Consider the following 72089-nt stretch of genomic DNA (forward strand, 5'->3'; position numbering starts at 1 on the left):
CTGCCATGCAAGGTATACTTTAACCACAGTGACACCTGAACATTTTACAAGCTTAGCCATTTCGGAAATGCTTCCACCATTGGACCGAAAGCCAATGATATTATCCTTTTGATCATCAGATAAATCGCTCCGTTTTTGCATTACGACAACGACTCCAATGTTTTTCGCAATCCTTAACACACTATATATACCCTCCACTGCTAGTGCTGCCACCTTTCGTCTGTGATTGGTTGCTGCTCGTTGATGGCGGACATAGGCGGTGGTCACATTGATGTGACATTAATGTGAATAGACCACATAGTTCACATGATCGATTACGAAGTCGTAGAATTCATCTTCAGATGTGCTTGTGGCAGTGCATTTCAACCAAAGTATAGAAAATGATCCAAACCGTAACCACATCGAAAGCCACTTGTGTTACTGTAAGCATAAAACATGCCTGTACTTGTGTGTATGCAATTTGAAAGCAAAATGTACAGTAACCTCAGTTTCATGCCTGTCCAATGTAAACTAAGTAAGTTTTAGTTGGCCTGGCATAAAACTTCGATTACTGTGTGTTGGGCTTTCATATTGGGTGAACACAAAAACTGATATATTTTGTGTTAATAGCACTAGTGATTTCCGATGTGTGTCCAGTTGGTCACTTTCTGTACTATAATTTTTCGTATGGGTTGGACTGCTACAATCGCATCTGCGGAAGATTTCTAAATCTATTGATGAAATAAATTCCATCAATAAAACAGTTGAGTGTATTATCCAACAGAAGTACATTAGAGATATACAACTTACCATGCATTAGCCTCCATGGTGACGAATCACTTACAGTGCCAGTGGTTTCGCCCTTAAACCACCAATTTACTAATTTGTTCAAGTACCAGTGCCTTTCGCGTGAAACCACCAATGCTGTTGCAAGACAAAGAGTCGAAGCGGTCAACTAAGGTACTTCTGAGAATGCAGTGAAATGCAGCGGTCGCTTACATCGTTCAAACAAACAGTCGATGCACAGTGTTAGCAACGTGATTATAGGAGATTCGTGTCTGCGAGTTTTTGTTACATCGCTTACTTGATGTGTGGTTTTTGCACAGTGATCATATTTATCTTAAGTTACTGTAACATAAGTTTGAGTTTGTACTACAGCTTGTATGGGTGGTTTCGACAGGAAACCACTGCGGACTTACTTTTGTAATTAATTTGCTAATTGGGAGTGTATCTACTAAATTTTAGGTCCGGTTTTGCTTGCTATTTAGGACTGTAATGTGTTTTAGACATTATTTGTTATGGAAGTTCCAAGACATCACCCATTTTCTAAACGACCGTCTTTTTAATGAAGAATTTTCAAGTGATTTGTATTCAGAGGTACCTGTGGAAGAAAGTGAGCCAGAGTATGCTTCTTTGAATGTTGATGACAACGGTGAACTTAAGCCTGCCATGATAAATACACAAATAGGATGGTTTACATCGTAAAAATTAGCAGCTGAGCATGACTTCTCTGGAGAGGTTGGAGTAAATGTTGATGTAAGCTGTGGATCTCCCAAGGAAGTGTTTCTGAGTTTTTTTCCTACGGGAAATGATAGGAGGTTGATAACTGTGTTTAAAAGTGAACGACCTCCATAAAACGATAGCTTGTTTACTTTTTGACAGTTTCTTACTGTTTTTGTTGCATATGATAACAATAAATGTTAATTTTGTGAAAAGTTTAAAATTATTTTTTTCTGATTGTTGTGAGGACTTAGAGTGTGAAAGGGAGAGTACACCCAACGGGTCACCGATTCTGCTCATTTTTCACACGATTGTAACTTATCTTACCAGACTGTTACGTTGTAACAGTGCACGCTGCCTGTCTCATCAGATAGGGTTGCAGAGGCAACAAGAAAATTTATGTTCAGTATTTCGCATAATTATTCACCAAATTTAAAAATTTAAAATCCTGTAAGAATCTACTCATTCAGAAGCATAATCTCATGTTAACTGTTTAACACAGTAAAACAAGTATTACACTTAGAAACTGTGTATAGATCCTGAGGCAGTGTAATTCATGGCGTGAAACTTACCGAGACTATATTCATCCAGCATTTCAAAATGAGTGAAATTCATGACTTCCAACAATTTTACAAATAATTTCAAATCTTTATGAAACACCCCGCCCTCTCGCCACATGATGAAAGGAAGAAAGTTCATCTCTTGCAACATTTTCACTGTTTATCCATTAAAAGTTCACCATCAAGCATGACGCTTTAATTTATTACCTCTTTACTACTAATTCCATTCGCAATACAGGATGGAGAAAAACTGTGTCACGAAATTTTAACTCTGGATATCTGATGCCAGTAGGAACCAAAATTACTGATGTTGTGTAGGTCGACAAAGTTCAATTTTTAAATGGAGTTCGAAAGGAAAAATTTATTTTCACATTTTCGGGTTTTATCTCATTATAAAATTTGCAATTTTCTGAATAAAACCATATTCATGCCACTCATAAACTCACATGGGAAGAATTTTATTTAATTTTCTTAAATATAATCTACACTGGTTGAAAATGTTAAAATTTTTACGTAGAGTACTTCAAGATCTAATAAAATCTGTAATTTTTTATATAGAAAGCTGTGGATTGCTGTGTTATAAAGGTAATGTCCAGAAGAGGATGGGCACCAGCTTGAAGAAGCTGAAACAAAGTTTGAGAGACAAGAAAGATTTTGATGGTAAAACCATAAGAGGAAGGCTGACAGACAAAATGATTGATGAACTACAGCAGTAATATTTGATGCCCATTAGAAATAATAGTGAGGGCTTGTTGAAAATGAAGCAGGCAATATTGGCTACCCTCTTCCACAGACTGTCAACTGACGTAAAACCAGTACACCACCTTTGCCCTCCTGGGCCTGATTCGAGATACAATTACCGCAATGTCCAGTACTCAAACAGTTCATGCAGCCATAAACATTTAATCAAAGCAGCAGTCATGGATATCATGAAACCTATTTACAGAGACCTGGCAAATCCTGAATTACTGAAGAAGTGTCTGCATGGTCAGACTCAAAATAACAACGAGTCGTTCAACAATCTTATATGGACTCGCTTACCAAAAAAATGTTTTTGTTGGAATGAAGACACTAAAGTGGGGGATCAGTGATCCTGTTGTTGCTTTTAATGAGGGCAACATTGGTAAGGTGAAAGTACTACAGCATATGGGAATTAATCCTGGAGCAAACTGCATCAGAGAACTTGAATGGAGGCCACTAAGGAGTCCAGAAAGGAGAAAAAACTTGAAAAAAGATGAAGACGATGATATACAGTGTGGTGCAGGGTGCTTCTGAGTGAGTAAAAATAAACAATTAAGCATATATTAAGTGACTTAGAGTCTTTTGAAACTTTAGAAGCCATTCCGTAAAATTTACATTTCCTGTTGCATTTTTCCCTAAATCTCAGTAACCACTTTGAGTAGAGTATTAAAATTTTTAGTGGGGTAATAACATACATATCCTGAGTCTACTGAAATCACAAAAGAACATAATGTTATGTATAATTAAAATTATTTAGGATAACGTACAAAAAAATACGCAAAATTTTAACAGTGTAATTAATAAATTGTATTTCCGAAAGCAGTGGCTGAAATGCAATCATTATAGTTCAGTAGACTCAGAACATACAGATTAATGTCCTGAAAAAGTTTTATGTCAATGGCTACAGTGGTTCCTAAAATACAGGGAAGTCAAGTCACTAAATTTAACATTGTTGGGATAGGGCGTTCCAACTCCCCTTAAACTACTAAAACTTGGCACCACGCTCTCCGATTGGCCACAGGATTACCCTGGTGCCGGATTCTCTGGACAACACACGACCGTGAATACTTTTGCTGCCGGAGATCGCGATGAATCCATGTATGTGTGAACCGAAAACTATAGCGCTGCCCATCAACCAATGAACGGCAACAGGGCAGTCCCACGGCCAATCGGACCGCGTAATTTTGGTTCCTACTGGCATCAGCTATCCAGGATTGAAATTTCGTGATACGATTTCTCTCCACCCTGTATATACCACTGAATGTACCTGCAAATTATGTAATTGAACAATGTATTGCCCAGGATATATAACTTCATGAACACTGAGATGCTTGAAAAACTAGCTTTTGTTTAAAACGGTGCCCAAATTACCCACACTATATTCATCCAGTGTTTAGTAATGAGAACACGCTGTGATATCTAACAAACTTGAAACATAATTTTAAACCTTTTAGAAACTGTTTCTCACTCATACGCATAACGTAAAATACTTGACAAATTAACTCAGTTGTAAAGTACTCAAACATATGAAGCTGTTTTATACATGGGAGTAATATGAATGTGTGGTATCTGTTGTTTTGGACATGTCCAGAAGAACAGACCCCATGCACCAATAAAAATGATTCACCTAGCATGGCAATGGATCCGCCTTCTTCGGTGCGGATGTGCAACTACGTCCGACCTCTTGCAGGAATCTCTGAGTAGCGGCCATGGAGGAAATGAACTGGGACTACGGATAGGTGGCGCTCGGTGGGAATGTGGGTCGTCCGTGAGGCATGCTATAGTCCGCACAGTTGCCATGTGTCCCAGATGGTGCAGTGGTTAACACACCGGCCTAGTGAGCAGGCGATTCCGGGTTAGAATCCTGGTCCAGTACACATTTTAGCTTGACGCCGCAAATTCCGCGTAATATCCCGGTGCAGGTGACATCAGTAGTACCTTCCCTTTTCTTTTTCCTGCCCCCACCCCCATCTCCCCACTCCCACTCCAACTTCAATAACCATATGATCCTCACTTCTCGTAAGAGGAAGTGGCCGTAAGTCAGTTTTCTCACGTTGTAATACTAGCAAAGTTTTCCAGAATGCTTCCACTAACTATTTACAGTGTTGTGGAGTAGCACCCATGATATACAGATATTCTCTTTCATTAGCAATCAAAATGTCATGGGTCCCCTGTTCGAAACCCGACACCGCTTAAATTTCGATTAACAATTCGCATTGGCAGCCCAAGACTTCCGTCGTAAGAAGTTCCCCTCATTCTGCCAAAGACCTTGTCGAAGAGAGCGGAGGAGCAGACAGAGATTCGGAGCACTATCTTGTCCTTGCGTGGGTAATTTCAACAGCAGCAGAACATGGTATAATGGGAGTAGGATTCGCTATGAATAGGTAGATCGGACAGAGAGAGTGTTACTGTGAACAGTTTTAGTGATAGTGTTGTTCTTAACAGAATCGACAGCAAACCAACATGGGCAACGACAGTTCACATGTACATGCCGGCGTCGCAAGCTGAAGATGAAGAGCTAGAGAAAGTGTATGAAGACATTGAAAGGGTAATACAATATGTAAAGGGAGATGAAAATCTAATAGCCATGGGGGACTATATTGCAGTTGTAGCGTAAGGAATAGAAGTAAAGACTATGTAAGACGTAGTGGTCTCCTGACCTTCATTGCTTACATATTCCGCCCTCACAATCATATTCCGCACATCAAGACTCTTCATTCGAACCCAAACTCGATAAGATAAAGTCAATGTTGTATGAATTCATGTAAACGGTTTGCAAATAACAAGTGCACACTGAGGTTGAAATGCTCAAGGCTGGCATACACACATACATTCCAGACACGACGGTCGCAGTAGCTTTTAGTTCGAGAGAGGCAGACTGCACACTGGGAGGCCGGTCCCTTCAGAGGACGAGTCAACCTCGATCACCCGTGGAGCAGACAGCGTTTGCCCGAATGAAAGGAAGAACGACCCCGTGTTCGGCTTAAAAGCAAATTCCACTACATTGTGTGGGAGCGCCCAGCCTACGCATTCTTTACAAAAATATCACGCAGTTTCAGAGATTTCCACAGGGAGATAGCAAACGCCAAACGCTGATGCTACAGATTTCCGGATTGGTCGCCTTAAACGAAACGTCATTCTCCCACTTTAGAAGAGCAATGCTGATTGGCAGACGATATTTCTGACGCCTTGAGCTGAAGAAGTAATGGAAGAGACTGAAAGATATACCCCTTCACGTCTGGTGTGGAGAGGGGCCATTCGGTAGTTGCTCTTGGAGTGAGAACATGTAACAAGAGCATACATGTACTCAAAGAGTGAGGAACAAATCTCTCCTCAGTACTTCACTGGGAGAGCACCTCTGTCGAGACTGAATCAGAGTGCGACTCTACATTGAGTCCTTGCGATTAAGCGTTGTTCACTGTGTTGGCCGCCACACTTAGTGTGCGGTGTGAACGGACATAGTTATAGTTAAACGCCTGCAAGCGAATTTTTGAGTGGCATCTGGTTATCTGACTGGTGTACCACGCCAATAGTTACACTAGGTGCGAATATGAGTCCTTGACTTCATCAAGGCGTAGGGAGAGTCTGATTGGCGAAGGTCAATCCAGATAGAACGAGAGTTATCTTATTTGTCAGCAGCGAGCGGTGCAGACAGCAGTCATCGTAGCTTACGGTACTGTGCGCTACAGCTCTTGTGAGCCCCACATTTCCTCCACAACAGTACACTTCACTGCATTTCACATGCGACAGCCTTGACCGTACCTAGCAACATTCTAACGGATAATTATTCAAGTTGAGTAGCCATTCTGCCAAGTCAATAACAATCTTAAACTTTGTATAGAAATTTCATTAGCGAATCCTATCCTTAAGAGGTAACTTCACATCCCGAAAAGAGCCTGGAAATAGCTTGTTCTGTTCATAACTAAAAGTGCCATTGTGATTTCTTAGAATTTTTCCAAAATAAATAATTATTTTTGTTAGTTTCATGTTTTTTTACACTAGCACTACTCCAGTACCCAAGTATCCCACTAGTTACGTAAAAAAAAATGTTGTGAATTTTTGTGTCATTTCCTTACAGCAGACGACTCCAGAAGATATTTATTGCTGAAGGTTTTTCAGGCATTTCTCTTTAGAACGTTAGGAGCGTCTGTCTGACTTCTGTAGTAATGTGGGGGTGGAAATTGCACCTTGCAGAAGCCACAGGGTAAAGGGTACATCTCAGATTAATCTGTTGTGCAGAATGACAGAATGATGCTCACAACTAAATACTCTGGTCAAGAATCACAAGAGGTGGAGGTGTACTTGGAAAAGGCCAGGTGATAGAGGAAGATTTCTGCAGGATTAAATCATGGTCAGACAGAGATTCCGAAATCAGGTACTGGATTATAAGGCACCCAAGAGCAGATATAGACTCAGATAACAATGCAGTAGTGATGAAGAGTAGGCTGAAGTTTAAGAGATTAGTCAGAAAGAATCAATACACAAAGTATTGGGATACGGAAGTACTAAGGAATGACGAGATACACTTGAAGTACCCTAAGACTACAGGTACAGCAATAAGTAATAGCTCAGTAGTCAGTATAGTTGAAGAGGAATGGACATCTCTAAAAAGTCCAATCACAGAAGTTAGAAAGAAAATCATGGGTACAAAGGTGATAACTGGGAAGAAACCATGGGTAACAGAAGATATACTTCAGTTAATCGATGAAAGCAGGAAATAAAAAAACGATCAGGGAAATTCAGGAATACAGAAATACACGTCACTCAGAAAGGAGATAAATAGGAAGTGCAGAGAAGCAAAGACGAAGTGGTTGCATGAAAAATGTGAAGAAATCGAAAAAGAAATGATTGTCGGAAGGACTGACTCAGCATATAGGAAAGAAAAAAATAACCTTCGCTGAAATCAATGAAAGGCTAGTAACATTAAGAGTGTAACGGGTATTCCGCTGTTAAATGCTGAGGAGAGAATGGATAGGTGGAAAGAGCACACTGTAGGCCTCTATGAGTGGGGAAGATTTGTCTGATGCAAGAAGAAACAGGAGTCGATTTAGAACAAATGGGGGTCCAGTATTAGAATCGGAATTTAAGAGAGCTTTGGAGTACTTGAGATCAAATAAGTCAGAACGGATAGATAACATACCGTCAGAAGTCCTAAAATCATTGGGGGAAGTGGCAATAAAACGACTGTTCACGTTGGTGTGTAGAATGTTTGACTCTGGAGACATACCACCTGACTTTCAGGAAAATATCATCCACACAATTCCGAAGACTGCAAGAGCTAACAAGCACGAGAATTATCGCACAGTCTGCTTAAGAGCCCATGTATCCAAGTTGCTAACACGAATAATACACAGAAGAAAGGAAAAGAAAATTGAGGATGTGTTAGTGATGATCAGTTTGGCTTTAGGAAAAGTAAAGACACCAGAGTGGCAATTCTGACGTTGCAGTTGATAATGGAAGCAAGAGTATAGAACAATCAAGACACATTCATTGGAAAAAAGCGTTCGAAAATATCAAATGGTGCAAGATATTTGGCATTCTGAAAAAAATAGGGGTAAGCTATTGGGAGAGACGGGTAACATACCGTATGTACAGGAACCAAAAGGGAATAATAAGAGTGGAGGACCAAGAACGCAGTGCTCGAATTAAAAAGCGTGTAAGACGGGGATGTAATCTTTCGCTTCTACTGTTTAATCTGTACATCGAAGAAGCAGTGATGGAAATCAAAGAAAGTTTCAGGAGTGGAATTAAAATTCAAGGTATCAATGATACGATTCGCTGATGACATTGCTTTCCTTAGTGAAAGTGAAGAAGAATTACATGGTGTGCTGATTGGAATGACAGTCCAATGAGCGTAGAATACGAATTGAGAGTAAATCGAAGAAAGATGGAAGTAAAGAGAAGTAGCAGAAACGAGAACAGCAAGAAAATTAACATTAGGATCGATGGTCAAGAAGTAGACGAAGAAAAGGAATTCAGCTACCTAGGCAGCAAAATAACCAATGACAGACAGAGCAAGGAGCACATCAAAAGTGGACTCTCACTGGTAAAAATGGCACCCCTGACCAAGAGAAGCCTACTAGTATCAAACATTGCTTTTAAATTAAGGAAAAAAATCTGAGAATGTACGTTTGGAGCACAGCATTGTATGGTAATGAAACATGGATTGTGGGACAACCAGAACAGAAGAGAATCGAAGCATTTGAGATTTGGTGCTACAGACGAATGTTGAAAATTAGATGGACTGATAAGGTGAGGAATAAGGAGGTTCTGTGCATAATCGGAGAGAAAAGAATATGTGGAAAACTCTGACAGGGAGAAGGGACAGGATGATAGGACATCTGTTAAGACATTAGGGAATGACTACCATGGCGCCAGACGGTGTGGCCGTGCGGTTCTAGGCGCGTCAGTCCGGAACCGCGTGACCGCTACGGTCGCAGGTTTGAATCCTGCCTCGGGCATGGATGTGCGTGATGTGCTTAGGTTAGTTAGGTTTAAGTAGTTCTAAGTTCTAGGGGACTGATGACCACAGATGTTAAGTCCCATAGTGCTCAGAGCCACTTGAACCATTTGAACTACCATGGCACTAGAGGAAACTGTAGAGGGCAAAAGCTGTAGAGGAAGACAGAGACTGGAATATATACAGCAAATAATTGAGAATGTAGGTTGGAAGTGCTACTCTGAGGTGAAGACGTTGGCACGGGAGAGGAATTTGTTGCAGGTTCCATCAAAGCATTCAGAGAACCGATGACTCAAAAGAAAATGTTGTGGAAGTGTTTTCCTTGTTGATTTCACATAAATTAGGATTTAATTTTGTAGATCTATGCCATCTTCTTTGTACACTGAACTGTGAGGCCATTGTTCAGTTTGCGCTGTGTTAGGATAGGAGTATAGGTTTGTTACTCTTTTGGGTGCAATACATTCAGTTTCACATGTTTTCTTGTTATTTAGCAGCAAGCTAATTGTTGTTTCTCTAAACGTAAAAAGGCGTAAATAATTATCGCAACCATCTTTTCCTCCCCACATCTGAAATGAGTGTCGTGTTTTTGTGCGCAGTATGATGTGCTCACGACTACCAAGTTATTGCTAACAGTATGTGTTCTTTTTATTGATGAATATTAAGTCACTGAATTTATGTTTCAGGTTTACAGCACCACAAATTCAAAGTATAGCACATTAGTTATCTATAGAATCAGTGTCAATAAAACTGTATCCTCCTGATAATGATTAATTATTGAATTGCTAATTGGCTCACTTCTCATTCCTTTTCTCTGGATAACACTCACAAATTTTTAAAGTGGGCCTCTCGCAGTTGTAGTAGCAGGAATATGAATAATGGTAACATTACTAATAATGAACTACCTTCTGTAAGCGATGTTCATTCTTACAAATTAGAAATTTTACACGGTTTGCAAATTTTCTTTCATTAATGTCGTATGGTATAATGTTCTGAGACACTCCTATTTAAGAAAGAGATTTTTCGTAGTTCGAAAGGGTGTTGTAAAAACTATATGCGATATTAACCCATGATCAGGATATAGGCATTCTGACTACTGTTTCACAGCATACTTATCCCTTGTGAAGTTTGTCTATATTATCTCCTGCAATTCAAAAGGAACAATCATGTACATAACTACAGTACCAGAAGAACAAATTGTATTCCTTAGTACACATTGAGCTTCTCTTTAGCACAAAAATGGATAGACAATGCTGTTACAAAAATTTGTAATCACTTGCACAATGATATAAATTGTCTCACGGACAGAAAAGTTAAATTTGAAAACAAAGTTTCTCCTTTTCTTCTTATTTATGAAGTATGTAAAATGTGGTCGGTAGGAATCACTAGTTTACATATTTATTCAAAAAAATTGTAAATGATCAGCATGTAACAATTTTTATATATAACCCGAAAATAACTTTCCACACCATTAAGAATAATATTACAACAATCCACGAAAGAAAAAACTAGCCAACTAACTTAGCTCTTTATTTCCTCTGTTTAAAAGATACTACTTTTTCTCACTGGATTAGAATGCAAATTTTGTCACCTCTTACGAAAGATGAGGGCAATGGCCTTGCCGCAGTTGATACACCGGTTCCCGTGAGATCACCGAAGTTGGGCGCTGTCGGGCGTGGTCGACACTTGGATGGGTGACCATTCAGGCCGGCCGGCCGCGGTGGCCGTGCGGTTCTGGCGCTGCAGTCCGGAACCGCGGGGCTGCTACGGTCGCAGGTTCGAATCCTGCCTCGGGCATGGGTGTGTGTGATGTCCTTAGGTTAGTTAGGTTTAAGTAGTTCTAAGTTCTAGGGAACTTATGACCTAAGATGTTGAGTCCCATAGTGCTCAGAGCCATTTGAACCATTTTTGAACCATTCAGGGCGCCATGCGCTGTTGCCATTTTGCGAGGTGCACTCAGCCTCGTGATGCCAATTGAGGAACTACTCGAACAAATAGTAGCGGCTTCGGTCAAGAATACCATCATAACGACCAGGAGAGCGGTGTGCTGCCCCCACGCCCCTCCTATCCGCATCCTCCTCTGAGGGTGACACCACGGTCGGTTGGTCCCGGTAGGCGACACGTCGCCTGAAGACGGAGTGCTTACGAAAGATGATCTCCAGTAGGCAAATGTGCTGTAACACTTTCCACGCAATTCTAGTAAATATTTAAATACGGTACTGTACGTTAATTTGCATAAAAAGTTGTTTCCGCTTACTTTGACGACCAAACAGCGGACTAAACTCTGTGGTTTCAATAACTAAACATAAGTAAATCCTCTGGGACAAAATCTATTTTCAAACTCAAGATAGGGAAATAATTACATTATACGTTTTTCAGTCTGTGGTATTCGTCTAATAATTAAAACACGCGATACATTCTTTATTAATATGAAAGACGCGCATTGTTTATCATATAAAATTTGCCCATAAGGAATTCTTCTGCTTTTTATAACTCTGACAGCTCTTCGACTGCAAGACATCACGCCAAACACACTTATCGTTATAGAAGATAGCAGCTGTGCGCCTTCGATCAAGAACTCCACGTCATAAAAGCTGATCAACGAAAAACTCCAGTAAGTCTAAGCGTACCTAGTATTGCTGTTATTTATTACTAATACTTCTACAAAGTTATTGCAGAAGTTTTAAGCATTCCATCACATCACTTCGTAAAACGAGAAATTTCATTAATTTTTTTAAATGATTGTCGAGCATTCTGTATTAGTCATTGGTATTTCACTGGAACTGAGAAATATTTCAACAAATTCCTCTATTATATTTTAAATTATGCGTCGTAAGAAGGATTCTCTCTCAAGACTTACTAATGTGATCATTGTTGCTGGTCAATAGCAACTAACCTGTTTATCTTTTAACAGTCATTATAAGCTACCACGAGTCTGCTAGTGTAAACCTGCTCAACTCGGTTACGAGAAGCACCAAGCAAATGATAAACTGGGAGTTGAACATGTCAACTACTTTCTACGGTGAAATCCTGGCTAAAATTTCTCTCGTTCTACGAAAATTACTCCGGAATGTATGAAAACTGATGGCAGTAAAACACCAAAACTAGTCTATTCGCATATTGAAAATCACAATTTTAAATGAGTTGTGGCTCAAATAAATGGACGTGGTGTGTACATTACGAGTAAACGAAACGTCACTGCTATCATCTCTAAGCTAAAGGAATGGGGCGTTGCATTATTTTACAAGATATGGGAAATATTAATGTGTTGCTAACTTGCTCCTCCAGCTTAACGCGCAGTTGGCTGGTTTGCGAGCCAGTGATATGAAATAGACCCAGATTGAATCGGTGCTGATGCGGTACAACAGCCAGCTTGTATGTAGTTTTCCACGTTCTGTTACGGAAATGGGAGGGGGGGGGGGGCGGGGCTTCAAACACCAACGCATAAGAAACAACACACAAACAGTTAAAATACGATTACACACCGATCAAAAGTTTGCATGATTCACAGACAGACGGTATCCATGACTTGCATCCCTTATATTAAATGACGACTGAGACCATAGGACGGGTATCGGGCCGCAAAGTTCAAACAAAAAATAAAATTTATCAATTCATGAAAAACAGCTGGCCCAGTAGGAAGAGATAAAGGCTAGGAACAACGATTGAAAAAATTTGTTGAGTATAAAGTGTCCGAAATAGAACTGAATAAATATTCTATGATGTGATCTGGAAGTGCTCAGGTGTATTTAATCGGAAGTTTAGTACAACTTTAAGTGAAATGGAACACAGCAGTCTCAAGCTTGAAGGTATAACATGTGTGACAATTCCTGGGAGACAGTTTATAGAATCAGTTGCAATGCTAGTTAGAATCCAGGCCCAGCTGCCATATCATACCCATTGAACAGAAGATGTTCACTTTCTACGTTCGATCGAGTCACTGGAGAGTGCTGCCGTCTCTGGAGTTATTTTTACCTTAGGGAGAGTGGTCAGCAGCCCATCTGTCCAAGGGCGTATAAAGGGACACCCACCCCTGCAGATCAGTTGTGAATCGAGACTTAGTCGGTCGGCTGTCGTAGCTCGTGGCTCGCACGCCTCGTACGCTAAATGATTATTTTGTATTGTTTAATTTATCCATGTTAATATTTTAATTTATGCATATTATCTTAACTGTGAATAATAAGTGAATCAATAATATATCTCGTCATTCATTAGAATGTAAATGGATTTTACCGTCCTTCTCAATTCCAGATCCGGAAACATAGTTTACATTTTCGTCTGTGGGTGCAAACACAAGAGATAATGAAATATCTTCCTAAACTTAATGGAGCGTTTTCCTAACAAGGAAAAAGCTGTGATGAGGACGTAGAGGAAGCAAGCGGTATATTGGCAACAAACCTCCAGGTAAGTAATTTCTTTACATCACAGGTACATATAGACAATGCAGGCCCCGATCTCTGCAGTGTTACGTTCGAAACGAACATCTAAGTCAGACGGCAGAAGTTAAGCCGAGTCTGTCAATACGCATACTGACATGGAGCCGAAAGTTACAGTTCTCCTCATTTAGACACTACTGTTTGTAAAAAGTGAAACACTCAGAAGCACTGACCTGCAACATACCACGATAAGACGAGTTAGAATAGCGGAATCATAATAAGTGATTCAAGTGGCAGAGAGGTGGCCTGCACGTAGGCTCAAAAGTGCCCTCTTGTGAGCGACCAGACAGGTCAGTGTCACGCAGTGTCCAATCTGTGTAGAGCCGTCCATTATACCTCGACGGAGTCAAAAGGTGGAATACTGTATGTGAGAGCAATCGAACGGGGAAGAATGACTGGTCTCCGGGAGGCGGGTCTATTGTTACATGACATTTCGGCTCGCACACTGTGCCGCCAACGGCGACGATAGTAACGTCGGCGAGGCATTGCTGAAGTACGTTAACACACAGTGGACCTTGCAAGCCAATGCCCAGAGAGCCCCAAGAACAAAACATAAGCCTCGTCGATGTTATTATCGTCGCCGTAGGCTGCACAGTGTGCCTGTGTATAAGTCTTTGAAAGCAATAAACATTGATCTTACTGGGCAATTCAATAAGCAGCAGCTTATTGGTGGTCCAAATGTGTTTCGTGAACTTCGAATGCAGTTTACCTGCGATGTATCAGCTGTCTTTGGAGGCAGCACATGGTTGACCTTAGCCGTAGTATGGGGGAATCATGTAGATTATGGCGGCCGTGAAGCATTCCCCAATGCAAATATTCTTGCCTGGAAGACCTGGAATATAAACGGAGACTACAGGACTGCTAGCTAAAATACCTTACGGTACTTTGGTTCCAGATAAGCCGCTTGTTTTGTATACCATAAAAAAGAAGAAGCTCAACTCTGACGAGTACCTGTTTATTTGGGCCAAGGTAGGCAATACCAATTGTAAAATAAAGACTGTAGGTGATTTATGTTGTACTATGGACAATAAACTTCACCTTGAACTCAAAAAGTGTTTTCTTTGCAATAAAGTTTACCTTGAACCCAAAAAAACTACGCACTCAATTTGCCAAAAGCCGAGAAGCGATTCTTCTTGGTGTTATAGCTTCCAGGGGCACTCTGGGATGCACTCTGTGTCTCAGGGCCATTCTGGGATGCTCACAGTGTCTCAGGGGCACTCTGTGAGTGTTGGAAACGTGCTTTCGTATGTCTTCCTTAGCGTAGGCGTTCTGGGACATTTGCCCTGCCCACTGGGCGTTCCAGCAAGCGGCGCTCTAGTTTTACATCCTACTTCAACAGAGAGGTGCGTGTGTTAGCAGTGGAGTGAAGAGGGCTGTACCCAGTGCCGAGAGGGTACTGGACGACACAATGTGAGCACAGCGCGAGATGACCACCGTCTTGTCCAATTGGCCGTAACGGAGAGAACAGCTTCGTCCACGGTGTGGACGCGATGTCGGAGCACTACAATGGGTGAGAACATTATGCGTCGACGTTCTGACAGCGTTTTATGGAGCCTGGACTTGTGGTATGCACGCCATTGCTTCGGCTTCCATTGACCGAACCCCACAACATCGCAGACTGCAATGGGCACTTGAACGCCGACACTAGAGCTCTGAGAGGCAAAACGTCGCGTTTTCGGACGAGTCCCACTTCACATTGGCCTACAGTGATGGGCACGTGAGTCTTCAACACCGCCGTGGTGAATGCAATCCGGCAGACTATATTGTTGAACGACATAGTGGACGAACGCCAAGTGTGAAAGTTTGGACCACCTGTAACATTTGATGTCGCCTACTACGTCTTGTAGGCAATTTGAACAGCTACTGTTGCATGAGTGAATGGTTCGTTCACGTCCTCCGGCAGCTCACAGTTGACGCTTTGTGGACGCGGCAACAAACTGGGTGCCAGAATATTCCCCAATAGCACATTCAGTCACTCTTTGATGCCGTGCTATGACGTCTAGCGGCTCTGATTGCAGCACATTGTGGCACTACTCCCTACTGAACTACCACAGTCACAGAGCACGTAGAGTCTGTAAATCTAATCATTTCTACATTTACATCTACATTTATACTCCGCAAGCCACGGTGTGTGGCGGAGGGCACTTTACGTGCCACTGTCATTACCTACCTTTTCTGTTCCAGTCGCGTATGGTTCACGGGAAGAACGACTGTCTGAAAGCCTCCGTGCGCGCTCGAATGTCTCTAATTTTACATTCGTGATCTCCTCGGGAGGTATAAGTAGGGGGAAGCAATATATTCGATACCTCATCCAGAAACGCACCCTCTCGAAACCTGGACAGCAAGCTACACCGCGATGCAGAGCGCCTCTCTTGCAGAGTCTGCCACCTGAGTTTGCTAAATATGTCCGTAACGCTATCACGGCTACCAAATAACCCTGTGACGAAACGCGACGCTCTTCCTCCGTCAACCCGACTGGTACGGATCCCACACTGATGAGCAATACTCAAGTATAGGTCGAACGAGTGTTTTGTAAGCCACCTCCTTTGTTGATGGACTACATTTTCTAAGGACTCTCCCAGTGAATCTCAACCTGGCACCCATCTTACCAACAATTAATTTTATATGATCATTCCACTTCAAATCGTTCCGTACGCATACTCCCAGATATTATACAGAAGTAACTGCTACCAGTGTTTGTTCCGCTATCATATAATCATACAATAAATGATCCTTCTTTCTATGTATTCGCAATAAATTACATTTGTCTATGTTAAGGGTCAGTTGCCACTCCCTGCACCAAGTGCCTATCCGCTACAGATCTTCCTGCATTTCGCTACAATTTTCTAATGCTGCAACTTCTCTGTATACTACAGAATCATCCGCGAAAAGCCGCATGGAACTTCCGACACTATCTACTAGGTTATTTATATATATTGTGAAAAGCAATGGTCCCATAACACTCCCCTGTGGCACGCCTGAGGTTACTTTAACGTCTGTAAACGTCTCTCCATTGATAACAACATGCTGTGTTCTGTTTGCTAAAAACTCTTCAATCCAGCCATGTGTAATGTCATGTCCATAATCGGTGAAGTAAGTGTTACTGTGATTACATCTCTCTGTCTTGGTGTTTCACTTTTCCCGGACAGTACGTCCATATTGATTTCATGTCTGGTGCTCCATATTGTGCTGCTTTGTACGACTCTGCGTATCGACTAGGGTTTTGCTATCGATCAGTGTCTATCGCCTTTTTTCCTTAGGGATGGAGCCGCAAGGCGACGTGGCAAATGGGAAAGGAGCCACCGAGTGATGACAGCAGAAAGCGCGTTCGGCACGTTGTGGCGAGTACCGGTGAACCGGGGCACGGTGTTGAGTTCTCTGAGTGAAACTGTGATGTTGTGCTCCCATAAGCTGTCGAGCATCACCGCATGGTCTGATGTTACAGAGCCGAAATTGTATGAAATCATACGCTACGTGGATTTTAGAACAGTAATACGAAGATGAATTGCCACTAGCATGGATACTTTTGGTTGTGGCCGGCGGTTGATACGAGCTGCATTGTTGGGCATCGTGTTGTCACTTAATTTTTAGAACACTGTCCGATGTGGTTGTGCAATGCAGTTTCACGGCTTCTGAAGGTCTGGTAACGGCACTGCAAGTGCGTTGCTGTAGTTGGGCGCTATACTGAGTTCTTGTGTGTAAATCTTCGATCGTCCTGTTGGAACTGGGAGCTGGGAGGACGAACATCTCCGTAGCATGAGTGGCGGACTGTGGCTTCTTGAGCAATTAGATGCATGACATGTTTGGGAACGGTCTAACTCAGAGGCAAGTTTATGGATTTCTACTGGACACGCAGTCTCATCTATGGAAGATACGTTGAGTAAATCACAGTCTGTTACGAGGGTTGATTGAAATGTAATGCCTCCACCTTCGTAACTCTTCAACAGTTGGCAACATTGGTATGCGGCAGGTACTGGCTTGTTCCGTAGTCTCTTCTCTACGGCTCCAGTTGTAGGGAAGCCTTAGCATTGAACGGTTGTGTTGTTACAGTATAAAGTATGGAAACCTGCGCAGACGATCGGTCAATGCGATTTAAGCAACGTGCATATCGAATTCTTGACAGAAAAAGTGTCAGCTCAAAGGAGATTCATCAGAGAATGAAAGCATTTTATGGTGACTGTGTTCATGTGAGTACAGTGCGTCACTGGGCGAGTAAGGTTAAAGATGTTGAGGTGGGAACATCTGATCTGCGTGACAAACAAAGAGTTCGATGTCCTGTGACAGCAACCACTGAGTTTCACAAGCAAAATGTTGACAGATTGATTCAGGACGATCGTCGTAACACTCAGAGTGAAACTGCAAGCACAATCGGCATTTCAGAAGAACGTGTCGATCACATTATTGCTTTGCGTCGTTATTGGAAGATCTGTGCACGGTGGGTACCTCGGATACTGACTCCTGAAATTAAAGCGCCCATACTTGAAATTTGGCAGGTACTCCTCTCGCGTTACGACAGTGAAGACGCACAGTACTCACATGAACACAATCACCATAAACTGCTTTCATTCTCTGATGAATCTCCTTTGGGGTGACACCTTCTGCTGTCAAGAATTCAATGACTGCACGTTACTTAACTCTTTGAGGGGCAGGTAAACACCACTAAAATTTACCCCAGTGGGGCAAGAAAAATTATTTGGAAATTTTAAATTTCTTTTACTTGTAACACATGTGTTTTATTGTCTTGACATGTTTTATACATTGACTTTGTAAAAATTCACTTAAACAACAACAAAATATTAACATTAAATGTGGTCACTACAGGTAACCACCACCCCATTACAGTATACAAATTCGATATTTGGTGGTTGAACTTTGAAATAACAAGTTTTTAATGTTCTTGGTAACTCTTGAAACAGTTCTTGCCTGTTCTCAGGCACAAAGGTACTTTGCACACTGAACACATCCACACTGTTCGAACTGGATTTTTCTTTGAACTGCAAACTGCGCATCTTCTAGATGAGTGAATTGGTTGTTGTTTACCGCTTTCGTGGCGAATACTTTCGTCTACATGTGGTTTGTGTGATTTTATCTGGGTTGCTATACTACTTTGGGATACAGAAGCAAAATTAGCTGCCACTGAAACTATTTTTGGAGCCAACAAGATTTTGTACACCTCTCGACGGAAGTCTTTATTGGAGAACTGCTCCATTTCGATTTCTTTGTGCATAATGAACGCGTTTGTCACACTGCAGTCTAAAAAGTGAAAAACAATGTCATCCACCGTTTCTTGCTTTTTCTGTCAATAGCATAGTCTGACTTTAGTCGATCAAAATTATCCACATAGTTCATACTGGAATTGTAGTCTTTCAATGCAATTGGACAAGTGATATTTGTTATTGTTCAAAAATGGTTCAAATGGCTCTGAGCACTATGGGACTCAACTGCTGAGGTCATTAGTCCCCTAGAACTTAGAACTAGTTAAACCTAACTAACCTAAGGACATCACAAACGTCCATGCCCGAGGCAGGATTCGAACCTGCGACCGTAGCGGTCTTGCGGTTCCAGACTGCAGCGCCTTTAACCGCACGGCCACTTCGGCCGGCTGTTATTGTTCGATCTTTCATTTTTCGAGTTACTGTGGACACATCTGATGGTGAATGACATGTTGACATCAAGTTGACTGCCCTGTTATCTTTCCATCTATAGTTTACTATGCCATCATTGCTTATTTTGTAATCGAATTCCCCTCTCTCCAGTTCATTTTCCCCCTTGAGTTTTGGTATGTTTTTCCTTCTGGGGTTTATTGTTCCACAAGCGTACTCACCATTGGATTTTAGGTTCTTGAACAGATCATATGATGTAAAATAATTGTCAATGAAAATAATATGATTCTTTCCATAAAGACAACTGGTTAAATTTAGAACCACACAAGTGCACACAAGACTAGAACTTGCACAGATTGTCGTGAATGTTGGGTCATTTCCATCACTGCCATCACTGTCAACACTGCTGTCACTAGAAGGTATTTCTTCAAATAAAATTCGGTAACACTCGTCCTCAGTTATTCCTTTTCGGCTAGACATATTCGATGGAGACGAAGATAATTTACTGGGTGGAGTAGAAGGGCGGTGGTTAGCAACACTAACCACACAGAAATTTGTCTGTAAAACATGGAAAATTGTATTTCAATTTAAAGTTACATTACACCTAGACTTATATGTGTTCAACACATAAATATAAGCAATTACTTACCAAAAATAACAGTATAAAGAAGAACTACAGAGAATACTGCACGCCGCTTCCAACAATAGTGCTAACAATGAAGAAGTATCAACTATTGTTCTGAATACGCGGCAAAAATTCGCGCCGAAGACCTGAACTGCCATCTAGCGTCATTTTAGGCAACAATTAGGTGGTTGGCAGAGAGGCTACTGGCCTCTGAGCGGTAAAGGGAGAAAATATTATGTGGTTGGCCACAGTGACCACCGCCCATTGAAACCGTCTACATATGTGGTTAGTTACAATTTTGCCTGCCCTTCAAAGAGTTAAATCGCACTGATCGACCGTCTGTGCAGGGTTACATACTTTCCACCGTAACAACACAACCTTTCAATGCTAAGACTTCCCGCCAACTGGAGCCGTAGAGAAGAGGCTACGGAACAAGCCAGTACCTGCCACATACCAGTGCTGCCAACTGTTGAAGATTTACGAAGGTGGAAGCATTACTTTTCAGTCAAACCTCGTATACTGAAGTCTTATGTGTGTGGTTGTAAACATTGTTATACTAATATGATGTGTGAGGTATTATTGGTCTTTTAAGACAGAGCCACCTCTGGTAGTTCATTAATTTTAAGTCGGGGGGGAGGTAGGATGGTGGGAGCCAGCATCGGAATTTATGGTAAGGAGAATTTTACATGATATTGGTCTAAAGTACTGGATCAACTGTTCTCAGAAATGCTGCTGTTTACCCTGGAGGGACAGATTATCCTAGAAGTCAGCTTTTCCCAATATTTTCATGTCATGCTTTCTATTTGTGGTTTCAATGAATTAAATGAATTGCACTCTATAAACTTGCTTCCTGGATAGTTCAAAAGTACCTTTAATTCTGACGGTAGCCTCTGATAATATTTGCACGTTGTGATTTCAATTTGTTCTTTCAAGTAATTAATTGGACGTCATTTTGAACCTTGTGCCTGGTTAATTCAAAAGTACCTTGAATTTCTACTGCACAGTATTATATACAGCAGTTACCAGATTCTTTTACTTTACACATTTGAAACTAGGCGTCATATTCCATAGTTAGATTTTAGAATAAGTCCACATCAAAAACGCTGCAACCTAACTCACATACTGATGCCGTACCCGAGAGTACTGTTACCAATAAGTGACGCGAGGCTGTAACGTTTCTGATGTCGTTTATTCTTAATACAATTATGGAATATGATCTCTGGATTTATATGTGTACAGTAAAAAACCTGGTAATTGCAGTATATAAGATGTAATATCAAACATGTGCTTGAAAATTACTTATGTTCATAACTAGATAATCGCGCTATTGAAGTAAAGCACTTTTACGCTACAGTCTACTACGGACCGCCTTTGATTTTATGTTTTATTAATATTACACACTTGGTAGTACAATTAATCTAATTTCTCCGAAATGCTCAACGTTGATAGGGAGGTTATCATTTTTACATTTTGCCAGGTGAGAGGGAAACAGACAGTTTGCAACACTATAACATTTCTTTCTTTTCACAAACGACAGAATCGCAGTCTTTCAGTAAATTCATGGTTTTCCTGCACCTTAGGTCATTTAGTTTGCCACTTCCACAGGAGCAAAAAATGAAACATCAGTTTGGTAGGAAGCATTTGGTTTTCTGGCGCAACCTCAACGTCTCGTGTGACATTTTTATTATGCTCTTATAAGAAGTGACATTCACTTCTATCCATCATATACGATCTTTACAAAATATAAGCGTTTATGTTTTATTACTTTTGTTTAATCCAGAATAGATACAGAAACAATTAAAAGAAATAAAGCGCAATATATTAGAAAAGTCGGTTAAAGAGAAAGCTCTTGTAGTGAGTTAGATATTAAATTTCTCTTTTCTCAAAACCTTCTTCATTCATCAAATTTATTTCAAGGACTAACTTTCAAAAAAATGTGATCAATAATTTTTTTGTATTCTTAAAACAACTGTACCTGAGAAAAGAAATGTAGGGTGACCATAAATGTTTACCCTGATTTCAAAATTAAATCTTAATTATATTTATGATCACAACGTTAGTTGTTACAGGCCTGTATACAGTTTCTGTATACCTGTGCGTCATTCAACAATTTCGCCACAAGGAACGTTGTGTGAGTTATACCACAAAACGGCTTCTCCCTCCCCCCGAGGAAATCTCATTGTGTTGGGTGACTGGCAGAAAGCAAATCACCGATTACTGAGCAGCGAAAGTTAGTGTCCCATTATGGAAAGAAGGCGACTGATGTCAAGTTACCCAGAACATGGATGGGACCTTTTTTAGCAACGGGGTTGGTTCACGGCCAAGCACCTGCAGACCATCTGTTTCGGATGAGACTGTGCAGGTAGTTCAAACCACCTTCACGAGGTTGCCACGAAAATCGATTACACAAACTTCATGGGAGTTTCAAGTACCAAAGAGTACAGTGCATAATGTGCTTCGCAAATGTCTTAAATTGCATGCTTACAAGGTCCAAATTGTTCAAACATTACAACCAGATGATCACCGAAAACGTGAACAGTTTGCAGTGGATACGCTGAATCGTTTGGGTGATCACAATGATTTCTTAGATCTTGCGTGTTTTTCCGATAAGGATACAATTCATGTTTGTGGCTCAGTTAACTGCTATAATGTCTGGATCCGGGGACTAGAAAATACTCATGTCGTACAAGAACACATTCGGGACAGTCCAAAGATTAAAGTGTGGTGTGGTGTTGGTTGCTCATTATACTTCCTTGAAAGCAATGTAAGTGTATATGTTTACCTAGGCATGTTGCTGAATTATATCATGCCCCAGCTACAGGATTAGCAAAACTCTGCCATATTTCAGGAAGACTGAACTCCCCCTCATCTGGCTGTAGAAATACACGGTTTTCTTAATGAAACGTTCCTCAGCAGGTGGACCGGCATAGACGGCTCCATTCCGTGACTTTCGAAATCACCTGACATTACCCTCTTAGATTTCTTTCTTTGCGAGTATGTGAAGGTACTGTAACGTCTAGTAAGAAACAAAAACAACATATTATGTAGTAATTAGAAAATTAGATGTATCATATTGTGTCATTGTATAAAATTATGTATTTTTTTTAATTATTTATTTTTGAGAACGTCTGCGTCGGCGAGTAATAAAACCGACACAGAAGATAAATGTTAAACAGAGATTAAAAAAGGAATTAGTATATAATACGTGTTGAATATGAATGTCTTTGTCTTCTTAATTTGGAAGTTGTGCGAGTAAGATCTCCTGTGTTGTCGTAGATAACGCTAATGTAGCATTCTTTTGTCGAGACTAAGAAATGTACGCCATTACGTGTGAATTCACAAAGGTCTGTAATCACTGAGATATTTAAATGTTTTAATAGAGTTGTTTAAATGAAAACTTGTATTATTAATTGTTAAAGCTTGCTTGCCTATTATCCCATCCTGTTGAGACATTTTTCAGTTATATAAATATTATCTGTGGTGCTGAGCTGCGTGGAGAACGAAGAGCCGCTGCCGCGGCGTATTTAAACGACTTACAATATAGTCGAGCATACCGCAAGGAAGCGGTAAAATAATAGTAAAATAATATTATTTCTTTTAGCTCCCAGGCTGGCAGTGAAGATCAGCAGATTTTATGATGTGTTGCAGGTTGACGCGGGCTGCTGATAGGATATAATTCACAGTACAAATAAGTTAATGTACCTTCAAAATCTGATAGGAATCTTGCTGTGCTCCGTTCTGATCTGGCAAACTTTATAGTGACAACGTAATTTTTTTTAATGAGAGTCTCATGTTCTTGGGCTAGTCGTGGTATGAAATAGTATTTTACCGAGAAATAAAATCCACTGCAAACTTGTGTTTTTGAACGATCATACGAACTGTAACATCAGTGTTCATAACAAAGTAATTTCCTTTTTCAATAACTATGAAGTAGGGAAGATATATTGACTCTTAGCATGAGTTACAGTTACGAAAAATCGTTCCTTAAATTGTAGGCCAGATACACAACAATAAGACTTCAATATATATATATATTTTATTTCGCTAAAAGGTAATGATGATAAAGAAATTCAAAGCACAGCATTGCTAAAAGTATTTCACGTAACTCTTTTCATATATGCGTTGTTACGCCAATAATCACAATTAAATAAACAAAAGAGCAACAATTTACAATTCGCGAGAGTTTACGTGAAACTGTCGCCCAAAAACGCGGGGCCCGAATTTGCAGTGGCCACAAATATAAAATTTTATGTATTTTTCTTTCAGTGTCTATTGTTATGTATGTATATATATGTATTTAGTGATAAATGTATGTATGTATATCATGATCAATGCCATGTATTAATGAATGTGCAAACACTCTTTCATGACAAAACGTACTACTGCAAGCGAGTCTGAGAAGACGATCCTGATAGTACTGAGAAACTGTAACGACTACGTAATCCGGGGGGCAGCCGAACCCCGAGATCAGATAAACTAAAGGTAAGACTACAGTGTAGTTGTCCTGTTTGTAGAAGTTGAGCTCCAGTGAAGTGATCTCATTTCGCTAGTGGTGTGCATATTGTGCGTAGTTTGATGTTAGTGTTTGTGACAGCACAAAGTTGATGGTAGACAGTAATTTTTAGTGTGCAGTGTAGTGTAGATAAATTAACGTATTTTGTGTGCAAGGGGCAAAACTGTCAGATTTTGTGTTTTAGTAAGCAATTTAGGAATATGGTTAAGTTGCGTAGTCAGCGTCCGAGCAATATGGATACTGAGGAACAACAATTAGTTAGTGCAGGAAATGTAGAACCGGGTACCTTAAGCAGTACAAGTACTCTCTTTGAGGATATAACATGCGAAAATGTGGGGGCAGGGGCACAGGAGGTGGTGCCACCGCCCACTAGTGCTCAAGGAGATGTCGATAAAGAAATTGTACCACCACCAGAAAAGCAGGAACCAGAGAGTGGTAATCTGCCTGGTGGGTATTCACTTCAGGCTATCTTAGAGCGTGTGTTAGATTACCAGGCAAAATTTGCGCAACAACAAGCTGAAAAGGACGAAAAAATTGAAATCTTTATTGCCCAGCAAGCCGAGCGAGATCGCCAGCAAGCGGAGCGTGACCAGCAACTTGTGCAGTCGTTAGAAAATATAAAAAAGGAGATTGCAGATATGAAACAGAATTACGAGTCGATACCTAAGGCCGTGCAGGAGCTGACTGAACAGGTCAACAACCTGCAAGTAGCAAACACTAACATGGTAGATGAAATAGGTGTCTTAGCCAACCGAGTAGAAAAGCTAGAAATAGATTCCACACAGCTTGTAGAGCAGAAGTGGAATGAACAAGCAACTAAAATTGAAACAGAATTCAACTCATGGCAAGAAGTGAAGGAGAGTGAGATTGACAAAAATATTAATTCTAAAGTACAAGCAGCCATAGCAAATAGAGATTCCGAATCGTTCAGTGCCGCAGTAAATAGTCAGGTACAGAACGACGTGCAAACCATCAAACAAATACTCAGTGAGGATATTCCGCAGTGGCAAGTGAATATGAACAAACGGATATCCGACCTGGAGAAGGGTTTAGCACAAAGCAGAAAACATCTGGAACAGGAACCTATATCGCCAACAGCCCATGGTTTTGGCAACGCACAACCTTATACGCGATACAACAATGGGGAATCGGTAGTCGATAATGCGAAGAGCTGTAGCTTCAGTTCGGAGCACACAGCATATGTCCCCGGAGCAAACCCATGTAGTTCAAAAATATTAGTTGAAGAAAGTTTAATCAAAAATAGGCAATTTCAAACATTTACTACTGAACGGAAATCAGTACACCCAGTAGTATTCATAAAAAGCTTTAAAAATATCTTGCCCAGTGTGTGGAACGAAACACAGAAAATTCAATACGTAATGTCATACATTCAAGGTGACGCAGCGTTGTGGGCTACAGAAGTAGCAGACAGCTGCAGGACATACGAACAGTTCGAAAGGGCATTTCTGTCGAAATATTGGTCGCCTTGTATACAAGAGCGGCTAAGAAAAGAAGTATATAATCCCGAACCGTACTCACCCCGTCTTGGGAATTTGAGGCGGTATTTTGAAAAGTATATAAACAAAACACGCTACTGGGACGAGCCTATATCACCAAGAGACATAATAAGACTACTAAAATCACATTTACCCATTCATATCAAAGATAAATTAATACATGTACCAGAAAGCGACATGGAAAACTTCCTGTCTGTTCTAGATTCTATAGACTTGATACAGGAAGACGCAAAATCAGCGTGTGATCACTCGCGGAATAATGAGTCAGGATGTAAACACGACAGAAATAGTAGTGCACAAAACCACAACCATGGAAATGGTGGGTGTGGTAACAAGCGGCAAGAACATTCGCAAAATGGTAGTAATGCTAGAGGCCAGAACGGGTATGGACAACCAACTTATAACAAAAAGCGTCGATTTGACGACCGGTACGAATCCGGAATGTCAGGGACCAACCGCTGGAAAAATGCGCGAGGTCAGTGGCAGAGCAATTATAATGATAGTAATCGAAATTGGCAGCAGAATCAGCGAAGAAGCCCAGAGCGACAGGGGAATGACCGGTATGACAACAATAGACCACCACCGCAAAACGCGCCTATTGCGCAGCCGTGGCGGCCTACAAATCAGAGTGTACATATAGTGGAGGTCGCGGACAATAGCCGTCCAAGTACCTCACAAGTAAACAATCCAACAAACTAGAATCGGCCTCGATATGCTCTCCATCGATGGCCGAGGGATGGAGTGAGAGCAACACGAGTCATAATAATATACCTGGGATACGTATGCTGCGATACAACGACGGTGTCAGTATGGATAAAGATCTACTGAACGAACCGCACGAATGTAAGAAAGATAATAACGAAAATGTGCAAGCTATTATCGAAGCGAAAATCAATGATGTTGCAGTGAATATAATCATCGACACAGGTGCCTCAGTAAGTGTAATGAGTATGGAGTTATTTAAAGCACTGGGAAAAGGACATAGCATTCCGACTTTCCCGGTTAATAATTGTAGGGTGTCTGGAGCCATTAGTGCACAGAGCCAATCAGTTAAGTACCAGGTGCAGGTGGAGATTTGTAAGGAGGGCGAAGCCATAGTGAGCTCGTTCCTCGTTGTTAAAGGATTAAAGGTGTCCTGCATTCTGGGAGTAGATTTTCTCCGTGAGAGGGACGCATTGATCGACCTCTCCGTGGGGAAATTAAGCATAGTTAATAGGGGTAGGAGGATTGAGTTATCTATGATGAAATCGAAGGAGGTACTTGTGCCGTGTGGTAATCGAATCAATATCAAAGGTAGGAACCCTTGGGTACTACACCTCGATGATTTTTCACATGCAGCAGACCTCTATTACCCGAATTTAGAGGATCGAAATTTGGAAACAAATGTTGAGGCATTTCAAACCAAAGTGCAGGAATCTGAAGGTTTAAGCGATACACAAAAGCAACAGTTGACGCAGCTGCTATCGGAATATACTATGGTATTTACCGACCGACCAGGAATAGTCAAAGGGTACCAATATCACATAGAGGTGATGCCCCATAAAACATACTGTCGCGCAACTTACTCCATCCCTTGGTCGAGGAGGGAATTAGTAGCTAAAGAGATTCGGAAGATGTTAGAGTGGGATATCATTGAGCCCTCCTTCTCTCCATACAGTAGTCCTCTTGTAGCAGTGGCGAAAGCCAATGGAAAAATCAGGCTAGTGTTAGATGCGAGGGACATTAACAAAATTATTATACCTGTCCGGACTCGTCCAGAGAATTTAGATGAGCAGATACAAAAATTTCATGGAGTGCAGTACTTGACCTCGGTCGATCTTAAAAGTTCATACTGGCAAATCCCACTTACACCGGAATCCAGGAAGTACACAGCTTTCATATTCGGAGGGCGAAGTTACCAATTCAAGGTACTTCCCTTCGGATTGAATGTGAGTGCTGGAGTGTTTATTACTGCACTAGACACGGTACTGGGTCCAGACTTATTAGAGAAAATCACTGTATATGTTGATGATCTGGTAATCGCTACTGCTACTTGGGACGAACATATGGAATTGTTGCATAGAGTACTAGAGAGATTTAGGCAAGCAGGTGTGACAGCAAACCTCGAAAAGTCAAAATTTGGACGAAATAAAATTAAATTTTTAGGCCATCTTATTGCACCACTTGGTATCAGCCCAGACAACAAAAAACTAGACGCGATCCGAGAATTTCCAAGCCCCCGCACTAAGAGACAATTGAAAGCGTTCCTTGGGCTTACGTCTTTTTTCAGAAGGTTCGTGCCCAATCAGTTGTTAAATGACGCGTCACTACTAAATCTACTACGAAAAAATGTGCAGTGGGTTTGGACTGACAAATGTCAACAAGCTTTCGAAGCGATTAAAACCGCCCTACTGAATGCAAATATTTTGCAGCACCCAGATCTGTCAAAAGATTTTTGTCTTGCGACGGATTCATGTTCCTATGGCTTGGGAGCGTGCCTGTTTCAGTGGGAGGAAGGAAACGACCCGACAACAATAAAGATTATCGGCTTCGCCAGTAGGACTTTAACTAGCTGCGAGAGAGCCTACTCGGCAACCGAACTGGAAGCACTTGCAGTAGTCTGGGCTGTAAAAAAGTTTAATTATTATCTACAAGGGAAGGAGATTAGAGTGTATAGTGACCACCAGGCGTTAAGTTTTTTGATGTCATGCAAACTATTCCATACCAGACTGAGGAGATGGATGCTTATCTTGCAAGAATACCGGATAAAGATTATGTACATAAAAGGCCAAGATAACGTAATAGCGGATGCTCTGTTGCGACTGCCAGTAGGATTACCGGAGTTAGCAGAAATGTTAGAGCAATCCGCGGAGTATAAAGTGCTGTTAGTGCGTGATAATACTTACATGAAGGATTTTTTATATATATGTAAAAACATGTTCGAATTACAGAGATCAGATCCGATGTGGAAAAAAATCATTAATAATATTGAAGAGGATGTTAACAATAGAGATGAACAAGGTTTTAAAATATTGAACCATATTTTGTATCATAAACTTAGCACGAAAGAAGACTGCTGGGCAGTATGTATACCTAACCAGTCGATAAAAGTTATGATATGACACACGCACTTGGCATGGGGCCATGCAGGGATTGGAAAGTGTGCAGAAATCATGGCGAGATACTGCTACTTTCCCCGTATGAAACACCAGATTCAGGCAACAGTTAGAACTTGCGTGATATGTCAGAAAGCAAAACACTATAATAGATCCACTAAGTTTGAACTACATCCCATAGTTCCACTCAGGCCGCTTCAATTAGTATCTGTGGATGTAGCAGGTCCCTATCCCGTAGCCAGATGAGGTATGAAATATGTACTGGCCATGTACGATATTTTTTCTAAATACTTGGCAATTTATTGCATAAAATCAGCTACTGCCAAAACCATGGTCAGGCGGATCAATCAAGAATACTTGCCTCAAGTGGGAAAACCCGAAGCCATAACGACTGATAATGCCTCTTATTTCACGGGTCGAACTTGGAAAAATTACCTACGGGAACAAAATATACAGCATATTCTGGTATCCCGGTTCCATCCAGAAGCAAGTCTAGTTGAAAGAATATTCAGAGAATTGAATAAGTTCCTTAGAATCTACATAGGGAACCGACATACAAAATGGCCAGGGTTAGTACCTAAATTTGTAGAAATACACAATTTAACACCCCATTCTAGTACAGGCTACCCACCGGTAGAGATATTGAATGGAGTTAATGAGACACCGAATGAATGGCTCACGCCTGTACCGAGATTACCAGCCAAGGCAAAACAAGGGAGGAAAAGATGAAAAAGATATGGAACAGACTAACCAGCTGCGCGGTAAAGAGGAAAAGGAAGTACGACCGAGGTGTAACTAACGAACAGAAATATAATGTAGGAGACCTAGTACTTATTCGTAACCACCCTAAATCTTCAGCCACCTTAAAACAGAATAGTAAGTGGCAATTGCTATATTCAGGGCCCTTTGAAGTAATAAGCGTGCCACACGAATGTAGCTATTTGTTAGCACATCCCCATACGGGGAAGATCAAAGGATTGTATCCACGTAAAGATGTGAAGTTATTTATTCAGTGACATATCACATATAAAGAGTAATAGTTGTAAGAAGATTTTAATTGTGTTTTAGAATATAAGTATGTTAGTATTAAGAAAGAAATTTGTGTGTAATGAAACTTGGAGGAAGTGGAATCAGAAAGTGAGCAATAGCTTACACAGGAAAGATTTTGTTTACAGACAATTAGAGTCATTAAAATATTATATGCTCATTAAGCAATGAACAATCTTCTTGTTGATGAAGTGAGGATTAATTTCTTGAATTATTTTACAAAGGATTAATTTCTTGAATCATTTTCTATGTGTAGTATGTAAGTGCAATTAATGATGCAATCTTATATAGTAAGGTAACTGTTGTAATTGTATTAGAATAAGGAACCCTGAGAGAGAGAGTCTCTACTAGCCAAACATTGACTTTGTAATATGCAACAATTATGTGATGTGATGTTTGCTGCCAGTAGTGATTTGAGAACGACACTGGAGCAGAAGCTAATTAAAAACAAGCCTGTTCCGTGGAAACTCCGCTTTGTATGTAGCAATGCTTCAATTGAAGCCTGTGTACTTGGTACACGCCCTTGAATATTCATTACGCGATACGCGAATTAAGTCAACCAATGCAGAACCTACACTGTAGTCATGTAGGAAAAATCATTAAAAATAATGCTAGTGCTAAATGAAGTATTTATTGAGCAATATGCCCAAGTCAAGCTGTCATGCACATGGTAAAATCTGTTTGATAGATGGGTGATAACCAGGCAAGCTACACTGAAAGGAGGAAAGGAAAACTATGTACAAAACATTCACACACCTTTAAAAAATTTACAAAAGGGCCATATACGCCTAGTAACAATATGAAAAGTGTGTTGTGATAAAGTAAAAACAAATAGACGCCATGTAGATGAGAGTGATTATGCAAAGAACAGTTAAAAGGTATTAAAAAAATAAACTGTGTGCATAAACAATTGAGGAAAGGACGGAATATTGTGTGTAGTAGGGACAGAAAATGACTGTTGTATCTGCACCAATATATACGTCGATAAGTCTAGTGTTGAGTGATAGACTGTCCTAGGGCAGTGCTCAACGAACAATAGACAGTGTATAAAAACAGTAGTTATTGATCCGTTCGGAGTCGATTCAAACAAACATCGCTCGACGGAGACATTTAGTATGTGTGTAACGAAACATTTTCGCGTGTTGAAAGACGCTCTGGCAGTGTATCAACCGTGGGAGTGAGTGAAAATGTGTAGTACAATGTGCGTGTGACGAACCCTGAATACCAGTGTCACAATGCCACAAGAAACCTGTTATCACGCCAAAACATCCTGTGCATACCAGTGAAGCGACGGCTTACTGAACAATAAACGCTTTTAACAAGTTGCATTTTCTTCCACAGCTAGTAATCTGTGTTCTTAAAGACAGTACACCGTTGTGGAATGTTTGTTTCATGCGCTACGACGGGGAGCCATGCGGAGAAGCAGAGACGAGTGCCGTGCCGCCAGCCAGCCGGTCGCGGTAAACCACTGCAACTCGCCGACATCGGCGAATGGTTCGCCGCGGTTCGCGACTGCTTGGGCGCCACGTCAGCACGACGTCGCTGTTACTGAGAGCCGGTCGTCGAACCCAGCGGCCGTCGGCACGCGGCGTTCCAGACGACGCTCCTCAACAATTGCTTCGCGCCGCCAGCTCCGTACAACATTGTTGTCACTCAAATGAACTATCAAATATGTGTTTAATGCACTAGAATGAATAGGATTTAGTGGACACGAAATGACGTGACAAACATTTGTTTTTTTTTTTTTTACTTGAATAGTCAATACAGACTCAAAGTATTCATTGGTTCAGTGATGTATAGATATAATATGTTTTCGTCATGTTAATGAAGTATACTCACACGAATGCTAGACATTTTAAACCAACTGTCGTGAGTAAGTGCAAGGACGATTCATTATACTACTGTAAAAATGTGTAATAAGTGACGTGCATTACAATCCAGAACACAAATATTATATTGGTAACAAAGAGACTAAAAGGTTAACATGCTCTCACAAATAGCCTTTCTTATATGTGAACATTGGATAGAGTCTGAACTTTTTGTGATCAAACTGGGTATTAAAGCAAACCAGGCGAGATGACCATGGCTCCGGCGCAGTTTTCCCAGGTTTTCTGATCGCACGTAGCCCGAATGGGGGAGCCAAATAAATGTAATGACCCTGGGACTAGGTTGACGGTCACCTCGCAAAGTGTAAGAACAGTATAAAAAGTGTAATTAAACCTACAGTGTAAAAGAACTCAGAAGTGTAAAGTGAATGTTCCAACCAAGGTAACAGACAATAACCAAACAGACGTTAGTGGCAGCATATTGCCGAACATTTTCAACGTTACTCAATTGCTGCCAGGGGGCATTGTAACGTCTAGTAAGAAACAAAAACAACATATTATGTAGTAATTAGAAAATTAGATGTATCATATTGTGTCATTGTATAAAATTATGTATTTTTTTTAATTATTTATTTTTGAGAACGTCTGCGTCGGCGAGTAATAAAACCAACACAGAAGATAAATGTTAAACAGAGATTAAAAAAGGAATTAGTATATAATACGTGTTGAATATGAATGTCTTTGTCTTCTTAATTTGGAAGTTGTGCGAGTAAGATCTCCTGTGTTGTCGTAGATAACGCTAATGTAGCATTCTTTTGTCGAGACTAAGCAATGTACGCCATTACGTGTGAATTCACAAAGGTCTGTAATCACTGAGATATTTAAATGTTTTAATAGAGTTGTTTAAATGAAAACTTGTATTATTAATTGTTAAAGCTTGCTTGCCTATTATCCCATCCTGTTGAGACATTTTTCAGTTATATAAATATTATCTGTGGTGCTGAGCTGCGTGGAGAACGAAGAGCCGCTGCCGCGGCGTATTTAAACGACTTACAATATAGTCGAGCATACCGCAAGGAAGCGGTAAAATAATAGTAAAATAATATTATTTCTTTTAGCTCCCAGGCTGGCAGTGAAGATCAGCAGATTTTATGATGTGTTGCAGGTTGACGCGGGCTGCTGATAGGATATAATTCACAGTACAAATAAGTTAATGTACCTTCAAAATCTGATAGGAATCTTGCTGTGCTCCGTTCTGATCTGGCAAACTTTATAGTGACAACGTAATTTTTTTTAATGAGAGTCTCATGTTCTTGGGCTAGTCGTGGTATGAAATAGTATTTTACCGAGAAATAAAATCCACTGCAAACTTGTGTTTTTGAACGATCATACGAACTGTAACATCAGTGTTCATAACAAAGTAATTTCCTTTTTCAATAACTATGAAGTAGGGAAGATATATTGATCTTAGCATGAGTTACAGTTACGAAAAATCGTTCCTTAAATTGTAGGCCAGATACACAACAATAAGACTTCAATATATATATATTTTATTTCGCTAAAAGGTAATGATGATAAAGAAATTCAAAGCACAGCATTGCTAAAAGTATTTCACGTAACTCTTTTCATATATGCGTTGTTACGCCAATAATCACAATTAAATAAACAAAAGAGCAACAATTTACAATTCGCGAGAGTTTACGTGAAAGTACCGTGTACAACAGTAGTTCCTGATGTTACGACAATGCAGCAACGCATCAGAGATACCATTAGCACAGTGACACCAGATATGTTGCAGAATGTGTGGCATGCGATTGAGCACCAGCTTGATGTTTTGGGTGTTTCCAGAGGTACAGATGTTGTGACGTAAATGAAATGGATTGAATGTTCATGTAAGGTTCAAAATTTAACGAGTAGAACTGTATGTGGTATAACGCAAGTTTCATTTACTATATCAATAAAGAGTTACAGAATTTTGTTAGGAAGGTAAATATTTATGTACATCCTGTATTAGCTGCTTGCATATATCTTTCGCTGGAACCAAACGCTGTACATTACTGCATCATTTTAATAAACAAACCCTTACCGAAAATACTAAAATGAAGATAAACCAAACAGTACTTCACAGGTCTGCTGAATATGGGTGTTTCCAATAATCAGCTGATCGAGATGTTGGTTTCCGTATAAGGATGTCATGTACGGTATGTATCACCTATGGTCTAGGGCAGTTTCACTCGTACCAGCATATTGTATGACATTAAATATAATAAAGTACATGAAGAGCAGAAAATCGCATGCCCTTTACTGACGAGAGCATTAAACCTACATGTTGTTGTTGTGGTCTTCAGTCCTGAGACTGGTTTGATGCAGCTCTCCATGCTACTCTATCCTGTGCAAGCTTCTTCATCTTCCAGTACCTACTGCAACCTACATCCTTCTGAATCTGCTTAGTGTATTGATCTCTTGGTCTCCCTCTACCATTTGTACCCTCCACGCTGCCCTCCAATGCTAAATTTGTGATCCCTTGATGCCTCAAAACATGTCCTACCAACCGATCCCTTCTTCTAGTCAAGTTGTGCCACAAACTCCTCTTCTCCCCATTCCTATTCAGTACCTCCTCATTAGTTATGTGATCTACCCATCTAATCTTCAGCATTCTTCTGTAGCACCACATTTCGAAAGCTTCTATTCTCTTCTTGTCCAAACTGGTTATCGTCCATGTTTCACTTCCATACATGGCTACACTCCATACAAATACTTTCAGAAACGACTTCCTGACACTTAAATCTATACTACATGTTAACAAATTTCTCTTCTTCAGAAACGATTTCCTTGCCATTGCCAGTCTACATTTTATATCCTCTCTACTTCGACCATCATCAGTTATTTTACTCCCTAAATAGCAAAATTCCTTTACTACTTTAAGTGTCTCATTTCCTAATCTAATTCTCTCAGCATCACCCGATTTAATTTGACTACATTCCATTATCCTCGTTTTGCTTTTGATGATGTACTGCTCTTCCAAGTCCTTTGCTGTCTCTGACAGAATTACAATGTCATCGGCGAACCTCAAAGTTTTTACTTCTTCTCCATGAATTTTAATACCTACTCCGAATTTTTCTCTTGTTTCCTTTACTGCTTGCTCAATATACAGATTGAATAACATCGGGAAGAGGCTACAACCCTGTCTCACTCCTTTCCCAACCACTGCTTCCCTTTCATGCCCCTCGACTCTTATAACTGCCATCTGGTTTCTGTACAAATTGTAAATAGCCTTTCGCTCCCTGTATTTTACCCCTGCCACCTTCAGAATTTGAAAGAGAGTATTCCAGTTAACGTTGTCAAAACCTACATAAGACATCCATTTATGAGAGCGTTTTCTTGCTACAGAGACTGTCCTGTCGGGTAGTACTTCGCAGAAAAACAGGCAGCAGAGTTAAACCCGGCTGACGCTCCCCACGCTGTCCGTGGGGCCGACGACGGTCAGCGTCTAGTAGCCTGGTGACGTCATTGAGGCGATACCGGCTCTCTCAGCGAATGGTTGAAGAAGTCGCCGTATTCGGACACGTCGGTGTACACGCTAGGGTAGCCTGCCACACCACAGCTGTAGCCAAAGCTGACGACTCCGGCAAGTGAACCATTACACACGAGTGGCGCACCACCATCTCCCTGTACACAGAATGAAGTCGCCATTCTAAACCAAATATACAGTTCATGAGAAAAAGTACCGAATCATCCATTATCTCTAATATCTATTATACAGATCACTATGAGACACTAATTAACCTGAAAGGCGCTCCATCACATTAATGGTTATAATAATATTTTAGATGGTTTTAAATAAAGCAACATCTAAAGTAATTGAAGGAGCTGATCTGCAGTCCTTTCATTAGAAAGGTATCCCATAACCACAAATTCACATAAAAACTGAACATACAGTTTCCATTCTTTTCCATCAATGCAGTACTAACACAGTTTAATGATTTCTCATAGAAGGTTCTCAGGTACGAGTATTACTACAGTTTAATTGTTACCTTTTCATAAAGTTCAACAAGAACGACACACAAAGAAGGAATTATCCATACGTAGAGACAAACAAATTATTACAGTTTTAGAAAAATTGGATGATGTATCCAAGAGAAGGAGCTTTACAAATTCAGCAAGTCAGTATCCCATTGGTGCACCTCTGGCACTTCGGCTTGGCATTGGTCGACAGAGTTGATGGATGTCCTCCTGAGGAATATTACGCCAAATTCTGCCCAATTGGAGCGTTGGATCGTGCAAATCCGTAGATGGTTCAAGGATCCTGTCCATAATGCTCCAAACGTTCTCAATCACAGAGAGACCCAGTGCCCTGCCTGGCCAAGGTAGGATTTGCCAAACACGAAGACAAGCAGTACAAACTATCTCCGTGTGTGGGCGAGCATAATCTTGCTGAAATGTAAGCCCAGGATGGTTTGCAATGAAAGCAACAGAACGAGGCATAAAATATGGTCAACGTATCGATATGCTGTAAGGTTGCCGTGGATAGCAACCAAATAATCCTGCTATGAAAAGAAATGGCACCTCAGACCCAAACTCCATTTTGCCAGGCCGCATGGAGGGGCGGCAGACAAGTCTCCAGGCACGTCTTCGGCCTGGAATCTCACTGACTAGAGTAGAATTATCTTCAGTGCTGAGTCCCGCTTCGAACTGAGATCTGATGACCAGATGACCAGCAAAAACATGTCTGGAGACGCCCCAGACAGCGATGGGATACTAGCCTGACTGTTGTCCACCACACGTCTCATCAGTCAGGAGTAATGGTCTGGGGTGCAATTTCATTTCCTAGCACAACCTCTTTGGTTGTCATCCGCGACACCCTTACAGCACAGCAGAACGTCAGCGATATTCTACGCCCCATCATGTTGCACTTCTTGGCAAGCCACCCTGAGCTTACACTTCGGCTAGATAATCCCGGCCCCCTCTCCCCCCGCACACGGCGAAAGTTTCTACTTCTTGTCTTTGGGCATGCCGAACCATACCTTGGCCAGCAACGTCGCCGGATATCCCCCCAATTGAGAAAGTTTGCAAAAAAAAAAAAAAAAAAAAAATGTGAAATCTTATGGAACTTAACTGCTAAGGTCATCAGTCCCTAAGCTTACACACTACTTAACCTAAATCATCCTAAGGACAAACACACACACCCATGCCCGATGGAGGACTCGAACCTCCACCGGGACCAGCTGCACAGTCCATGACTGCAGCGCCTAAGACCGCTCGGCTAATCCCGCGCGGCATAAGTTTGCAGCTTTATAGGCAGGGCTCTCCAATCATCTCGGGATTCTGACGATATAATTCGCCAATTGGACAGAATTTGGCATGATATCCCTGAAGAGGACATGCAACAACTCTACCAATCAATGCCAAGCCGAATAACTGCTTGCATTAGGGCCAGAGGTGGACCAACACTTTATTCCGTTGGCCAATTTGTAAAGCTCTTTCCCTTCACTAAATCATCCACTGATTTACTGAAATTGTAATCATTTGTTTATCTGAATATCTACGGATTTCCGCCCCATTCGGATAATTCTTTGAGGTGCGCCGTGTTTTATGGCTTAGAGTGTATACACTGCCGGACGAGCGTCGCTCGAGCGGTGCCGTCAGAGCATCACTTGACAGATGGAATGGCGCGCAGTGGTCTTCAGCTATGAAAGCAGATTCTGTCTCCACGCAACTGACTGTCGTTTGCACGTAGGACGTGGACCTGGTGAGTGCTGTCTCGTAGAGTGCATTTGTCCAAGACACACTCGCCCCATCCCATACCCTGTGGTCTGGGGCGCGATGCGTTGCAACACATGTTCACCTTTGATGTTTCTGAAGGGGAAGCTAACCAGCGCTAGGTACATCCAGACTGCTGTTAGACCTGTTCTTTTGCCATTCTTGCTCGCCACACACTGCCTGTGAAACTCAAAGTGTCCTGCAAGACGTGCAGGAACTTCCCTGGTCAACACTATCTCTGGACTTGTTTCCAATCGAGCATGTGTGGGATGTGATGACGTAAGAAGTGATTCGTGAGACTCGTCAACCAACAAATCTCACAGAAGTGCGTGAACAGGTCGAGCAGGCGTTGACTAACGTATTCCAGGAGAGAATTCACCATCTATACGATCAAATGGATGCCAGAGTTAAGCACCTGCATTGCCACCCGTGGAGGTTGCTGCACGTACTAGTATGAGTGTTTCGGCATGGGTCGGTACCTGGTACCTCAAAACCACGTGTGCTACTGATCTGTAAATTTAATCATTTCATGTACTCCGTATGCACTGTTGCAACAATAAATTTTGAGTGATCTGGAAACCTCTAAAGAGGATACCAGATTTTTTCCAGCAGTGTATTACGGAATTGCGAAACTAATTACCACCACAACTTAAATGGACTAAATTTGTAAAATCTTTTTCAGATAATGTAACTCACTAATCGTGTATGAATACATGGTTTCGCGGTGATATGAATTAATAAAATTTTCTCGGGATTCCAACCACATCAGGTGGTTAAAATCCCATAAGCTTTCGACCGAGATCTCCTGTCATTTTCAAGTAGTAGGTCTGACGCGGCTGCAAGCCCGATAAAATTTTATTAACTCCCTAATTGTCTTTCTTGAGTTAGTTACGGAGTTTATAACAGTGACACTCAAGCAGATTTATGCTAGCGGGTGTCACAACATAAAAGGAAAAAGAAAATTACTTTGAGACGATGTTTTGAAACGCTGAGTGGCGTCTGCAAGTATTCAGTGCTTTTAGCCTCAGTGTTTAATGCTTCAGACATGGCTCTTCTAGTAATTAACAAATACCATGTGATACTGTTTAATCAAGCCACTTCCTTAGTAGCAGAGGCAACGGTCAATCGAGACAATAATTCCACGTATCTGTAGAAGTTTCCGTCTCGTATTCAAATGAAATGAAATGATCCTGTGGCACTGCTGATTGGGAGGACCCAACCGGGGAAGTTCGGCCGCCGAGTGCGAGTCTTATTTCAGTCGACGCCACATTGGGCGACTCGCGAGCCAGTGATGATGATGAAATGATGATGAAGACAACACAACACCCAGTCCACGGGCGGAGATAATCTCCATTCCAGCCGGGAATCGAACACGCGACCGCTGCATAGGAGGTAAGCACACTACAATCCAGCTTACCACGTCCAATCTCAAGGCCAACAAACGCTCACGACCATTACAGTGTGTATTTAAAGTAAACCTGATTTGCATCATCACAGTGGCGCCACTAGCTCCTCTCTTACACGATTGGCACGAAATGTGAATAGACATTATCTTTCAGATGTAGAATCACACCTTTCAACTTTCGTTTATGTCGCACAACTCCTTGGTTTTGCAATTTTTTACCGTCGCTATAGTATTTTCACAAATTATAGGAAATAGCGAATAGTGCAGTAGTAGCGGTAAGGACAGTTAGTTTTCTCAGTGGTTGCAGTCCGTAATTAACAACAGTAGCCACTGTGGCATGGTTAAACAGTAATATGTTAGCTCTCGTAGTACATGTAGTTCCATTACATGCCGATGTATAGAAAACAGGTCTAAGTTTTGATAGAAGTAATTTGAAAGAAAAAGTTCAAATTATAGGTAACAGGAAGAGCTGAAGAAACAAACTGTTAAATAATAAATCATCTATGGCTATGTCTGTGGAAAGTGTACTGAAGAAGGAATACATTGTGTCATCATCTACTTGAAGGTTCTATGATAGAAGTGGGCCACAATTCGTGAGTACTATGAGGACTTAACACGGTGAAGTGAAGGGACTATTATCTATATAAGGACAGTAGACTCACCTGGCAGAAGTCTTCGTTCCCCACCCCTGCAGCACACAGCATTCCTTCCAGTACGAGCAGCCTCGTGCGGCAAACCGCTGTGTCCGTCACGTTCACCGTCACGTACTTCAGCTGCTCTGGAGTGGGCCCATTCTGCAGAAATAAGACATCATGCTTATAGCTGCACACTGTAGAACACCACAAAGACAAAACATTAAGGCTGTGCAGTTCATCGACCTTTTCCAAGCGTAAGTCGTGCAAGAAGCAATCCACAGACCAATACGATGTTTGAAGCTTCCTGGAAGATTAAAACTGTGTTCCAGACCAGGACTCGAACCCGAAACTTTTCTCCTCTACCGATGGAGCTATGTAGGCGTCATTTATGACCGCCTCTAAAAATGGCTCTGAGCACTATGGGACTCAACTGCTGAGGTCATTAGTCCCCAAGAACTTAGAACTAGTTAAACCTAACTAACCTAAGGACATCACAAACATCCATGCCCGAGGCAGGATTCGAACCTGCGACCGTAGCGGTCTTGCGGTTCCAGACTGCAGCGCCTTTAACCGCACGGCCACTTCGGCCGGCCCGCCTCTCACAGCTTTACTTTCAGGATGTAGTCGCGCAAGGTATCGTGTCTATGGCTGGCGCTATTGCATACGACAGCGGCTGTGTCAAAGATATTGCGTCGGCCGTTGTGGCCTAGTGGTTCTAGATGCTTCAGCCTGGAACCGCGCGACCGCTACGCTCGCAGGTTCGAATCCTACCTCGGGTATGATCTATATCTACATCTACATCGACATGATTACTCTGAAATTCACATTTAAGTGCTTGGCACAGGGTTCATCGAATCACAATCATACTATCTCTCTACCATTCCACTTCCGAACAGCGCGCGGGAAAAACGAACACCTAAACCTCCCTGTTCGAGCTCTGATTTCTCTTATTTTATTTTGATGATCATTCCTACCTGTATTTTCGCATTCGGAAGAGAAAGTTGTTGACTGAAATTTCGTAAATAGATCTCGCAGCGACGGAAAACGTCTTTGCTTCAATGACTTCCATCCCAACTTGCGTATCATATCTGCCACACTCTCTCCCCTATTACGTGATAATACAAAACGAGCTGCCCTTTTTTGCACCCTTTCGATATCCTCCGTCAATCCCACCTGGTAAGGATCCCACACCGCGCAGCAATATTCTAACAGAGGACGAACGAGTGTAGTGTAAGCTGTCTCTTTAGTGGACTTGTTGCATCTTCTAAGTGTCCTGCCAATGAAACGCAACCTTTGGCTCGCCTTCCCCACAATATTATCTCTGTGGTGTTTCCAACTGAAGTTGTTCGTAATTTTAACACCCAGGTACTTAGTTGAATTGACAGCCTTGAGAATCGTACTATTTATCGAGTAATCGAATTCCAACGCATTTCTTTTGGAACTCATGTGTATCACCTCACACTTTTCGTTATTTAGCTTCAACTGCCATCTGCCACACCATACAGCAATCTTTTCTAAATCGCTTTGCAACTGATACTGGTCTTCGGATGACCTTACTAGACGGTAAATTACAGCACCATCTGCGAACAACCTAAGAGAACTGCTCACATTATCACCCAGGTCATTTATATAGATCAGGAACAGCAGAGGTCCCAGGACGCTTCCCTGGGGAACACCTGATATCACTTCAGTTTTACTCGATGATTTGCCGTCTATTACTACGAACTGCGACCTTCCTGACAGCAAGTCCTTAGGTTAGTTAGGTTTAAGTAGTTCTAAGTTCTAGGGGGACTGATAACCTCAGATGTTAAGTCTCATGGTGCTCAGAGCCATTTGAACCATTTGAAAGATATTGCGAGGTCAAGTGACCTCTCTGATATGTTATCTGAAGAATGTGAAGTAACGGACAGGTGGCGAACGCAGGTGGACGTTCCGACTGGAGAGACAGTAGTGGGTTTACGAGTCGCTAAGGCGGAAACGCTGCCGAGAGCAGGATGTTAGCTGTTGGGGGAATGCACATGGTTTCTGCGCCGTCGAACAGTACCACGTTTCGCTGCACTGCGGTAACCGGGCTCTTGGTTAACGTTTTCTCGTGTTGCAGTACTTTTCGAGTGCTTCCTGGACTGGAGAAAATCATTCCAGATATATATTGCGGCGTACGGCTGAGCCTCCCTTTACTTGAGTGTTCACAAGGAAGTAACAGTCACATTCAACAAGCAGTGAGTCCATGCCACGTGGAGATGCTGCATTATGCCGGACAAACGGAGGTCAGACAAGAGATATCCCATGACTTTTGTCTACTGTATGCTTCTTGTCTTACAAGGGGAGGCCGCCAATTGTGAAATTCAAATTTGATTCATACTGCGCATAGTAAAAGCTCATGGCCAGAGGTGTAATGTTGCAAAGCACCAAGATGCACTTCTCAGCCGTTGTCGAGAAAATCGACAGTTAAAAGATACCGTTGCGGTGAAATACTCTCTACGATTAATAATTTTCTACAGCGTCGTGGCGCAGCGGTTAAGCGCTCGGGTTCGTAATCCGAAGGTCACCGGATCGAATCTCACGCCATTCAGCCTTCTTCTCTAGTATTTGTTTTTTGTAATATATATATATATATATATATATATATATATATATATATATATATATATATATAAAATTCCCGGCAATCAGTTGCAACAATTATGCATATAATAAGTTGTTGAAAGTCGTTTGTCGCGGAAAAATAATACTTGAAATAAAACACAATAACACAAATAATACTCAAGTGGATACAATTTATTGGAAAGTCGGTATACACTCGCACATAATTAACAATTAGTGACCAGAAGTAGCTGGAGTATCGCACGAACCAGAGTGATAGTTATCATAGAAACATGGAAAGCAGAAAACAGTACAACATCGAGCACATCTGATAAACGATGCGTTTTTACAAGAACAATTGTTTTTTTAAATTATCTGTTGGGAAACACATCTGATTGACATTCTGAAAAATTGTTCTATCGTTCGTCAGGTTTGATGCATACCACGCGTATCGCATCATATCGGCAAAAATCGGAGAAGACAATTGGTGGTGGACGATGGATTGGATTTTTATACAATCGTCTCTGGAGTTGATGTCACGGTTTCGCTCGATAAAAAAAGCACAATGTTGAAGGCGCTTTATCAAATTTTTTACCTGCCGGTAAAAATACACGTTACACGGTTGGACGAGAGGAGTGCACTTTGGAGGAATGACTTTTATAGTGCACGTTGGTAACTTCTTATCATCCTGGAACATCTCATCGTATAACGCCGGGTTCGTTTGCCCACCCCAAGAGTCGATCAGAAGGAGAAATTCTTTCTTTTGTATGTATGGTTGCCGTTAGCGGCGTGTTTTGAAAGGCTGTTATTGCCGTACCGCTAGCTTCTGTGCTTTTTTAAAAAAAAGAATTTTTTTAAAAATTGTGGTATTAATATATATAATATATATATATATATATATATATATATATATATATGTGTGTGTGTGTGTGTGTGTGTGTGTGTGTGTGTGTGTGTGTATACATTTGAATTACAAAAAACAAATAATAAAAAAAAACTGCATGGCGCAAGATTCGATCCGGCGACGTTCGGATTACGAACCCGAGCGCGTACCGCTGAGCCACGGCGGTATAGAAAATTGTTAATCGTAGAGAGTATTTCACCGCAACGGTTTCTTTTAACTCGATTTTCTCGACAACGGCTGAGAAGTGCATCTTGGTGCTTTGCCACATTACACCTCTGACCATGAGCTTTTATTATGCGCAGTATGAATCGAATCTGAATTTCACAATTGGCGGCCTCCCCTTGTTAGAACATGTGTGAGCCGTGTATCGACTCGTGCGACACCTTGTATTTAGATTGAATTGGTTTTCCTTTTCTTCCCCTGACATGTTTGTTTGATATGTTGTCTGTCATTAAGTGGCTGCTTGGTTGTCTTTTCCCTCGGCTATCGATAGCTGCGCTTTTGCTTCCGGGAAACTGTTATGGAGGAAGTGAGATCTTTGACCGGTGGTAACTTCGTGTGGTGGCGCGGAAGTAGGGGCGTGCTCTCAGAGAGTGTGGAGGACACGGGAGGGCAGTGGGGTTCGCCATCGCGTACCAGGCGTGGTCGGTTGTACCGAGTCGCCACGTGATGTATGTCGGTTATGTGTAACGGGCGGGTCGATTTGACGGAAGAGCTCCCCGCGGGTTGGTTAAATACAGAATCGCCCTAAGTGTAGTTGCTGTTCATTTCACCTTGGTGAGACGTTAACAAGCTTCTTTAAGTTCTCCGTTTCAACACTGGAGTTTAAAAAGGAGACACCTAACATGAAGTAGCGGTTACTACCCGTCAACGTTTGCAGAGAAGACGTGAACTCCGGTGATAGAGCGTGTTGTCGCGTGACCGTGGCGTGTTTGGTACAATGGCGACGCGTGCGCGGTCGGATGTGTGGATCCTTGCCATCGGAGGTCGTGTACTGCCTGTTCGAGCATAATTGCAAGTTAAGTTAGTGGAAGGTTCAATCATTAAGTAATAAATTTGCGTAACCAGTGTCTCTTCGGCCTTGTGGCCTCCGGCGTCAGGGTTTCCTGTCCCCGGCACTGGTCTAATTGAAGACAGTGATCTTTCCTCCTCCTCTCGTTACTGCCCGATGGGAGGTGTAGTTTTGGCAGTTTAATTGTTTCGCTATTCTGTCGTGTGTTATGAGTAAATTCATGCTTCTTGTTGGTTGATCATGTGGTCGCTCATTCAGGACTGTGGGGTGTAATGTTTCCTTGTACGAGGTTAGCTCTAATTCTGTCAGCAAGTTAAGCCATCTTATTACAAGTTTTCGGCTAGCTAAAAGTCGGTGCAGTGACCAGCCTGAGAGTGGCAATTGTGTTTACGGGCGTATTTAAATTGGTCAGTATTCTGCCTAGCCTGAGCATCCCTGAGTGGGTGATTTGTGGCCGCCTTACACGGGTTCGTCGTATCTGCTACGTTCTAATGATATTCCAGGACACTTTGTTTAAAAACTTTTTTTAAATTCCTCCATTCCTTTATTGCCATTAATCGTGTGTTTGCTGAGACCTTTGATTTTTTTTTTTAATGGCAGTGTTGGTAGCTTCACTGCCTCACCGTATTTTATTAACAAAGTTCTGTATTTAGTTTAGTAGCCTGTTTACTAATGTTCTTTAAATTTTTTAAACTGTTGTATTGCTGTAAATTACTTGATTGCCGTTAGCGGCGTGTTTTGAAAGGCTGTTATCGCCGTACTGCTAGCTTCTGTGTGTGTGTGTGTTTTTTTTAAGAAATTTTTAAACTGTTGCATTGCTATAAATTACTTGATTGCCGTTAGCGGCGTGTTTTGAAAGGTTGTTTATTGCCGTACTGCTAACTTCTGTGCTTTTTTTAAAAAAAGAATTTTTTTAAAAATTGTGGTATTGCTATAAATTACTTGATTGCCGTTAGTGGCGTGTTTTGAAAGGCTGAAAATTGTTGTATTGCTATAAACGATTTGATTGCCGTTAGCGGCGTGTTTAAAAGGCTGTTTATGGCCGGACTGCTATTTTCTGTAAGATATGAATAAAACATTTGTGTGTGAAAATCTCAACTCGACAGTAAACTACTAGAAATTTGGCCCCGTTTCCCAACTTGTAGTGTGGCTTGTAGTAACTGTAACCACTCTGTGTGTCAATGTGTCTGCTGTATTTACACTAGGGGGAACTATTTTAAAGTTGTTGAGACGTTATGGAAATTTTTCTGAGCTTTTGCAAGGTATGCATTGTTAAAGATATTGGCCAGTATCTGTGAACTGCAGTGTTACATTGATGTTAAAAGCTTCTTGCCTTTATATTTTGTGAGTAATGATTTTCTGTTCTGAATAACATAGATATATGTTAATTTGGAGTGGTGGAATGAATAAACTATTTTTTGTATATATTGATTGAACTGATGTCATGAGGGAACCTTTGGTTGTATTACTGTTGGAACATCTCAATATGACACAATAATTTGGTTATGGTACTTATATTAACTAACAGCACCGCACAGAGGAGAACTTCTGTCAAGTTTGGAAGGTAGGAGATGAGATAATGGCGGAAGTAAAGCTGTGAGGGCATGAGGCGTGCCTGGATAACTCAGGCAGATGTTTCGGATTCGAGACCTGGTCCGAAACACCATTCTTATCGAGTCTTAAACGAGTACACACTGAACTGCAGACTGAAAATTCATTGTGAAAGATGACATACCCCAAATTAAACCAAGACTAAAGGTGAACTTGACTGATATTAACACCATCTCTGTGTCAAACCGAGGGCTTTCCGCTTTCCTTTGTTTCGTATGACTATCATGATTATTTAGCTCTTTAAGTCATGTAGATGCAATTCAATAACAACATCAAAATATCTGAAAGTATCAGGTAGAAAAAAACCAGTTATGCGCTATATTCATCCTCTTTAATCTGTACGTTATATATGGTTAGTAATTATGTTTGTGTGCACAGCATGTCAACGATTTATACTGTCTCCTTTTTGAGATGCTTGAAGCGATTTTTTAATGTCCGCTCGTTGTCTGGACTACAACCCCTCTGTTACGCCTATATCATTAGCTGCAAAAAAATGGCTCTGAGCACTGACTTAACATCTGTGTTCATGAGTCCCCTAGAACTTAGAACTACTTAAACCTAACTAACCTAAGGACATCACACACATCCATGCCCGAGGCAGGATTCGAACCTGCAACCGGAGCGGTCACGCGGTTCCAGACTGGAGCGCCTAGACCGCACGAGACTAGCTGCAGATCAAGCACCAACACAAGTCAGACCAGCTTACAGTTGCATAGAATACAGACGGAGACTACGTATTCGATCTTCGGTCATGGACCCACGAGATGACTACGTGTGTGGTATGACTGAAGTCTAACCAGGGGCCACTTATTAGGCCTTTACCTATAGACCCTAAAAAGCCAAGTGAGTCAGTCCTCTCACATCCGCCTGGTTCCGATGTAGGCGAAACACAGCAGAAATTCCCTCACAGTGGAAAAATGATGAGTAGATCACACAGTTTAGAGTACAGGCACACGTTACATCACTTGCGCGACTTGAAGACGACGGGTAGGACTGTGGCTCCAAACAGATCGGATCTCAGGCATCAGGGGAACATCACACCATGGCTCACAAAAAGTGGTTATGACGTCAGTCTCCTGTCAAAATATCGTATATCAAAATGTGATTATCATCTTTGCTAGACACCGGAATAAAACCTATCGGTCATTTCCGCTGCTGGTGGAATTTCTGACTTTACATTGACATTGTCCTCAACCGTACAAGGTATAAATGACGGTGTCATATAGTTTTGAAACACATTTTGGTCCGCTCGTACCAGGCGGATTTTGAGTAGCTGCAGTCGTTTTTAATGGATAGGATGTTGCGTAACTAGGTTTTGTGTCTTTTTCTGGGCGAATGATAGCTGATGTCTACGTCATGAAATTACGTGGTGGCCGTGTGATATGAGTAGGACAACCAACTGTTTCTCAGCTTACAAACTGGAATGTATTTGTTTAAGATGTCTAATATTTTGTCCATTAAAATATGTATACTGAGTAACCCCTTACCTATCAAACAAATGCCGACCCCCAACAATTTTGTAATAGCAGATGGGGCTGTGACGGAACAAAATCAGCTGCTGCAAAGGTAATTTAAATGTGGTATTTCATCCTACCATCGAACAAAGCATGAAGACATGCTTCTACAAACGGGCTATCTTTATTTTTCATCAAGTTTTAACAACAAATTCTTCGTCATTTATCGTAGTCACAGGTGCGTAAATTTCGTATTTTACTGAATTCTGCATAAACTGTTAAATGTGTAGGGTCTGAGGGCAGGACAGAAGAGAAAGACCTTTCGTTAGTCATTTATGTTATAAATGTGACTTGTACATATTGTAAATGGTGGTTCACTTTCTAAATTTTGACACATATGTTATTATTGAAAATTGTATATTTTGTAAGTGGTGGTCCATTTTCTATATTTTATGTTCCTTGTCAGTTCTGGTGGAGAAACTGAAGTCTTATAACAGTCATCGAGTAGCAGTCTGTGTTGGACATCCACACTATGTTGACTGATCTTATGGTTAAGTTCTATGTTGGAGAGCTGGTCGTATGCTTTTAGTTGTGAAGCGATTTATTATGTGCGGTATATGGCCGCTCAGTAACTGAGTATTTTTGAACAACATCGTTGTGGAGAGAAGCAGCGATTAGTATGATTAATCAATAATTTAAAAACAGTCTTAATCGCATTTATTATTATTATTATACCGCCAACCAGTTTCAACCCGACGTAGGGGTCATCTTCTGGGTGCTTACACCGTTGGTCGACTGCTGGTGGTGTCACTCCTGTCTACATAACGGCAGGAAGCTATCATAGTATATAGACAGGAGTGACACCACCAGCAGTCGACCAACGGTGTAAGCACCCAGAAGATGACCCCTACGTCGGGTTGAAACCGGTTGGCGGTATAACAATAATAATAAATGCGATTAAGATTGTTTTTGAATTATTGAACAGAACATTTGTTAATACTTAGATAAATTACGAATCAAAGGGGATTTAGAATCAGTGAATCTGCTGGAACTTTAACTTTTTGCAAATGTTACGCGATGTACAATGTTGAACTTTGATTATTTTATATTATTATTATTATTACTTACGTTATTAAATAGACTAAGAGAGTCTCCTCACAATGACGTGAATTCTGATATGTTGACCGCCATAAGTGAATTTTAATTGTTTTTTAGCTGCCAAATATTTTGCGTATAGCCAGCACTATATACCGTTCTCCGCCGACCAGTGTTCTTCAGATTGTAATTAATGGATCAGATACCACTTTAAATATACAATCATGTAAACGTTAGTGAATTTATAATTTCTGAAATTTTTTCAACAATATTTGTAGTAGCACCGTTGTAACCCTTTAGTGGTTGATGGCACACATATACCCCACTAAAGTAACATGCAGCTCTAATGGTTAGGACGTCTGTAACTGATATCTGCCTAACGCTAGCACGTGGCAACGTCTTTTTGGAACTTGGAGAAAAATACTATGGACCACACGATGGACATATAGAAGGCTGCAAGCGATCAAATGGGATGGCATGTGCTTTTAGTTGGTACAGTGCGTCTTTTTCACGAAAATGAGATCAAATCACCATCTTCTCCATTAAAAGAACGTCTGAGGTAAACTGTATGTTCTTATATATCATAGACATTGTTTTTAAACATTACTACACTCCTCATAATTCTCCTGGTTTGCACATAATTTGTATGTAGTAGGACGCATATTCCCCAGACTACTTCACAGAATGTAGAAAACATTGCTTTGTGGTATGTCAAATACATTTTCAAATGTTATGTTGGAAACTTGAGTGTCACATTTTATATTTTTCATTGTAAGGAGAATAAATGTGTTTTGGCACTGATTTGTTATATTTTGTTTCATAATTGCCATCCTGATAAAATCATTCTAAAGTTAAAAATCTAACTCTGAAAATTGTAGATTCACATGAAAACATCGGTCTTGTTATATTCGCTCAGCTTAAAATTTTTTGGTGGCGAAAGTGCATTATTTATCACAAAGGAAGACAGTTTTTGACCTTTTATTTTTCAAACATATGCAATATAAATTTTAACTGTGAAAAGGTTAAATCATCTGCTTTTAATTATTGAATAAATCATCAGTTCATTATAATGTAAATATTTTGGTGTTGGCTGCAATAATTGTTCCAGAGAATTTAACTTTTCTAATATATTATTATATATTTTAATGCATCTTACACTTGTTTAAATTCACTGTACATCCTGATGCTTAGATAAGCTTTGACCAAAGGATCGCAAGGTAGCTACTGGACATGAAAGCAGACATATACAGTTCGACTCTACAGAAGTACTGATTTACTATTCCAGATACATCGCCCAACTTTGTCTAGTGCTCCATCTCGTCACAGGAATAATTTAAGTAAACAGCGCTAGTGCCAGTCCGTCGAAGGTGGGGCTTTTCTCCCCTGGGATAATGAATTCAATCACTTTGAAATTGCAAATGTTTTTCTCATTTGAGATTTAAATTCATTCTTCGTGGTCCAAGTCCTAAATCGAAGACATTATAGATAGTTTTGCGTGAGAGTCGCAAGCTACATACTTTTCAGCAGTTGTGTGCATAAAAGTGGCTATCAGAACTTAGGCAAGGGGAAGAAGACGGCGACGGATGGAGATTTGCTGCGTATACAGGGTGTTACAAAAAGGTACGGTCAAACTTTCAGGAAACATTCTTCACACACAAATAAAGAAAAGATGTTATGTGGACATGTGTCCGGAAACGCTTAATTTCCATGTTAGAGCTCATTTTAGTTTCGTCAGTATGTACTGTACTTCCTCGATTCACCGCCAGTTGGTCCAATTGAAGGAAGGTAATGATGACTTCGGTGCGTGTGTTGACATGCGACTCTTTGCTCTACAGTACTAGCATCAAGCACATCAGTACGTAGCATTAACAGGTTAGTGTTCATCACAAACGTGGTTTTGCAGTCAGTGCAATGTTTACAAATGCGGAGTTGGCAGATGCCCATTTGATGTATGGATTAGCGCGGGGCAATAGCCGTGGCGCGGTACGTTTGCATCGAGACAGATTTCCAGAACGAAGGTGTCCCGACAGGAAGAAGTTCGAAGCAATTGATCGGCGTCTTAGGGAGCACGGAACATTCCAGCCTATGACTCGCGACTGGGGAAGACCTAGAACGACGAGGACACCTGCAATGGACGAGGCAATTCTTCGTGCAGTTGACAATAACCCTAATGTCAGAGACGTTGCTGCTCTACAGGGTAACGTTGACCACGTCACTGTATGGAGAGTGCTACGGGAGAACCAGTTGTTTCCGTACCATGTACAGCGTGTGCAGGGACTATCAGCAGCTGATTGGCCTCCACGGGTACACTTCTGCGAATGGTTCATCCAAAAATGTGTCAATCCTCATTTGGGCAGGCATTGTTGGTGATGTCTTGATTGGGCTCCATGTTCTTCCACCTACGCTCAATGGAGCACGTTATCATGATTTCATACGGAATACTCTACCTGTGCTGCTAGAACATGTGCCTCTACAAGTACGACACAACATGTGGTTCATGCACGATGGAGCTCCTGCATATTTCAGTCGAAGTGTTCATACGCTTCTGAACAACAGATTCGGTGACCGATCGATTGGTAGAGGCGGACCAATTCCATGGCGTCCACGCTCTCCTGACCTCAACCCTCTTGACTTTCATTTATGGGGGCATTTGAAAGCTCATGTCTACGCAACCCCGGTACCAAATGTAGAGACTCTTCGTGCTCGTATTGTCGACCGCTGTGATACAATACGCCATTCTCCAGGGCTGCATCAGCGCATCAGGGATCCCATGCGACGGAGGGTGGATGCATGTATCCTCGCTAACGGAGGACATTTTGAACATTTCCTGTAACAAAGTGATTGAAGTCACGCTGGTACGTTTTGTTGCTGTGTGTTTCCATTCCATGCTTAATGTGATTTGAAGAGAAGTAATAAAATGAGCTCTAACATGGAAAGTAAGCGTTTCCGGACACATGTCCACATATTTTCTTTCTTTGTGTGTGAGGAATGTTTCCTGAAAGTTTGGCCGTACCTTTTTGTAACACCCTGTATAGCACTGATAGCAACAGCTGAGACATCAGCCACAGGTATGCCATCAGATTCTGCGTCTTCAGTAACGGCTACAGCTCTGGAGCAGTCGCTAATCACAGAGACACAGAATCTTCAAGTTAGGCTTGGGCAGCAGCTCCACCTCGGCAACAGAAGAAGAACACAAGCAATTAACAAGGCTGATAAGTATCAAAGTCAGAAGCGTAAATATGTGTGTATTCGCGGGTTTACCGTCAGAATTAAATTTTCGCATGACTAAACGATCATCAATTTCATGTGGGACGAAAAATGTTACTCGATCTAATAGTTCTAAGTCAGGGCAGGGCAGTGAGTTTTTATATTACAGAAGACATGATAGCATGGTTAAGGCAAAATTTAAATTCTAATATGGAAGGAAAATGTTATGAAATAAATTCTCAAACGGAGAAATTATATTTGGAGCTTACACACAAACCTCCAGATTAGAAGCACTCAGATCAGTACCAAATATATAGCCCGCATCTCGTGGTCGTGCGGTAGCGTTCTCGCTTCCCACGCCCGGGTTCCCGGGTTCGATTCCCGGCGGGGTCAGGGATTTTCTCTGCCTCGTGATGGCTGGGTGTTGTGTGCTGTCCTTAGGTTAGTTAGGTTTAAGTAGTTCTAAGTTCTAGGGGACTTATGACCACAGCAGTTGAGTCCCATAGTGCTCAGAGCCATTTGAACCAACCAAATATTATACTTCGGTAGAGTATCAAACATAACACTGATTTAGTTAGTGATGTGTGCTGTCGTCCAGCAGAACATGCGTAAACTATAAGTAGAAGTGACACCAGAACTACGGTGCTCAGGAGAACAATATCTGTGAGTGATTACGACATGCATTCAAGTTCCAAGGCCTCCGATTTTTTTTTTTTTTTTTATAATTAACTACTCACCCGAAATCGATGAAACTGGCGTTACTTCTCGACGTAATCGCCCTGCAGACGTACACATTTTTCACAACGCTGACGCCATGATTGCATGGCAGCGGCGAAGGCTTCTTTAGGAGTCTGTTTTGACCACTGGAAAATCGCTGAGGCAATAGCAGCACGGCTGGTGAATGTGCGGCCACGCCCGCATCTCGTGATCGTGCGGTAGCGTTCTCGCTTCCCACGCCCGGGTTCCCGGGTTCGATTCCCGGCGGGGTCAGGGATTTTCTCTGCCTCGTGATGGCTGGGTGTTGTGTGCTGTCCTTAGGTTAGTTAGGTTTAAGTAGTTCTAAGTTCTAGGGGACTTATGACCACAGCAGTTGAGTCCCATAGTGCTCAGAGCCATTTGAACCATTTTTTGCGGCCACGGAGAGTGTCTTTCATTGTTGGAAAAAGCCAAAAGTCACTAGGAGCCAGGTCAGGTGAGTAGGGAGCATGAGGAATCACTTCAAAGTTGTTATCGCGAAGAAACTGCTGCGTAACGTTAGCTCGATGTGCGGGTGCGTTGTCTCGGTGAAACAGCACACGTGCAGCCCTTCCCGGACGTTTTTGTTGCAGCGCAGGAAGGAATTTGTTCTTCAAAACGTTTTCGTAGGATGCACCTGTTACCGTAGTGCCCTTTGGAACGCAATGGGTAAGGATTACGCCCTCGCTGTCCCAGACATGGACACCATCATTTTTTCAGCACTGGCGGTTACCCGAAATGTTTTTGGTGGCGGTGAATCTGTGTGCTTCCATTGAGCTGCCTGGCGCTTTGTTTCTGGATTGAAAAATGGCATCCACGTCTCAACCATTGTCACAACCGACGAAAAGAAAGTCCCATTCATGCTGTCGTTGCGCGTCAACATTGCTTGGCAACATGCCACACGGGCAGCCGTGTGGTCGTCCGTCAGCATTCGTGGCACCCACCTGGATGACACTTTTCGCATTTTCGGGTCGTCATGCAGGATTGTGTGCACAGAACCCACAGAAATGCCAACTCTGGAGGCGACCTGTTCAACATTCGGCGATCCCCCAAAACAATTCTCTCCACTTTCTCGATAGTGTCGTCAAACCGGCTTGTGCGAGCCCGAGGTTGTTTCGGTTTGTTGTCACACGATGTTCTGCCTTCATTAAACTGTCGCACCCATGAACGCACTTTCGACACATCCATAACTCCATCACCACGTGTCTCCTTCAACTGTCGATGAATTTCAATTGGTTTCACACCACGCAAATTCAGAAAACGAATGACTGCACGCTGTTCAAGTAAGGAAAACGTCGCCATTTTAAGTATTTAAAACAGTTCTCATTCTCGCCGCAGGCGGTAAAATTCCATCTGCCGTATGGTGCAGCCATCTCTGGGACGTATTGACAATGAATGCGGCCTCATTTTGAAACAATGCGTATGTTTCTATCTCTTTCCAGTCCAGAGAAAAAAAATCGGAGGTATTAGAACTTGAATGCACCTCGTACTTTGTAGATATCGGTTGGGTCAGTTGGAAGAGGCTGAGGTTATCACAGCAAAAGTTCCCCGTTCAAACCACACTGACGACAATTTTTTTTAACTGTTTACACGTGGCACTGTTATATGAGAGAACATTTTCCTGACATGTAAAATAACTTTTCGTAGCTTGTAGCAATGTTCCTTTGCTTCATTAGTTGAAGGTCGCAAACCTGTAGAGTATATCTGTATAGATAGGTGTGGTGTTTTGTCGGACACTTGCGACACAACACCAAACCTGTCTATACAAATGTGTTCTATAGGTTTGCTACTTTCAACTAACGAAGCACAAACAGACTGCCAAAAGAACATTGCTACAAACTACAAAGCCGCGCGGGATTAGCCGAGCGGTCTTAGGCGTTGCAGTCATGGACTGTGAGGCTGCTCCCGGCGGAGGTTCGGGTCCTCCCTCGGGCATGGGTGTGTGTCTTTGTCTTTAGGATAATTTAGGTTAAGCAGTGTGTAAGCTTAGGGACTGATGACCTTAGCAGTTAGGTCCCATAAGATTTCACACACATTTGAACATTTTTGAACAAACTACAAAAAGTTCCTTTGAATTTCAGGAAAGTGTCCTCCCATATAACAGTTTTAATCGTAAACAGTTAAAAAACCCTTTCATAGGGGGGTTTAAACGCTTGACGTTTTGTACGATGACCTCACGCTCCATCGACTCACCGACAGAAGATCTTCGATGCCACACTTCAGAGATACACTTTTCCTGTGCTCCGTATTTCTGGTGTTACTTTTAACTACAGTTTACGCATGTTCTACTGGACGAGAGCACATAACACGAACTAAATCAGTGTTTTCCTTGACACTATCCAGAGACAACGTTTGGTATCATTCTGAGGGTCTGACGTCTGGAGGTTTGAGTATTAGCGCAAAATATTTATGCCCCAGAATGATATGTCTGGTGAATGTGAAAATTTTTAAAGTTTCCCCAGTCAGTATCCAAGCCAGATTGGAAATCAAGGCAGGCTAGTAAGCAATGCCTAGACTGGAATGACAACCCGGAAGAAAAGCCCATATTACAGGCAACATGAGCATACCACTCAGCTAAACTGCCAATGACAAACTTAGCTAGAGGACCTAGGTGTCAAGGCACCAAGTTGACCTCATAGAGAAGACAGTGTAATGTCTTTCTGTTAAGCAGACACTGGGAAGCAACAACATGTAAGTCATATGCAAGAATGGCTTTCAGCACGCAGATGCCGCAGCAGTATTTGAACTGAAAGCCTGAAGAGTGAGCTGGGACACCATGGTATGGTGTACACTAGAGTGGTGAAGGGTTTAGGAAATCAGGTCACATTTGGTCGTCTTTGTGACATTATAACGTCATCAGCATAGATCAACTGGTGCAAATTGTCTCCCACAGTTTACTTCTCAGTTTGGAGTTAACCAGCCCTTGGGTGGGGTCTGTGACGCTCCATCTGCAGCACATCTGGATGACTGCAGTCTAGGATTCTACAACACTCACAGCTTGAAGGAAGCAGTAGCTTTCTGCAGCCTCACTAACGCCTTCATTGGTGAGAAGATTCGGGTATCTACTACCACTGGTTCCCTGGAGGTCTAACTGATGGTACATGATGAAAAGTGGAACTACCGGAGAGTGCAACAGCTACTGCCCTCCAACCTGCACTACGAGCGGACATCAGCGTCGCTGGCCATTCCCTCGCTGAGGGATCATGACACAACTCTTCATGACTACAGCCACCTCACACGAAACTCTTGGCTGCCTTTCCGGGAGGCAGTCTATGACGTCAACGAGAATGCCCTGGTAACCTCTGGCCGGCAGAGACTTGAGGGCAACACCGACCGAGCTGCGGCTAGCTGACTGTGATGCTGTGGGGTGCTGAGTATGCACCTCGATCACCACGGCAGCCAAGACTGCGAAACTTCTAGACACGCTGGCGTCAAGCATACCGGTGTGGCCAGCGCCCTTCTGCTCGCCTTGCTGGTAGTATATTCTATGTAAAACATTCTCGGTTTTCTTGTCGCGTCAATTCAGGAGCAACTGACGATGACGGTGGAGGCTATCGTCGAAAGTTTGCGATTTTATCCCGAATTGAAGCGGTGGGAAAACTGAGAATGTTTTACATATAAGTGCCGTCGCGAAAGACTTCGTTCTCAAGTGTGTATTCTGATAACAATATCTTATTCACGCCTTTGGGTGTTCGGCAGATCCGCACCACCACACTCCACTCCATGCCACCCTGGCAACATAGAGGCCATAGCTCCGGCCCTGTATAAGTAAAAGGGACATGTTACGAGTTAAATTCTCAAATGAAGGGATTGGCAACTAAGAATGAAACTCAGTGTACGGAAATCGTTGGTTCTCTTAGACGATTTTGTAAACTCGAAATCAATTCCGACATTAAAAATATTAAAACTCAAATTAACGAAACCATAGGCGTAGAGGGGAGAGAGTTACAGCGGGAGGTTTATCGGAGTAACAAGATATGTAGCGATGTGCAAGGCTGCGAAATAAAGTATCACAATATTTAGGCGAATAGTTTTTGAGACACAGATATGTTCCCGTATCGCATTCGTCCTTCGCAGCGGCGTTGTCCAATGCGACCCACGTTGTGGTGCACCTGTAATCTGTACCGCAGCAGATCTGTCTCTGCAGAAAACCTGGAAAGTCTACTCTCTTCTGACGATACGCCAGATACAGAAAATTAACACATATTAGTAGACAGAGCATCTCTACAATTTTAGAATCGTAATACTTCGGCAAAGAGCGCACCATTAGGTGCAACCATGTCACAAGATGTAGATAAAGCATCTTCCCGGCGTTGTCGCATCGAATTGTACTGGAAACAAACTCCAAAGTGGAAATACGCCGTACAGTACGATTCTTGTGGCCAAGATGGCGGTATAGGAACCAAAGGGAATGCAGCGTCCAAAAACTGGTGCCTACAATTTGACCAAAGCCGCGCAGACGTGGGTGATGCTGATGTGGAAAGTAGTCCATCATCATCGACCACAGACAAAGTCTCGGCAGTCCAGGAAAAGATAGGCAGCAATCGCAGAGTGGCTTTCGCGGACATTGCTGAGCAGACTCGCATCTCGATAGGCGGTGCCCATCCCATTGCCAGAGGTCGTTTGCAGTACCAGAAACTGCCAATCTGTAATTAAAGGCACAAGGTCTACGGTGTCTCTGCACTTAAGTTAGGTTTACCTAGTGGACGACAATGATTTACTAAGGCATATCATAACGGTCGCTGAGATATGGAACCATCATTTCACATCTGCAGCAAACAGAGCATCTATGGAATGGAGAGACATCTACTCGCCTCCGCCCAACAAATGCGAAGTTGTACCATCATGCACTGAAGGTCACGGTCACCATTTTCGTGGCCCGTGAAGGAGTGGTGTGCGCAGAGTTCATGGCAAAAGGCATATCCATTAAAGCCAATTCGTACTGTGCAAAACTGACATCGCCGCGTAACGCTGTAAAGAACGCGGCGCGTGGAAAATTTGCAGAGGCATAGTTCTGCATGACAACGCATCACCCTACACTGAGGTGACAAACGTCATGAGGTACCACTTCGTGTCGAACTTCCCTTTGCCTGCGGTAGTGCAGAAAATCGAGATACCATGTACTCAAAAAATGGTTCAAATGGCTCTGAGCACTATGGGACATAACTTCTGAGGTCATCAGTCCCCTAGAACTTAGAACTACTTAAACCTAACTAACCTAAGGATATCACACACATCCATGCCCGAGGCAGGATTCGAACCTGCGACCGTAGCAGTCGCGCGGTTCCAGACTGTAGCGCCTAGAACCGCTCGGCCACCCCGGCCGGCACCATCTACTCAACAAGTCGATGGAACTCCCCTACCGAAATATGGAGTAATGTTTCCAGCCGTCTTAATTTCGGAAGTTTTCCTGGAGCGCTAACTGAGCTCTCGATTATGTCCCATAAATGTTCGATGGGATTCATGTCAGACGATCTGGGTTGCCATATCATTTGCTCGAGTTGTCCTGAATGTTCTTCAAAGCATCCGTTTGCAATTGTCGCCCGGTGGCGTGGCGCATTATCACCCATATGGATCCCATCGCTGTTGTGAAGTCAATGAATGGCTGCAAATGGTCTCCAAGTAGCCGAACGTAACCATTTCTAGCCAACGATCGGTTCAGTTAGACCAAAGAACACCGTCTATTTCATGTAAACATAAGCCCACACCATTAAGGAGCCACCACCAGCTTGCACAATGCCTCCTTGACAATTTGTGTCGATGGCTACGTGGATTCCGCGCCAACCTCCAACCCTACTATCATCTTTTACCGACTTAAATCGGGCTCATCTGACCAGGCCTTGGTTTTACAGTCGTCTTGGGTCCAAGCGATATTGTCATGAGCCCAGGTGAGGCGTTGCAGTTGATGTCGTGCTGTTAGCAAAGGCAATCCCGTCAGTCGTCTGTTGCCGTTGCTGCTCTCGCATGTTAAGTAAAGGCCGCCGTCCACTGCCGTGTCCGTGGTGAGAGGCAATGCCCGAAATTTGGTATTCTGGGTACGCTCTTGACACTGTGGATCCCGAAATATTGAATTCCCTAACTATTTCAGAAATATGAATGCCCCTTCCATCTAGCTCGAACTGCCACTCCGCGTTCAGAGTCTGTTAGTTCCTGTCATGCGGCCATAATCACGTCGGAAACCTTTTCACACGAATCACCTGAGTACAAATGAAAGCTTTGCAAATGCACTGCACTTTCATACCTTGTGTACGGTGTATTACCGCCATCTGTATATGTGCAAATAGCAGGAAGAACATACGTTGGGTGAAAGATTTCCCAACAATGACGACGTTCACACAGAGACTCATGAACTGCTTCCGTTCTATTATCGAGGAACAGAACAAACGGCAGAAACTTCTGACCGTTATAGAGATTCATGTATTTGGGCCACTTTCAAGTAAAGTGAGCACATTCTGTAGAAATTATATGGCCTGCTACAATATTGCGTAATGTACTTTTTGAAGTCCTCTCGGATACAAATTAACAGCGAATCAGTTACTTTACTTTAAAAAAAAAGTGCACTGGTCTACCACTTACACCATTCCACTGCTACTCTTATCTAGTAATTCATAACAATTTTTTGTAACTCTTCACTTTAGCACCGACCTAAATACTAGTAAAGTTAAAAACATCTTTAAGATGGACATAAGATACACTCCTGGAAATTGAAATAAGAACACCGTGAATTCATTGTCCCAGGAAGGGGAAACTTTATTGACACATTCCTGGGGTCAGATACATCACATGATCACACTGACAGAACCACAGGCACATAGACACAGGCAACAGAGCATGCACAATGTCGGCACTTGTACAATGTATATCCACCTTTCGCAGCAATGCAGGCTGCTATTCTCCCATGGAGACGATCGTAGAGATGCTGGATGTAGTCCTGTGGAACGGCTTGCCATGCCATTTCCACCTGGCGCCTCAGCTGGACCAGCGTTCGTGCTGGACGTGCAGACCGCGTGAGACGACGCTTCATCCAGTCCCAAACATGCTCAATGGGGGACAGATCCGGAGATCGTGCTGGCCAGGGTAGTTGACTTACACCTTCTAGAGCACGTTGGGTGGCACGGGATACATGCGGACGTGCATTGTCCTGTTGGAACAGCAAGTTCCCTTGCCGGTCTAGGAATGGTAGAACGATGGGTTCGATGACGGTTTGGATGTACCGTGCACTATTCAGTGTCCCCTCGACGATCACCAGTGGTGTACGGCCAGTGTAGGAGATCGCTCCCCACACCATGATGCCGGGTGTTGGCCCTGTGTGCCTCGGTCGTATGCAGTCCTGATTGTGGCGCTCACCTGCACGGCGCCAAACACGCATACGACCATCATTGGCACCAAGGCAAAAGCGACTCTCATCGCTGAAGACGACACGTCTCCATTCGTCCCTCCATTCACGCCTGTCGCAACACCACTGGAGGCGGGCTGCACGATGTTGGGGCGTGAGCGGAAGACGGCCTAACGGTGTGCGGGACCGTAGCCCAGCTTCATGGAGACGGTTGCGAATGGTCCTCGCCGATACCCCAGGAGCAACAGTGTCCTTAATTTGCTGGGAAGTGGCGGTGCGGTCCCCTACGGCACTGCGTAGGATCCTACGGTCTTGGCGTGCATCCGTGCGTCGCTGCGGTCCGGTCCCAGGTCGACGGGCACGTGCACCTTCCGCCGACCACTGGCGACAACATCGATGTACTGTGGAGACCTCACGCCCCACGTGTTGAGCAATTCGGCGGTACGTCCACCCGGCCTCCCGCATGCCCACTATACGCCCTCGCTCAAAGTCCGTCAACTGCACATACGGTTCACGTCCACGCTGTCGCGGCATGCTACCAGTGTTAAAGACTGCGATGGAGCTCCGTATGCCACAGCAAACTGGCTGACACTGACGGCGGCGGTGCACAAATGCTGCGCAGGTAGCGCCATTCGACGGCCAACACCGCGGTTCCTGGTGTGTCCGCTGTGCCGTGCGTGTGATCATTGCTTGTACAGCCCTCTCGCAGTGTCCGGAGCAAGTATGGTGGGTCTGACACACCGGTGTCAATGTGTTCTTTTTTCCATTTCCAGGAGTGTATTGACAACTTTCTCAGTGTGGTTCATATTCAGTTAGATAGGAATCAACAGATTTTACATACAATACAGTACACTTATGATACTTATCCAAGTAAGTAATTGCGACAGACGGTAAAACCAAGGTAAACTCACCACAGTAGTGACACCCCAGCCACTCACGTTGCACGGCGTGTTCGCCGCAGGAGTGCTTTCCGAGAATCCGATGGGCTGCACTGTAGGTCCCAAGGGTAGCTTCTCCTTAGTCTGCAATTGCATCACATAATTCAGCTACTAACTAGAAAACAAGAGTAGAAAAACTTAAATTCATAGTTGTTTTCTACACAGCAGGCACTTAAAACGTATTGGGAAAAACAAGTAGACAGTACTGATAAATACGAATCGAATGAATGTGATGTACTCTTATGAAGAATGACTAAAACAAGATCTCTATAAGGGGTACGAAAAACACACTATTCGTCTCCGAAAAGAATGTACTGAAATGAATTTAATTTGCTTGCATAAAACTGCTGAAAGTGCAACATTTTACTTCGAGAAGATATAAAGCTAAGATGGTGATTCCAAAATGATGGAATAAATCTAATACTGTTCATTCGATTTTACTCAAAATCGATGTATTAGCAGATCACCAGTTAATGGGAATAAATAGTACCACATCCAGTTCCATTTAGAATATGAAAGTAAAATTAAACACTTCATGAATTCATGAAGAATAATTTTGATTCTCTATTATACGAACGTCTCAATGCCTACATCATCCCCTCCTCCTTCCTCTCCCCCTCCCCCCCCCCCCCCGCCCCCATCCGCCACCACTCTCCTGCAGCTTGGTGGGAGACTCTTCACGCACTGACTTACTGGAAACCTTATTTCGTGTCCTCGAATCGTTTACGAAATATACTTACGGAACTAAATTGCAACAGCAAAGAGGAGTTGTGCGACATAAAACAAAAGTTGGTAGGCGAGTTTCTACATCTGAAAGATGACGTCTATTCAAAATACGCGCCAGTCGTATAAGATTGGCGCTACTAGCGCCACTGTGAGGATGGAAATCAGGTTTTCTTTAAATACACGCTGTAACATACCTGAGCGTTAGTTACCTTTGAGACTGGACGTGGTGAGCTGATGTTAGTCAACAACACCTTTAAGACGACAAATACGCTGTTATCAACCCCTCACTGACAGGTGCGTTTGAACGAGGTCGTGTAATAGGGTTACGAAAAGTTGGGTGTTCCTTCTGTGATAATGCAGAACATGGCAGGAATGTAGCCACTATTTATGACTGCTGGCAGCGGTGGCCACCCGAATGTACGTCGCAAGAAGCCCACGTGGCACTACCTGGAGGGAAAATAATCTTATACGGCGTATGGCTCTGGCACAGCAGAAGCATTTTGACCAGCGGTTGGCACCACAGTGAAACAACGAACTGTTAGAAATCGGTTAGTTCAAGCACAGCTCCGAGCCAGACGCCCTGTGGCGTGCATTCCACTGACACCAAACCACCGCCATTTGCAGCTTCAGTGGTGTCAAGTGAGAGCTCATTGGAAGGCAGAGTGGAGGCCTGTTGTGTTTTCTGACGAAAGCTGTCTCTGTGCCAGTGATCGCCGTGCATTGATTAGGACGTCAGTTGAGGACCTGCAACCATCCTGTCTGCGTGGTACACTCATCGGACGTACGCCTGCAGCTATCGTCTGCGGTACGATTTCATATGATAGATGGAGCACTCTCGTGGTTACCCCAAGCACTCTGACTGCAAAATTGTACGTCAATCTGGTGATTCGATCTCTTGTACTGCCATTCACGAACAACATTCCAGAGAGTGTTTCCCAACTGAACAACGTTCGCCCAATAGCGCTGTTGCAACCCAATGTGCTCTACACAGTGCTGAGCTGTTGCTTTGGCCTACGCGATATCCATTTCTGTCTACAATAGGGCACACATGGGACATCATAGGATGACGACTCTACCTTCATCCACAAACATCATTAATCGTCCCTGCACAGACCAACCAAATGCAACAAGCATGGAACTCTATCTCACAAGCCAACATTCGGCATCCGTGTAAAACAATGCATCCACTTTTGCATGCTTGCATTCGACATTCTGGCGGTTACATCGGTTATTCATGTACCAGCATTTCACATTTGCAATTACCTATCTCGCGCTTAGATTAACTTACTATGTTAATCACTTAAATATGTTGCCTAGACAAACTTATTCCGAAATTTCATTAGTCTACATTAATCCTTTTCTCGCGTTGCTATCTTTCTTCTGTCGCTATATTTTCGGTGGTCACAATATGGGGAACATGCTGTGTATATGTGGAGTGAGTCCGAACTCGCACGGGTTCTGCCGGATTGTTTTCTGAGTGAATAAAACGTTCTCGGGTTTCCAACCGCGTCAATTGGTTAAAACTACACGAGCTTTCGGCCAAGCACTCCTTGGCCATTGTCAAGTGTTATGGCCAAGGAGTGCTTGGCCGAAAGCTCGTGTAGTTTTAACCAATTGACGCGGTTGGAAACCCGAAAACATTTTATTCAATGTTATCGCCGCGAGACTCTGCATTCATACACGTTTTCTGAGTGCTTTTCATTTAAGAAACCTGCGGTCTTCAGTGGATCATTGTAGTATAATTCGTTCCGTTCGTTGGCCCAGGCTGTGCTAAGCTGAAAACATTTGCTTTTCAGAGCATACCTACACCATAGTTAACACGTCCCATGTTTGCAAACAGTTTTAGACAACTCCTAATTTAAGAAGAACAGTTGTGGGAACTCACATCACACTAAATAGATGCAGCTCTTCCATTAATTCCTGGAATTTACTGTTGGCTCTTTTCACTTTGCCTCCATCTTGTAATTGTTTTTCGGTCACGACACTTGTTACTGAGGTCTCATGAAATTTGTCACATCATGTCGGTGGTAGAAGAGACATCAGTGCCGACAACAGTGAAAAAAACCTTATTTTATCTCCATCATACGTACACGTAGCGTACAGATACACGTAATAAATGCGGCAACTAGAAAAACGTGAACATTAAACTAAGTAACGGGAACGGTTGTCCGAGTTTAAATTCTGCCCTATATGACGATCGAATGTATGGTGAAAAGTACCACGATATGTGAGCATTCTGCTATGGAGAGGTCACGGTGCGAGTTAGACGCTTTTGAACTTCGGATGATTATCGGCGCAATACGCATGAGTCGCAGTATATCGACGACTACACAAGAACTTAGATTTCCTACATCAGCAGTGTCCAGTAGGGTTCTTCAGCATGGCACTAACGATGTTTCCATACGCGTAAACTGAGTCACAGGGCGACCACAAGTGCTTAACGAACATACGTCATGCCGCCTCCCGAGAATTATCCGGTCGTTGGGCATAGGAGTGTCGTTATAAAGTTAGTGCGTGGAAATTGGAGGGTCGTGTGTTAGAATCCCAATCGGATCACGAAATATTAAAGCTTCCCTTTCGCCTACCTTCACTCCTCAATGACGGTATTCCGCATTAAATTGTAGATACAGTTTCCCCAGCAGGATAACTGGGGTCGGTTAAGGACACGCAAGTCGCCGAAGCGTCGTTGAAACACTTCCACCAAGCCATTGTGTCACACAGTATTTCATTACTATAGCCATAGGAGGCTATCGACTCTCTACAGTGCGTCAGATCGTCCACGATTTGAACGCGGGGCGTTAGGAACCTATGTCTGACAAGACTGTACGGAGACAAATGCACTGCATAGATTTCAGCAGCAGTGGAGCGACTCGCTGTTAACATCACATGCAGTATTTTGCATGATATTTTCGCCACTCTCTGTATAGGGCACCGCCTAGATGAATTCTATCGCTGCAGCAGCATCACTGATCACAGAAGTCAGCGCTGTCTCCCATTGTAAAAATGACCCACAAACATATACTATGTGACCAGAAGTATCTGTATACCACTATGTTATTTGGAATTGACCTTTAGATGTCATTAGAGTCTTATCTGCCACTATAAAAGGAGACGGGAGTCCGGTGTTGCCAGCAGAGAAGCAATAAAAGCAGGAGAGATCAGTCAGTGCGAACAGGGACTACTCGTTACATGTCACCTGAGTAACAAATCCATCCTTGTAAAGCTGCCCAAATCGACTGTTGCCCGCATCTCGTGGTCGTGCGGTAGCGTTCTAGCTTCCCGCGCCCGGGTTCCCGGGTTCGATTCCCGGCGGGGTCAGGGATTTTCTCTGCCTCATGATGACTGGGTGTTGTGTGATGTCTTAAGTTAGTTAGGTTTAAGTAGTTCTAAGTTCTAGGGGACTGATGACCATAGATGTTAAGTCCCATAGTTCTCAGAGCCATTTGAGCGATTTCAGTTCTGCGTGCAGAGTACAGAATGTATGGACCAGGGATGGATGGATAATCGTAAAGATAGCTACGGAAAAGCATTCCGCGAGTAACTTTACCGAACTTAGAAGCTTAAGTTGTGCAAGGCCAAAGTGATCTTTTGTAAAGAAACATTTCATTTTGTATAATTTTTCCTTGAAACCAGTATCCTGTTATCGTCAATTATTTTCTTAGGTTTACTTTTAGCACTAGTTATTGTCCATATTCCTTATTTACAGTATCAATTTCACTACTACTACACTAGTCTCACGGGATTTTGATTCGGATGATTAATTTATTGCCAAAACCAATGAAGCGACAAAAGTCATGGGGTACCTCTTGATATCGTGCCTCAGCGTGGCATGGACTCAGCAAGTTCTTGTACGTCCGCTGCAGAAATATTTAGGCACACCGCCTCTAAAGCCGTCCATAATTGCAGAAGTGTTGCCAGTGCAAGATTTTGTGCATGAACTGACCTCCTGACTATATTCGATAAATATTCCATGGGATTCATTTTGGGCGATGTGGGTGGCCAAATCACTCAGTCTAATTGTCCAGAACGTTCTTCAGACCAATCTCTAACAACTGTAGCCAAGTCGTGTGGCCCATTATCATCCATAAAAGTTCCATTTTTGTTTGGGAACATGAAATATATGAATAGCTGCAAGTGGTTCAAATGTTCAAATGTGTGTGAATCCCTAAGCGACCAGACTGCTGAGATCATCACTCCCTGGACTTATACACTACTTAAACTAACTTATGCTAAGAACAACACACACACCCATGCCCAATGGAGGACTCGAACCCCGGCGGGAGGGGCCGCGCAATCCGTGACATGGCGTCTCTAATCGTGCGGCCACTCCGCGCGGCTGCAAATGGTCTTCAAGTAGCCAAACACAACTACTTCCAGTCAATGATCGGTTCAGTCCATGTAAATACAGCCAAAACCATTATGGGAGAATCACCAGCTTGCATAGTGCCTTCTTGACAATTTGGGTCCATGGCTTCGTGGGGCTGCACCACACTCGAACCCTATCATCTGCAAAACTGTGAACATAGCTGCTACGGTTCGGTGACCGTGTCAGAATTATATCAGAACAAATAAGCCCTCGGTCACAAATATTAAGTCAAAATTGACCAGGTTTCGACGCTACTATGAGCGTCGTCTTCAGAATTAAACTAACTGTTCTAAAACATAATAGGTGTATAAGACATTAATAAACTAAAGTGTGTACTGACTGGAAAGAGATGCAGTATTTACAAGTCACATTCTAAAAAAATCTAAGCCGGCAAGGCCACGTCATGAAAAGTTGTAAATAAGATAAGATGGCGAGCCGCTAAGGGCTGCTCGTACCTGAGTGAACACGGGTTGCAACAAAACTGAGGTGCCCACGTTAGGAAGTGTGGACAAGTGAACATGGTGTTGCTACGAGCGCCATCTAGTAGGCGCAGAAACAACTACGCTACTGTACATTCAAAATTAGACAAATGAAATTGTAATGAAGCTGATTCAGGCATAACGTAAGCACTAATAATAATAAGATGAAGTTACATATTTATCTGCTTTAAACAGATATACATTTTGTGACGTAAAAGAACGTCAGTTATGACATACAAGAAAACAGCAAAGGCGTAACAGGAAAACAACATTTCGGCAAATTTCATGAGGAAATTTGAATCAAATATCAAGCAACGGCTTTATACAGTCGAAAAAGTTGTTATTTCGCAGCTGCAGCTGTTCGTTGAGAATGAGGCCATCATGACGAGATAGATGTTTGAAAATCTCCAATTCCTCTAAAACATCTAACCTACGTCTCTTCTTTTCGGTATGCAGAATATTGCAATCGCCAATGGCTTTAGGCATGTGTCCAGTAATTAAGAGATGATCGGCAAAGGATGAATTTAGGGGACTGGTGCCGTTTTTTCTCGAAAGATGTTCTTTATATGTGATGGTGAAAGCACGTCCAGTTTGCCCTATATAATAGGAGGAGCAGGTATCACAGATGATCTTATAAACGCCAGAACTTTCTGTAGGGGAGCGAATGGATTTCAAATTGTGAATGAAGTTTCTCTTCAGATTGTTGTTAGTAGAGAAGGCAACATTGCAGTTGTATTTGTTGCAAATCATGCGCTGAATCTGATAGGAAATGGGTCCTACGAAAGGAATAGGAAAACGTTTTTTTGGGTTAACTTCAGCGCGTGAGGTGTTGAGCGTAGTAGTTCTTGCTGTTTTCTTTTTGAGGATGACTTATTTGTTCTAATATAATACCTACCATCTGCTTTTATCAACTGAAATCTGGACTCATATGACCAGGTCACTGTTTCTCAGTCACCTGGGGCCCAACCAATATGGTCAGCAGCCCAGGGGCGCTGCAGGTGTTTCCGTGCTGTTAGCAAAGGCACTCGCTTTGGTCGCCTCACGCCAGAGTCCATGAACGTCAAACTTCGCCACGCTGTCGTAACGGATACGTTCGCCGTACGTCCTACATTCGTTTGTGCGCTTATTTAACGCAGTGTTGCTTGTCTGTTAGCACTGACAGTTTCGCTAAAACGCCGCTGGTCAGTCGTTAAGTGAAGGCCGTCGGCCACTGCGCTGTATGTGGCGAGAAAGGATGCCTGAAATTTGGTATTCTCAGCACACTCTTGACACTGTCGATCTCGGAATATTGAATTCCCAAACGAGTTCCGAAATTGAATGTCCCATGCTGCTAGTTCCAACTACTATTCCGCATTCAAGTCTGTGGCCATAATCATGTAGGACCCGTTTTCACATGAATCACCTGAGTACAAATTACAGCTCCGCCAATAAATTACCGTTTCATATCATGTGTACGCGATACTACCACTATCTCTATACTTGCACATCGGTGTCCCACCATTTTTATCATTTCATTGTAATCATCTTATTCATTAGTGTAATCACCCTTTTATTACCATTGTCTCTCATCATCACATACTGCTCATCTTGACGCTGTTTTATCGATCTCTACAAAACTTACGAAACTTCAACCTTCATGCTCTGTGCCAGACAAGTATACCTGATCTTGAACTTTTACGCTCTGTGCTAGATAAGTGCACCTGATCTTGAGCTTTCCACTCCTCTGATTTCTTTCTCCCGCTTCCTACCTGTATTTTAATGAACCGTGCACCTCCCTTCTCCCCTGCCCGTCACATTCCGCAAGGCTATGGGTTATGAATGACTCTGGAGCAGCTGTTCCTCCTACCTGCCGCCTAATAGCGGAAACAACTCCTGATAGCTCTACTCTACAGCTCGCTTACACAAATGTGCTGTCCTTATCGACCCCCTCACTGAGTTCCGCTGCATATTTTAGGACCTCAGCTATCATATCACATTTCTATCGGAGACATGGCTGAAGCTGTGTATTCGTTCAAGTTCTGTGAGTCTTAACCTTTACATTTTTCTGAGACGTGATAGATGTAACAGAGGATTGGGCAGTATGGTAGCATACCTACGGGCGGATTTGTTCCCCATGGTAGTGCTCACATCTAAAAAAGGAGACAAGCAGCCTGAATATGTGCTCATTGACATTAAACCGCACAACAGAAAGTGTCTCATCCTTGTAATACTCAATCCACCTACAGTTGGACAGCCGTCTAGCTTTCAATCTGCGTTCTTATGTCTGGAGTCTTTGTATGAACATGTAATTGTAACTGGAGATACCAACATAAATTTGCTAAACAACAGCCCTCCTGTATCAAACTTCACGCAAATATTTTCCTGCTCAAACTTTGCACTGGTTCCACTTGAGCCTGCTCACCATACAGCTGACTGTCGTACGTTTATTTTCATATTCACAACCAAACCTCCAGATAGAGTACTTGCACCGCTCAGATTTCTGCACCTGGCTTGTCTGCTCATGATAACTTACCCGTTGCAGAACCTAAAGAACAAACCGCACGTGGCGACTTTTAGAGATTTTAAGAGCGTGAATATCTCTGAGCTCATAGCTAACGCCTGTGATATTTCTTGACAGACAACGGCAGGAAATAACTTCGAAATAAATAATGAAGTATCCAACTTCACAAAGAGACACAATAATTTATACTTCAAATACGCTTCTCGACAAACAGTAAGAGTAAGGGGAAAACCTGCAGCATGGCTTACATACCACCTCAAACACCCTATGAGTGTGAGAGAATACAAGGCATACAGAAGGTACACGAGCTTTGATAATAATGACCTAACCTACAAGCAAGTACGAAACCAAGATAGTCAACCCATAAGGAATGTAAAGTTCAGGTATTCTCAGTAGTTAACAGGAATACCACAGATCTGCCATCCTGTGGAATAATTGTGATGTCTAAAACAAGCAAACCCAAATCTTTAGTCGAACCTCTAGGTCTTACTGAGGATATAAATGAGTATTTCGCCACGCCGATATCCTTACTTGACCAACGCACGAGGTCGTAAACCATCAATTTCCTTAAAGTATTAGTGACTGGTACAAGCGAAAAATTATTTCTGCAGCGGGTAAGACCTAACACGGTACAGAAGCCAATTGTGCAAATTCGTTCGGCACCAGTAGGGCACGATAATACAGAGTGTTTGAAAAAGAACTCCCTAGTTTTAGGTATAAATTTAATGGGGAAATCAATGAAAAATTAAATCAATAAGCACATATCATGAAAGAGAATTCATTCAAGTTTTGTTATATGTTAGTAGACGTCAACGTGGGATACATTTGTTACCCTGCACACGTCCAGACGATATTCCAGTTCTCGCCACGTATTCACCAACATTTCAGGTGTAGCTGTCCCAGCCGCCGCGACGATTCTTTCCTGTAAATGACTGATGTCTCTGATCGTCTCTCTGTACACAACATTTTTTGTGCGGTTCCGAAAGAAAAAGTTCAGTGGGGTTAAGTCTGGGCTTCGTGGTGGCCCAAGTATTGGGCCAGCCCCGCCTATTCACCTTCCTGGAAAATGATTGTCAAGAGCTGCACGCACATGGTTACTGTCAAGAGGTGGGGCGCCATATTGTTGGAAAAACAGGATCTGTACAACAACATCTTCAGCAGTTCTCGGTCTGCCTGTTTCCTTGAAAGAGTTTAGCCAATGACGGATAGTTTTTGCTGTAGGTGGTTCACCATCATACTGACGTCTAAAATTACGTTGCAGTGTTATAACTGACTTGGTTTTCACAAGCCAAATAACACACTGTGCTTTCTGTTGCGTAATACACATTGTTGCTGAGTTGCTCTGCACTGCACTGCATGCACGCCTGGAGTGAACTGATGGAACAGAGGAAAAAAACAGCACTGGTGCCGTCTCAAGGACAAGCAGACCTGCCAACTGCAGGGGAGCCAAACTTGGAGAATTGATGAATCAAACACCACAAACTAGAATAGTGTACGTCACTTTGTACAGATTCTAGGACACATTAAAACTAGGGAGTTCTTTTTCAAACACGTAGTATAACAGCATAAATGATCAGTCTTCTCGTCGATCCTCTTCTGACCAAAATAACAGCCATTTTTAATAATTCTATAGCCTCCAGCCTCTTTCCAACAACCTGAAATCAGGGATTCGTAAAATCATTGTCCAAGAAGGACCCTGCCAGACAGACCTCAGACTGCAGGCTCATTTGCATTCTACCAGTGTTATCCACAGCTTTAGAACACGTAGTCTACAAACAGCTTTTTAATTATTTAACGTCAAACTTTTAGATGAATACTAATCCCATTTTCAGCAAAATCACATCATCACGACTGCTCTTATAAAGTGACTGACGAGATGAAACAAGCTATCGATAAATAACAGGCGACTGTTATGTGATTTTTGGATTTAAGCAAAGTTTTGGCACTGTACTGTGGTTCATCTCATACCTTACATCTCGTCAACAGTGTGTACTGATTCGAACAAAAAGGTCACAAAAGAGAAATTTAATATCAGGAGTCCCACAAGGATCAGTATTGAGTCCATTTCTCTTGTCATTATATGTTAATGATGGTCCAGGGACTGCAAGTCCAACAAACCTGTACACAGCAACTGAGTATGTAAATTCCGATTTATTTGTCTAAACAGCAATAGCACAGAGCATAGGTCTGAAACTTAACCAATATATAACTAGTCGTTCACCAAAGACTTGTTACCCCTCAGTTCAGAGAATCTCTTCCACCATTAATCCTAAATGGCCCTGAAAAATCGTTTCTTCTTCCTCACAGAACTTGAGGATAATTTTGGGTAATCATTTAGACCGAACTGAACACACAATTACAGTCTGCAAGAAGAGGTGTTAGCGCCGCTTCTCTTACGACAGAAATATTTTTCGAGAGAAGCACGTAGAGACACTAATAATTCCCACACTTTGCGATGGCGATGCTACTGTCCAAGTACCTTCGTACGAGAGTTCACATATGCTGGAACTGACAATGTGTGCTTGTATATGATGCATCTGTGACGTATGCTTTTCCGACCATATCACAGAAGCTTATCAACAGTTACCACAGATATACGTCAATAAGTGTACGGACTATCATGCTCTATGTTTGCCATGTCGTCTTCTCAGTCATTGCACTTCTTCTTATTTGACTTCAACTGTTACTCTAATGCTGACCAGTGCAGCAGAAATTCCTTCTGTACCATTACAAAGCATGTTCCCTAAATCATTTTGTGTATCAGGAACCCGACTTCAGAGCAACCTACCAAAAATATCAGAGAAATTAAATTAGTTCAAATCCTCAATAGACAGCTAATGCTCCACCTTATATCACAATAGCCATCTCTCCTCCATTCTGTGCAGCTCATTCTCGTCAGTCCTTCTCATTCAGAACTTTTGCCTACCTCTTGTTGATAGGATTCTCTATTTACATTCACTTCCTTCCTGACAGCCACTATCACTCTCATTTCGTATATGTGGTGTCCGTTCTTTCGAGCATCTCCGGAAGAACAGAGACAATTTTGATGCAGCAGCCACTATAATTAAGACACAAATGAATTACAGACATTGGCTGCGAGTGGATACTGATGTAAATCAACCGAGGAAGTCCAAAATTTGTGCCGGACCAGGATAAGAACCCAGGTCTCCTGTGTGTTAGGCAGTTGCTATGACCACTAAGTCATCTGGACACAGTGGTTATGATCCTCGCACGGACTGCCCTATCAACTTATCTACCCACTATTAATGTAGTGCCTCTTTCCCATTACCCTCCAGGCATTTCGCAGATTCCCAATCCTGGTGTGTGTGTGTGTGTGTTTTGAGACATGTCCGAAAGAATGGACACCATTTTAATCAACCATCCACTATGACGAGACAAAGAAATTACACACATTGGCTGCGAGTGAACATTTCAGTTTTCTCC

General features: G+C 42.4%; 1 protein-coding gene across 1 annotated transcript; it reads right to left on the reverse strand.

Moving 5' to 3' along the window:
* Positions 1–35406: 35406 nt before the first annotated feature.
* LOC126252231 (trypsin alpha-3-like) lies at positions 35407–55739 on the reverse strand. Its single transcript, XM_049953103.1, has 3 exons — positions 55635–55739; positions 39727–39858; positions 35407–35568 (listed from the first exon to the last, which is right to left on the reverse strand). Exons 1-3 carry the CDS (start codon positions 55737–55739, stop codon positions 35407–35409), a joined length of 399 nt encoding a protein of 132 aa, XP_049809060.1.
* Between the last annotated feature and the right edge of the window lie 16350 nt (positions 55740–72089).

The sequence above is a fragment of the Schistocerca nitens genome, chromosome 4, assembly GCF_023898315.1.
Source record: "Schistocerca nitens isolate TAMUIC-IGC-003100 chromosome 4, iqSchNite1.1, whole genome shotgun sequence".
In the NCBI taxonomy this organism is placed as follows: domain Eukaryota; kingdom Metazoa; phylum Arthropoda; class Insecta; order Orthoptera; family Acrididae; genus Schistocerca; species Schistocerca nitens.

What these genes read in the sequence shown, in the direction of transcription:
- LOC126252231 (XM_049953103.1), bottom strand. Translation starts at nt 55,739, where the DNA reads ATGCTTGACGCCAGCGTGTCTAGAAGTTTCGCAGTCTTGGCTGCCGTG. An exon ending in AGTCAGCTAGCCGCAGCTCG is followed by an intron (nt 39,859 to 55,634) that starts GTCGGTGTTGCC and finishes TTATTTCTGCAG; the next exon opens with AATGGGCCCACTCCAGAGCA. An exon ending in GGAACGAAGACTTCTGCCAG is followed by an intron (nt 35,569 to 39,726) that starts GTGAGTCTACTG and finishes TTCTGTGTACAG; the next exon opens with GGAGATGGTGGTGCGCCACT.